This window comes from Rutidosis leptorrhynchoides, chromosome 6 (genome assembly GCF_046630445.1).
Source record: "Rutidosis leptorrhynchoides isolate AG116_Rl617_1_P2 chromosome 6, CSIRO_AGI_Rlap_v1, whole genome shotgun sequence".
In the NCBI taxonomy this organism is placed as follows: Eukaryota; Viridiplantae; Streptophyta; class Magnoliopsida; order Asterales; family Asteraceae; genus Rutidosis; species Rutidosis leptorrhynchoides.
Genome location: NC_092338.1, coordinates 190025605 through 190097693, shown reverse-complemented (window position 1 = coordinate 190097693; position 72089 = coordinate 190025605). Strand labels below are relative to the sequence as shown.

Here is a 72089-nt window from a genome sequence, read left to right as displayed (position 1 = left end):
GACCCAATCCATAGGGACGAATACAATAACATATGATAACATTGCGAGGTACTTGACCTCTATATGATACATTTTACAAACGTTGCATTTATTCTTAAAAGGCAAACTATCATTACATCAATATTTGACATTTTCATCTAACATTTCATAATATCCAAATGACCTAATCTGTCATTTACTTATTTATATTCTCTATTGAACTCCAATGACTCGAATGCAACGTCTTTGTATCATGGCTTAAAAGGTCCCAAGTAGTATCCTTAACATGAGCTAATGCACAGCGGAAGACTTAATTCATACCTGAGAATAACATGCTTTAAAACGTCAACATAAAGTTGGTGAGATATATAGGTTTGATGCTAGCAGCGTTATAACAATGGAACACAAGATTTCATATATAAACATTTTAATAAAAATATTCTAAGTGGTTGAGCACTTGGTAACCATACTTAACATTTAATCACGTCGCATATTCCCTTTATTATGAAATCTTACTACACCGTACCAAGGTGTAGTCACGAAACGAAGTACTGTGCAACCGTTGAATACTGGTCGTCCAGTCCGGTTGGGGTTGTCAGGCCCAATAGATCTATCAACAGGATTCGCGTTTACAATACCGCTGTAAATATTAGTTACCAAGCTACAGGGAAGTATGCCAGTGGTACAACTCAACGTAGAATATATTTTTCAGTTACTTGTGTCCATAGCGTAAAACATAAAATACATGTATTCTCATCCCGAAATATTTAGAGTTTAAAAGTGGGACTATATACTCACTTTTGTCTTGAAGATATGTAATTTCGAATTGGTCTCCGATTGATATCACGAACCTATCCATATATAATATATCAATACCTTTTCTTTTTAAACAATCGTCACATATATATACTTATAATACTTTTAATACTTTTAATAATTCCTTAGTCCGTAGTTAGCAGTCCGATGTTAGTAATTCAATTTTAATGGTTCATATTTAGTTGTTTAATAAACCCCCAATGAAATAAATAAAACCCCCATCGTATATGTATTGGTCGAGATTAATCTTGACCCATGGTACCGGTGTTGTCAAATGACGTGTTGCGTACATAAAGTACCGGTGTTGTCAAATGACGTGTTGCGTACAATCATGGGATCTTATGATTAATCTTCTCGTATTGTTTACGGGTGATCCTGAACCATATAAAATTAAATTATGAGTACATATGTATAAAATATCATGTTACTTTAGGAAGATGTGATTTATTTAATTTTCTCCAATTATTTTCGTGGCTAAACTAGTCTTGGATATCCGATTTTGTTTTGGTCATAATTTCTTCGTTACAACTCCGTTTTCGTTGATTCAACTTTCCACTTCCTTGGATCGAGTCCCTCTTTAATAATATGAACTGTAAATACCTTAGTTTGTATTCGAAATCATAGGTCATAGGTCAAATTTTGGTGAAACTTATGAAGTTAATCATTTTTGTTACAAAAACATCATTTAATGACCATTTTTCTAAAAATACTTATACTATGAATTAAATCATGAAATTTTTATGTGTTAACATATTCATAAGAAATATCATTTTTCCAGAATATAAACCTCAAATTCAAAGTTCAAGATGGTTTTTAATTATCCAACCCAAAACAGCCCCCGGTTGCACTCCGACGTCATAAAAACAGTTTTTTAAGGTATTCTTTGAAAAACCAAGTTATACCTTGTTAAATTAGCATATATTTAAGTTATATTACAGGTCTTGAAGTATTTTAAAAGTTAAGTTAGAAGGATCTATTTAGTTTGCAAACAAGTTTGAAATCATTCAAACTATGTTTTTGTTGTTAAAATTGTATACCATACAATAAGATAGCTATATATATATGAATCGAATAAGGTTATGAACAAAGTTACTACCTCAAGTTACTTGGACAATATTGCTGTAAAAGAGGAGTAAAAACCTAGAACCAAAAGAGTGATGAAATTGGATGAAAGATTGGAAGCAACTTAAGACATAAACTTGAATTGAAAGTTGTATTTTTGTAGTGTTTTTGTTGATCTTTTTATGGTGGTGTTTAAGGTGATTCTTGAGAGGATTTTTTCTGGAGTTCTTAGAGAGACATGAGGCTAGTAAGTGTGTGTGTTTAGCTAGAGAAATGATGTTCCAAAAATTGAAAATGGATGCATGTATTTATGGTGGTGTAAAAGGTGTATAAATTTGTAATTTTGTGAAAAGATCTTTTAATCATGTGAAATTGTCATACTAAATAACAAAAGTAGTTACCTTATACATAAGGCATGAACAAGGGCTGGTTGGTGGTGATTTTATGTGTATATACCAATAGTAAATACGTATAGAAGCTAGGTATGATACGAGTACATATACTCTAGATATACGTATAGAAATCTTGTGAAAAATGGAATGAGGATTCAAATATAGCTATCTTTTGTGAATATACTTATATTGTTTTATGTATTTAAGTCTTTAAAAGTGATTAAATACATTATATATACGATATATGTATAAACATTATAGGTCGTAAGTATTTATGTCAAATAACGTTACGTATAGTTATCGTTTTGAAAGCTTAAGTTAGTAGTTTCAAAATATACTTATAACTTATTGTTATTAATACAAAATGAGATATTTAAACATCCTTAAATCATGTTAAATATGTATATATACATATATATACACAAACGTATAATTAACATATATTGTATAGTTCGTGATATCATCGGTCAAACTAGACGGTTAAACGTTATGTAAAACTCTTTTCAAAATCATAAATCTCAACAATTTAGATTGCTTATCATGTTGGTAAGTTTTAATTTATGTAAATATTAATCTTATAAGTGTAAAACGATCGGAAAAATCCGGGTCGTTACAGTACCCACCCGTTAAAGAAATTTCGTCCCGAAATTTGGTAGAGGTTGTCATAAATAACAATAGGAATGTTTTCATGACGAATATGAGGTATTAATAGATTTTTATCATTATTGGAAGATATGGATAAAACGATTCGGTCATGTGAAGCGCACGAGTGAAGCTATCACAAAAGAATGAAATGAGTGAATATAGAATTGTTTTAACCGATGTCGAGATTAGGATTGATTTCCAAAATTTAAGGGATTTAAAGAAAATCTTATGTAATAAGATTTGGTTCTTCGATGATTTAGAAAACAGGATCTCCTTTGATTTAATGCGATAATCTGTTTCGATTTCTTTGTCGGATATTTCACTATAAATCCACCTCCTTCCCTTTCTTACTTCCATACCTCACATCTCTTACTCTTCCTCCTCTAATTCATACCTTAAGGTATCCTTTAAAATGCTTCATCCCGTTCTGATTTTTGTTATACTTCTAACTTTCATATCTTTCATTCTTCTCTTTCATCTACCGCTAGAAGAATCTATTCACTTTTATGATTTTCTTGGAATTATAATGTTTCTAATTCTCCCGTGTCTTTACGTCGCCATACGTATTGATACACACGGTTTGTAGTTTCTGGGTGGTTATTGGGTTTGATATCTTTCCTTATATTTCGATGCTCCTGCTTCTGTTTTCCATAATCATTGTCATCCATAGTTAATACTCTCTCCTATTTGCTGTAATCTATACCCCAATTTCTATTTTGGGACTTTGTCCCTTCGTTTCTTCTTCCCGTCCTTGAGTCAAGCGATCAATAGTTCGAAATTCGTAGGTATAAAATTCGGAATGAACATAGCTAATGCTCTAAGAAAGGAATGGTAATGGCACGATTTTGATTTGTCAAATTACCAGAATATCCAGAAAAATAGAACTATCAAGATGATTTGTTCTTAATATGTTTCGGAATTGGATAGAATGTAAAAGTCGTGTAACATGGCACATGATGACGGTACTGTGAATCATCATATTCCATTAGAAACTTAACATGACTTACTGTAATATAATGAAGTTGATCAAGTTTCATTATATTATACTAGTTCATGCATCAGTTCCCAACACTGCTTCAGAACATTCCTATTTTAAACTTGAAGGATTTAGAAACTAACACAGTTTCCTTTATATTGTAACGCAGATATTACAGAGAGATAAATGATTTCAGATAAGGATAGTGGTGAAAATATCTTCAGAAATATTGAGGATATTTATAATGAAAGATATGATAATATCTTGAAATTTCTAATGTCGAAGGATGATGATGAAGATTGACCCGTAAGGGTTTAGATTCAGAAGCAAGGTGTTTGCTACAGAATCGTCATAATTCTTTATGTACAAGTTTAGTCCTTGTAACTTGTTCAGAGTCTCCTTCATGGTTTGTTCAATCCGGTTTTCAGTACCAATTTTCTATCGAGCGTTCCTAACACTTCCTTCTTTTATCATCAACATTTGGTCATTAAGACCTTCTACAACATGCTGCTTCGTCAGTATTTTCAAAGTTATCAGATCTGGGTCATTGGTTATCAAACCAAGATGGTTTAAGGAGAATTGTATTCTTAGATGATTAAACGCTGATGGTAATATGATGGAATATAAAAGGTTCTCCGGTAACGATGGCGAAAGAACAACGTATATATATATATCGAGATTGTAATAAGAGTAGTCTTACTGAGATATCGAAGTGGAGCTGTGACAAAATTAGTTAATTGAAAAGGAATCGCGTGATTGTTTTTGCTAATGGATGATAAGGAATTCGATGCGGATACGTTTTAACTATAACTTCGAGTTCAAAAATTTTTAGGTGCATAACTGTATGCATAAATCTTTATTCCGTAGACGAGGTGCGGCTGGTTGAACTTCTCGATCGAGATGTTTTCAAGAATCATGAAAAGTTGTGAATGCGAATTGTAATCGTCAAGATACAAATGAGGTTTAAAATAGAATCAAGTGGCAAACTTGAAGGATTGTTTAGTTTCATATGTAATAATCATCATTTTAACTCATTTTTAATTGTCCAAAGTTAGCAGTCCAATAGTCCGATTGTCCAATGGTTCAATAAATTCATATATGAACTAAATATATAATATTCGAATTACTTAATACGTATCGTGACCCGTGTACTGGTCTCGGTGTCGATCACAACTCAAAGTATATATATATTTTGGAATCAACTCCGACCCTGTATAGCCAACTCCCACCTTCACATATAGAGTGTCTATGGTTGTTCCGAAATATATATATAGATGGATCAATATGATAAGTCGAAACCTTGTATACGTGTCCCGTTATTTAAAATGCGTAAAATAAATAAATATATATCATGACCCATTATACAACGTGTTGTCTCAGAATTAATCCGACGTGTTGTTGTACATGTGTCCCGACGGTATGTAAAGTACAGAAATTAAAATTGCAAGAATGTAAATTGCGATAAATTAAATATTAATCAGTTAGCTGGGAACAGTTAGCCGGAACAGTTAGCGTGTAATCCTATCACAATTTCAATTAATTAATTCATCTGTTTCTAACAATTTTTATTTTGCCAATGTTTCTTCATTATGCCACTTGTTGGATTCGGATAGGTAAAAATCCAAATATGAAATTTAAATGGAAATGGTTAATCTGGGGTGAACGGATACGTATATCGGTAATTGTAAGTAGGATAATAAATGATCGTTGAATCAGATTCGAAGAATGTACAGTGTAACTTGTTAATGTGAATTCTAAATATTCCTTGGGTACTACCCACCCGTTAAAATATTTTCATCATTAACAGTTTGTACGAATGAAATTTTTAATTACAATCTTTATGAAAATATATTTGCATATATATTTTCTTCGGAGGTAACTATGAATTTAATGAGTCAATAAAATATTCAACTCATTTGATTTATCGTTATTACTAGATTACATAATCTCCAAAACATTAGAGATTACATAATCGTCATGTCGAACGAAGAACGATACATAAAGAAGAGGTAATCGGTGTAGAATGATATGTAGAACAAAGATCATATTCGAAGTTCAGATGATGATGTTGAGGTACGTGGTGCGGATGTGATTGTTGGTGGTGGTAATGATACGGTTGGTGTTGATGCTGATGATGTCGTTGACGTCGATGATGCTACTGGTACTGAAGATTGCGAGGTTGATGTTGTTAACGGTACTGGTTATGCTGCTGGTGCTGCTGCTGGTGTTTGTAACCTTCGCACCGTGTTCTCCAAAGCCGTCACACGAGCGTGAAGTTCGTTAATTTCTGCTAGTACACCAGGATGATTGGCGGTTGGAGTGAGCGAATGAACAAGATCCGAAATATGGGATAGGATATAATCGTGACGAGATACTCGAGAAATGAGAGAGAAAATGGTTTCTCGAACAGGTTCGCCGGTAAGTGCTTCAGGTTCGTCGCCAATGGGGCAATTCGGTGGGTGAAAGGGATCACCTTCTTCTTGTCTCCGATAATTTAGTATACTACGAACCCATCCCCAATTCATCCAGAATAGATGATGAGAAATTGGTTGATCCATTCCAGTGACGCTGCCTTCGGAGCCCGAATGGAAATCCATATCAGCGTAGCTGTCGGAGTCGGAGGAATTCGAACTGGACGCGGAGTTCATCTTGTACAGTCGGGGAAATGAATTTTTGGTTTGGAATAGATTATAGGAGTTGGGTTTGGTATTCTTCAATACATAATTTACATATGTATTTATAATACTCAAAATCCCGTGAATTACGGAGAATCTTTGAAATTCGTCAGGCAATGTCTATAGCAACAGATACGCTAGGATACGAATTTTGTCTATACACTATCGATGCACCAAATGCAGTAAGACGTGTCTAGACTTAAGAATACTAAGCAGGCAATTCTTAAGGATGATAAGCAGATGATTTTCGACTAGATATGATAAGCAAAACTTTTGACATGTAGACACAGTCAAAGTCCAGACTCACTAATGCATCCTAACAACTACCAGTTAGACACACTAATGCAAGGCCTGGTTCGCTAAGACCAACGCTCTGATACCACATGAGACGACCCGACCCAATCCATAGGGACGAATACAATAACATATGATAACATTGCGAGGTACTTGACCTCTATATGATACATTTTACAAACGTTGCATTTATTCTTAAAAGGCAAACTATCATTACATCAATATTTGACATTTTCGTCTAACATTTCATAATATCCAAATGACCTAATCTGTCATTTACTTATTTATATTCTCTATTGAACTCCAATGACTCGAATGCAACGTCTTTGTATCATGGCTTAAAAGGTCCCAAGTAGTATCCTTAACATGAGCTAATGCACAGCGGAAGACTTAATTCATACCTGAGAATAACATGCTTTAAAACGTCAACATAAAGTTGGTGAGATATATAGGTTTGATGCTAGCAGCGTTATAACAATGGAACACAAGATTTCATATATAAACATTTTAATAAAAATATTCTAAGTGGTTGAGCACTTGGTAACCATACTTAACATTTAATCACGTCGCATATTCCCTTTATTATGAAATCTTACTACACCGTACCAAGGTGTAGTCACGAAACGAAGTACTGTGCAACAGTTGAATACTGGTCGTCCAGTCCGGTTGGGGTTGTCAGGCCCGATAGATCTATCAACAGGATTCGCGTTTACAATACCGCTGTAAATATTAGTTACCAAGCTACAGGGAAGTATGCCAGTGGTACAACTCAACGTAGAATATATTTTTCAGTTACTTGTGTCCATAGCGTAAAACATAAAATACATGTATTCTCATCCCGAAATATTTAGAGTTTAAAAGTGGGACTATATACTCACTTTTGTCTTGAAGATATGTAATTTCGACTTGGTCTCCGTGTAGCGACCCCGACAAATCGTCAAGTGACGGCGTCGGCTACGTGGGTCCCATTACCTGATTATAAGTCTTTAAGATAACGTTTGACCAAAATATGTCGCCTCCATTTCAAAATAAGGATTGTTTCAAAGTTTACAAGAATTGTTCAACCAAAAGTTAAGTTACAATGTTATAAGTACGATTGAAATCTAGGCGACACGGTTTAAAGTAAAGTCAAAAGACGCTCCATGAAATGCATGTATACTCGACATCGGATGCAAGTATCAAATAGTGAGCGGAAGCATGTATCACATATCGTGCAAGACCTGAGAAAAACATAGAAGAATCTGTCAACGAAAACGTTGGTGAAATCATAGGTTTAGTAAGTATTAAACGTTGTCTTTGAACCACAAGATTTTTGTATATCCATAACGTAGATTATCCAAATCATTTGCATTCCAAAAGTGTTGTTATACGCGAGCACTCAATTATCAAAACTTAACCAACGTTACCCCATCACACAGTGCTAGAACCCACACTAAAACACAAAAATATATTTCATCCGCATAACGGTAGCGAACCGTCCGAATGAGGGTTTGTTAAACCCGTATGGCCACACAATATAAGTTCTCGCTTACACCCTGCAAGTGTAACTAATGATAATCGAATTGAGGATTTTGTTCTAAACTCGCACGTGGAATGTTTGTTTTCACACTTGTGTTCAAAACATAAAAGTAAGTAGTACAAGATGTAACAAAGTATATGTTTTCTCAGCCCACGATTTAAAAGTATAAAAGTTGTTGAAAAAGTGGGACTATGATCTCACCTCGAGTGCTCGAGTATAAAGGTACTTCAACAAGTAAACGTGTGCATGAAAGTTGCTTAGCCTTGACCTAAACATATAGGTTGTATCAAATAACGGTAAACACGATCGGTCAAAGTTGTTCAATTAGTCCTATGGCTCGACACGACTCGATTATGTAGCATGTGAAGCAAATTGTCAAGTTTCATGCAAGATACAAGTATAAAAGCATGTTAGGAAGATTGCATAAAAGTTTGGTTAAGTTTGACTAAAAGTCAAACTTGGTCAAAGTCAACGAAAAGTCAACACGTTCGGGTCGGGTCCCGAACTATTTTTCTAAGCTTAGAAGTCATATATGAGCATGTTGGCCAAGTTACATGTTAATCGGAGGTGCGTAGCATAGCAAACATTTTTGATAAAATGGAAAAGTTGGACAGAATCTGGACAAGGCATATGTCGCGCCGCGGCAAGGAGTGTCGCGCCGCGACATAACACATGGTCTGGTGTCAGGTCGTTTTTCAAGGTTCAAGTCTTGGTCAAAACTTCAAACAAACGCAAAACGCAAACCGCAAACAATTAGAAGACGTATCTTATACCGTTGGAAAGCTCTTTTGACAAGGAACACAACTAAACACAAATCCTCAAACAAAAACATCATTTACAACAATCGAATTCTCGTCATGTGATCAATAAACGCTCATTTCAAAGCTTCAAGTTCATCAATATGCATTTTAAGTTCAGGGAATCCAATTTACACATATGATATGCCGTTTTGAAGGTAATGAAACATACATTACAACTAATCACTAACAATTAACATTCCATGGCATTCAGGCATCAAAAGTTCATGTCAAGAACTATCAAACCCTAGTCAAACATCACAAAATCAATATTCATGTTTTTGAAGTTTTCTTAATCAACCTACGCATCAAAACGAAGCTAGTGATACTAGTAACACAATTAAAACATGCACTTTAACAATCTAACGATATTAACTCATCCAAAATCAAGGATTTAGCACACCCACTTCAAATGTTCAAACTAGTTACTCCAAACCACAAATCGAGCAAACCAAACATATATTCATGTTACACACGAGCCATAGACACTAACTAACACAATTTCAAGTATATAAAACGAATTTAGAGAAATTTAGTGTTTTAGAAATGTTACCCAAAATGGATGAAATTGGTACCAAATCGAAGAGGATGATGAGAGGATCACGAATATGTAATTTGTTTTGAAGTTTGCTACCCGATCCGAATTTAGATGATGATTCTATGAAGTTGGGGTTTGTGTGTGTTCTTGCTAGAGAGAAAGAGAGAGAGGGAGATGATGGAAATGGTGGAGAAATGGGTTGACTAGTTGACCTAGTCAACTAGTTTGCCCATTTGGCAACTCCGGTCCCTCGAGTTTCAAAGCGGGTGCGGGATTTAACCGATCGAATATTTTTAAAACGCAAGTTAACGAGAGATGTTATAATTAAATGACGGAATTATTATGAACGTTAGTCAACGGAAACTACGAATTTAAATAACGAAAGGTATTATTTAAAAGAAAAAGACGGTGTTAAAAATAAATTTAACGAAAAAAAAAAACGCGGGATGTTACATTATCCACAACTCAAAAGAAATTTCGTCCCGAAATTTAGTTGGAAGTAGTAGTCGATATCTCTTACTCGAGACTTTACGTTGTCAATGCTATGAATAAGTGAAAGTACGTTCTTGAGGGTTCTCATGAATTTGGATAGTCAGGGTTTTACGTTGCATTAAGGTTCGGTTTTTACGATCCCCAGTTTCAACTGGTTTTCCTATGAAGAGAAGTTTGTCATCGATAGTTGATGTATCCAGCAGGATTGCACGTTCCTGTTCCGCAGGACGCGTTTCTAAGTTTGTTACACGAAATGTAGGGTAAACGGAAACTTAATTGAGTCGGCCGTTCTAAATGGTAGGAAGCGGCTCTAATACGCCCCAAGGTTTCAAAAGGTTCAATATTGCGGATATAACCTTTCTCGATTTCCCAAAATGGATTACACCTTTCCAAGGTGCGATTTCTCAATATTACGCGGTTACACACTGGGATTTGTGAGGTTTTCATCTAAGTTTAGTATAACTCTTCTGGCGACTACGGATCGTCTCGAGCCCTCCTCGGATTTGAATGATTTCAATTGTTGTTTCTTGATGGAGTTCAGATTTCGGTGGTTGATGCCTTGGTTAAATGAACAGGGGTATGACATTAGCGGTCATATAGGGTTTCGGAAAGTGCGCGTGAACACACGAGTGGTAACTACTGTTGTAAGAGTGATCTACTAAAGGTGACAATACGAATTTGTGACATGTCTTTCCAAGACGTAAATCGTTCGTTTGCTCGGTTCGTCGGTTTGTGGGTGGTACGCGGTACTCATGTCTAAACGGGTCTCCAAGGTTTCTTGTAAAACTAGAAGTGAAACGAGTATTTTGATAAAAAATAATTGACAAAGATACGCCGTGTTGGAATAGAATCTCTTAAGATACGTTTGAACAAGTTAGTTAGGGTTCGAAATATGTTCGTTAGGACTATTCATCCTCGTGGCGAATACTTAGGTAATATGAGGAATTTCTTTAAACGGAAATGCGAGCGATAAAGATAGGAGTGAAATGAGGACTTAGAATAGGATGAGCTTGCATCTCGAGGTTGCTATAACGTGCCTCTAGTTGTCGAAAGTTGAAGTCTGAAAGAGAAACGAGGTAGTACACGTAGTTGTATAGTTCGGGGTTGAATGATAGTTGACCGATTATCAGAAACACAAGGGTGTTAAGTCAAAGAAGAGTGAAATATCGTTGGATTGTGTGTTATCTTAATTTCCAGTAATATCAGACGGTAACGGTGAAATAACAGAGGTATGTAGTGTGGTACGTGATGACAAGAATATTGATCGGATCCATAATTTAGTATTTGAATTCTTCGTGCAAAATAACGAATTTCCGTCCCGTTGATTTCGAGTCGAGAGAGTATGCCTTTCGGCGTCCAAGTAGAAATATTTCCATATTTGAGTCCCATCTGGTGTTGTACGAATTTAGCTAGAAATGTTGGTGTGAAGGATCACGCTCAAGGTTCGATCGTGGAGAGATTAAAGTCGTGTAATACGAGAAAAGTCAGAAATGAATCTTCGGTAACAACCGGTGAGATCTAAGATTTTTACGAATACAAGTCTGAGTTGGGAGAGTTTCCTGATTACATGTGGCTTGATTTCGAGATTGATTGAAATTCCTTGACCATTAACTTCATGGTCTAGAAAATTGGACTTCGTTCAACAGAAATTCTCACTCGGAGAATTTGGTATAAAGTTGCTCTTTTCTCAAAAGTTCGAGCTTAAGATGATGATGTTGTTCGTTTTCTTCTTTACTTAAATAAGTTAAGATGTCATCTATAAATACGATAACAGATTAGTCTGTATGAATTTGCATACGCGGTTCAAGAGGTTTATGGATACGGGCGAGCCCTAAATAAATCAAGCGGTACTAAGAGAGATTTACAACTAACGTCGCGAGTTCGGAAAGTGGCTTAGGAGACATCGTCTCACTTAACCCCCAATTGATGATAACCGGAACAGAGGTCGATTTGGAACATACGGGATTCGTGCAAATAATCATGAGGTCATGGATGCGAGGGAGAGGGTATCGGTTTCCAACCGAAAATTACTCAGTTCACAATAATCTATACAAGATGATGGGGAAACACATTTTTTTTTTTTTTTTTTTTTTTTTTTTTTACGAATAGGTTCCGAGCTCCCTAGTTCTATAGGTGTCAAGTAAAAAGTCTTAACGTATTTCTTCCAATAAAGTTTATAGGCACACAATATTTTTCCGTTGGTCGCTTAAATTGCCTAAATAGTATCTAGGGAAAAAGATGGAAGGTAATGAGTACAAGTCAAAGTATTGGTTGTAAAACGTCTAGCGGTAATCGAATCGAACGAGTATGAAATATACGGTTTGTTGTGAAGAAACGTACCCGTGACTAGTCCATCATCGTCTCGGGCATCCTAGGTGTCGATGTTGTAAGTTCAACGGCGCGCGTTGGTTTTTGCTTTATTCTTTGGGCATTCATTCCTAAAATGACCCGATTGGCCACATTTGTAGCAAATACTCGGCTTTGGTGCGCCGGGCCCCTTTTGAGTGACGGGGGCGGTACTTCCACAATACTTGGCAATATGACCACTACCTTGGCACCGATGGCAAATTAGCTTGCCACATTCACCAAAATGATGCTTGTGGCATTTGTTGCAAAAAGGTCGTGTCCCGGCATAACTTTTCTTGCCGACGGGGGTGAGAGGTTCCTTGGAAAAGTTGTTGTTGTAGTTACTCGATTGGGGGGCTTCCCATTTTCTTTTGTTGTCACCCGACTCATCCTCGGCTTTAGGTGCCGGCACTTCAATCTCGTCTACCGTTTCGATCAATTGACGGGCCATATTCAGGGCCTCTTGGTGATTACTGGGTTTGGATGACATTACTCCTTGTTTGATGCTCTTGGGAAGACCATCCATGTAAAGTTCAACCCTTAGAGGTTCGGGGGTCACGAGGTTTGGGCACATCAAGGATAGCTCAGAAAATCGTTGATTATATGCCTTTAGGTCATTCCCGACCGCTTTTAAAGTTCTTAGTTCGTGTTCGAGCTTACGGGTCTCTTCGCGCGGGAAGTATTCGGTGATCATCTTTTTCTTTAAGTCGGCCCATGAGAGAGTGTGAGCTTCATCGATACCCACCGACAGCACATACGTATTCCACCATGTGAGGGCGATACCGGCGAAAGTGTGGGTGGAATATTTGACTTTGTCTTGGTCCCGACAATCGCTTATGCTAAAAACGGCTTCTGTTTGCTCAAACCATCGGGTGAGCACAACCGGTCCTCCGGTCCCATCGAAGGTGTGAGGTTTGCACCCCATGAAAGTTTTGTAGGAGCAACCCTCGTTTGAATTACCGGCTCCATGGTTGTTGTGGTTGTGGTTGTTATTGATGTCGGAGGAGATACTAGCCATAGCCGCACCTATGGCGGTGGCTATCATGCGTTGAAAAGCTTGTTCGGAAGTTTCATTACGTGGTCCGCGACGGGGAAGCATTGTTCCTTCAAGACACAAGAATATCGTTGATTAGTATTCTCAATAATACTAATCATGATAGGGAAGGATGATGTAGAGAAAATTTTCCTTGACTCGCCTTAAATTCTTTATGTCATAATGTCGGAACGTCCATGTGAATCACCGTAATATAATCCCGGAAATTATATTACCCTGATTCTCATGTGCATTTAACATTACTTCATAAAGTCAAAGTGGCGCATCAACAAAATTTATCAACTTAAGATTAAGATCGAATACGAGTTAGATATGATATAAGAGTTCGAGTATAAATGCACAATTAGTCAAGTAATCCCTACTTCAGTCTATATGCCGGTTGTAGTCTAGATTCACCTATGTATCCTATGACTCGGGGTTGACACAAATGAACTCTAAATCCCTACAACCAAGGCTCTGATACCAACTGTAGCGACAGATGGGGTAGAAACCCACCCAGTGCCTTTCCAGCTAACCGCTTGGTGACCACTGAGTGTACCTCAGACACTGATTTTACGGCCCGCATTTCTGCCAAACTGCCAACCCTCAAATTCCAAGGGATCGCAAGGGGTAAGAGCCAATGCTTCGTCACAGGTAACACTGTGAGAACCCCCTCTACGATTAACCCGCCAAAAAGCATAGTCCGTATGAGTGCCCGGCCTGACAGCCGGCGCGCGTGACTACCTTTACGGCTAAGGTTAAACCAGCTCTGATACCAACTGTAGCGACCCCGACAAATCGTCAAGTGACGGCGTCGGCTACGTGGGTCCCATTACCTGATTATAAGTCTTTAAGATAACGTTTGACCAAAATATGTCGCCTCCATTTCAAAATAAGGATTGTTTCAAAGTTTACAAGAATTGTTCAACCAAAAGTTAAGTTACAATGTTATAAGTACGATTGAAATCTAGGCGACACGGTTTAAAGTAAAGTCAAAAGACGCTCCATGAAATGCATGTATACTCGACATCGGATGCAAGTATCAAATAGTGAGCGGAAGCATGTATCACATATCGTGCAAGACCTGAGAAAAACATAGAAGAATCTGTCAACGAAAACGTTGGTGAAATCATAGGTTTAGTAAGTATTAAACGTTGTCTTTGAACCACAAGATTTTTGTATATCCATAACGTAGATTATCCAAATCATTTGCATTCCAAAAGTGTTGTTATACGCGAGCACTCAATTATCAAAACTTAACCAACGTTACCCCATCACACAGTGCTAGAACCCACACTAAAACACAAAAATATATTTCATCCGCATAACGGTAGCGAACCGTCCGAATGAGGGTTTGTTAAACCCGTATGGCCACACAATATAAGTTCTCGCTTACACCCTGCAAGTGTAACTAATGATAATCGAATTGAGGATTTTGTTCTAAACTCGCACGTGGAATGTTTGTTTTCACACTTGTGTTCAAAACATAAAAGTAAGTAGTACAAGTAAGTAGTACAAGATGTAACAAAGTATATGTTTTCTCAGCCCACGATTTAAAAGTATAAAAGTTGTTGAAAAAGTGGGACTATGATCTCACCTCGAGTGCTCGAGTATAAAGGTACTTCAACAAGTAAACGTGTGCATGAAAGTTGCTTAGCCTTGACCTAAACATATAGGTTGTATCAAATAACGGTAAACACGATCGGTCAAAGTTGTTCAATTAGTCCTATGGCTCGACACGACTCGATTATGTAGCATGTGAAGCAAATTGTCAAGTTTCATGCAAGATACAAGTATAAAAGCATGTTAGGAAGATTGCATAAAAGTTTGGTTAAGTTTGACTAAAAGTCAAACTTGGTCAAAGTCAACGAAAAGTCAACACGTTCGGGTCGGGTCCCGAACTATTTTTCTAAGCTTAGAAGTCATATATGAGCATGTTGGCCAAGTTACATGTTAATCGGAGGTGCGTAGCATAGCAAACATTTTTGATAAAATGGAAAAGTTGGACAGAATCTGGACAAGGCATATGTCGCGCCGCGGCAAGGAGTGTCGCGCCGCGACATAACACATGGTCTGGTGTCAGGTCGTTTTTCAAGGTTCAAGTCTTGGTCAAAACTTCAAACAAACGCAAAACGTAAACCGCAAACAATTAGAAGACGTATCTTATACCGTTGGAAAGCTCTTTTGACAAGGAACACAACTAAACACAAATCCTCAAACAAAAACATCATTTACAACAATCGAATTCTCGTCATGTGATCAATAAACGCTCATTTCAAAGCTTCAAGTTCATCAATATGCATTTTAAGTTCCGGGAATCCAATTTACACATATGATATGCCGTTTTGAAGGTAATGAAACATACATTACAACTAATCACTAACAATTAACATTCCATGGCATTCAGGCATCAAAAGTTCATGTCAAGAACTATCAAACCCTAGTCAAACATCACAAAATCAATATTCATGTTTTTGAAGTTTTCTTAATCAACCTACGCATCAAAACGAAGCTAGTGATACTAGTAACACAATTAAAACATGCACTTTAACAATCTAACGATATTAACTCATCCAAAATCAAGGATTTAGCACACCCACTTCAAATGTTCAAACTAGTTACTCCAAACCACAAATCGAGCAAACCAAACATATATTCATGTTACACACGAGCCATAGACACTAACTAACACAATTTCAAGTATATAAAACGAATTTAGAGAAATTTAGTGTTTTAGAAATGTTACCCAAAATGGATGAAATTGGTACCAAATCGAAGAGGATGATGAGAGGATCACGAATATGTAATTTGTTTTGAAGTTTGCTACCCGATCCGAATTTAGATGATGATTCTATGAAGTTGGGGTTTGTGTGTGTTCTTGCTAGAGAGAAAGAGAGAGAGGGAGATGATGGAAATGGTGGAGAAATGGGTTGACTAGTTGACCTAGTCAACTAGTTTGCCCATTTGGCAACTCCGGTCCCTCGAGTTTCAAAGCGGGTGCGGGATTTAACCGATCGAATATTTTTAAAACGCAAGTTAACGAGAGATGTTATAATTAAATGACGGAATTATTATGAACGTTAGTCAACGGAAACTACGAATTTAAATAACGAAAGGTATTATTTAAAAGAAAAAGACGGTGTTAAAAATAAATTTAACGGAAAAAAAAAACGCGGGATGTTACACTCCGATTGATATCACGAACCTATCCATATATAATATATCAATACCTTTTCTTTTTAAACAATCGTCACATATATATACTTATAATACTTTTAATACTTTTAATAATTCCTTAGTCCGTAGTTAGCAGTCCGATGTTAGTAATTCAATTTTAATGGTTCATATTTAGTTGTTTAATAAACCCCCAATGAAATAAATAAAACCCCCATCGTATATGTATTGGTCGAGATTAATCTTGACCCATGGTACCGGTGTTGTCAAATGACGTGTTGCGTACATAAAGTACCGGTGTTGTCAAATGACGTGTTGCGTACAATCATGGGATCTTATGATTAATCTTCTCGTATTGTTTACGGGTGATCCTGAACCATATAAAATTAAATTATGAGTACATATGTATAAAATATCATGTTACTTTAGGAAGATGTGATTTATTTAATTTTCTCCAATTATTTTCGTGGCTAAACTAGTCTTGGATATCCGATTTTGTTTTGGTCATAATTTCTTCGTTACAACTCCGTTTTCGTTGATTCAACTTTCCACTTCCTTGGATCGAGTCCCTCTTTAAGAATATGAACTGTAAATACCTTAGTTTGTATTCGAAATCATAGGTCATAGGTCAAATTTTGGTAAAACTTATGAAGTTAATCATTTTTGTTACAAAAACATCATTTAATGACCATTTTTCTAAAAATACTTATACTATGAATTAAATCATGAAATTTTTATGTGTTAACATATTCATAAGAAATATCATTTTTACAGAATATAAACCTCCAATTCAAAGTTCAAGATGGTTTTTAATTACCCAACCCAAAACAGCTCCCGGTTGCACTCCGACGTCATAAAAACAGTTTTTTAAGGTATTCTTTGAAAAACCAAGTTATACCTTGTTAAATTAGCATATATTTAAGTTATATTACAGGTCTTGAAGTATTTTAAAAGTTAAGTTAGAAGGATCTATTTAGTTTGCAAACAAGTTTGAAATCATTCAAACTATATTTTTGTTGTTAAAATTGTATACCATACAATAAGATAGCTATATATATATGAATCGAATAAGGTTATGAACAAAGTTACTACCTCAAGTTACTTGGACAAGATTGCTGTAAAAGAGGAGTAAAAACCTAGAACCAAAAGAGTGATGAAATTGGATGAAAGATTGGAAGCAACTTAAGACATAAACTTGAATTGAAAGTTGTATTTTTGTAGTGTTTTTGTTGATCTTTTTATGGTGGTGTTTAAGGTGATTCTTGAGAGGATTTTTGCTGGAGTTCTTAGAGAGACATGAGGCTAGTAAGTGTGTGTGTTTAGCTAGAGAAATGATGTTCCAAAAATTGAAAATGGATGCATGTATTTATGGTGGTGTAAAAGGTGTATAAATTTGTAATTTTGTGAAAAGATCTTTTAATCATGTGAAATTGTCATACTAAATAACAAAAGTAGTTACCTTATACATAAGGCATGAACAAGGGCTGGTTGGTGGTGATTTTATGTGTATATACCAATAGTAAATACGTATAGAAGCTAGGTATGATACGAGTACATATGCTCTAGATATACGTATAGAAATCTTGTGAAAAATGGAATGAGGATTCAAATATAGCTATCTTTTGTGAATATACTTATATTGTTTTATGTATTTAAGTCTTTAAAAGTGATTAAATACATTATATATACGATATATGTATAAACATTATAGGTCGTAAGTATTTATGTCAAATAACGTTACGTATAGTTATCGTTTTGAAAGCTTAAGTTAGTAGTTTCAAAATATACTTATAACTTATTGTTATTAATACAAAATGAGATATTTAAACATCCTTAAATCATGTTAAATATGTATATATACATATATATACACAAACGTATAATTAACATATATTGTATAGTTCGTGATATCATCGGTCAAACTAGACGGTTAAACGTTATGTAAAACTCTTTTCAAAATCATAAATCTCAACAATTTAGATTGCTTATCATGTTGGTAAGTTTTAATTTATGTAAATATTAATCTTATAAGTGTAAAACGATCGGAAAAATCCGGGTCGTTACAGTTATAGAGCTCACTTCACATATAGGTGGATTTGATGGACTTGCGTTTAGTTCCAATTGGCACGGTTGTGCGTTTTGGTTGACCACCTTTGGCGAGGTACACGTTTTGTGTGTACGTTATCACACGTGTTTGTGATGTGGAGCATATAACCCCAATGGCGAAGGGCCAATATTGTTGTGATATGGATAACCCAGATGTGGTGGATTTTATAATCCCGTGACCATGGGTTTTGAGTTGGAGAAGTGGATCTCGTGTAGTTCGGATTCACGATGACGCGTGTAGTTTCGGTCATCTTATTGATTTGTGGAAGGTGAATCTCGTGTAGTTCGGATTCACGATGACGCGTGTAGTTCGGTCATCTTATCGGAAGTGAGTCTCGTGTAGTTCGGATTCACGATGACGCGTGTAGTTCGGTCATCTTATTAAGGTAGTAATCTCGTGTGGTTTCGGATTACTAAGGCTCGTGTAGTTCGACCAACCTCGATGTTGCGTTGTTGAAGATAGTAGTCTCGTTTGTATGCGGATTTATTAAGGCTCGTGTAGTTCGGCCAATCTTCATCGTGGTAATCTTTTGGTTTCGGTATTCGGGTTAAGGGGTTAACCTTGGGCGGTTTACGCCTTGATGTATATTGTTGTATTGTTGTGATGTAGCTAACCCTCCGGGTGTAGCTCATTGGCGTTGTTCACATCGTCGTTGGTGAACTTATGTTTGTTGATGTATCCTTAACTTGTTGCTTAGTGGTTGTACGGTATGCTTAGTCTAGCTTGCCTTTATGCTTGGATGCTCCGGTATGCGGTATTTGATATTTTATGTGGCGTGTCCATTTTATGCATATATATGTATGTAGTATATTCTCACTCACTAAGCGTTAGCTTACCCTCTCGTTGTTTACATTTTTATAGATTGCATGGATGCGGTGGCTCGGGTAAGCGTGGTGACTAGTGAGCTTGCGTAGTTTGCTTTAGAAGACTTGCTTTTGGTTCGATTAGGATTGGGTAGCGTATCCCCAATCCCATGCTCGGTCTATGTTTTATATAAACTAAATTGGGTCGAAATGGTCACTTTGTAGTAATATGGGTCGATGTGGGCCCGGTGTTGTAAAACTCGTTTTATTATGGAAAACTCTTAGGTTTAACTATTATAACATATTGTGAAAGTGTTTTCGTTTAAAAGTGTCGGGAAGCGGGTTTTTCGCCCGCGTGTAATTGTAAAACTGAACATAATCTGGCAGACCATTTGGACGCCGTCCAAAGGGCTTGGACGCCGTCCAGTCCTTCAGAGCTGGACGCCGTCCAGAAATCTGGACGCCGTCCAGATGTGCTGTTCCAGAAAAAAAAAATATGGCACGTTTTTGGAAGGATAACGGGTTGGGTCGTTACAAAATCACCACCGAACCAACACAGGACAATCGAACCACCACCAGACCAACACCGGACAACTGAACCACCTGCTGAACATCGAACCACAACCGACACACAGAACCACTTAGACCACCGAACCACCACAAGACCCATGAAACACCACCGAACAACCGAACCACCATCAGACAACCAAACCACCACTGGACCATCGAACCACCACCGGATCATCAGAGCTTCTCTTCTTTCATTGTATATCCCTCTTCTGTAGTTTAGATACCCTAAAACTACAATGACAATGATTGCTTCAAGGTCAACCTCTTAATAGAAGACTACTATAATATCACCTCACCAAATCAACCATTGGCATGGGTAATTATCAATTAATTATTCTTATCTTAATTAATATTAAATTGAATGAATAATAAATATAAATAAATATATTTTTGCGAATTCCGAGGTGTACACAAGTTTAACATGATTTTGAAAATTGAATTCGATTTTGGTTTAATCTGTGATTAAGAATTATGATTTAAAAGGTTAAATTAAAACCAAATAAAATAAGGGTGCGTTTGTTTGCTTCTTAATGGAATGGTTCAGCACTGAATGTTAAACCGTTCAGCATTCAGTGCGTTTGTTTCTAACCTCTGAATGACATATGGTGCTGAATGGTTCAGAATTTAGCTCTGAACCATTCAGAGATGAAACAATCTCTTAAACATTAAGAGCCCAAATTATCTATAATATTCTCCTCAGATCATATCTAGATCACCTAACTAACAAATATATTGAATTTTTTATTCATATCACACGTTAATAAGGTAGTTTTAGTCAGTTCATATCGTTCATTCTAAATAATTATCAAACAGCTTATTTTCATTCAGACAATCTGAACCATTCAGATTCTAATCATTCAGCACTAAATCATTCGGTTTTGAAACGCACCTTAAACCTAATAAATTCGATTATGATGTCATTGATCATTTCTCTATATTTAGCTCTCATATATTTAGAGCCCGTATAAACTTATTAGGGTTTTTTTTTTTTAAGTAAAACCTCCAATTTCGATTTTACGAAAATGGCGTTTTCCTCATCTTTCCGTCGTGTTGTTAACGGATCTTCGTCGCTTATGAAATCTCAATTGGCAGCAGCCCGATTCAGCTCAACTACCTCAACTCTAACTGCCCCAAAGCTCTTTATCAGCGGTAATCTTAGACCCTTTTAAATATATTATTATTATTATATCATCATATCTGCTTGAAATTTTCTGCTTTGATTTTTGTTTTAGTATATCGAGTTCCTGTATGACTGTGTCCCTTTGATTAAATTGAATGATACATATGTATATGTATCTGTTGTACTGCTGTGTATAGTAGAATATATATTGTATATGCTATGATATAATCAGTGATTTTAAGGAAGTTCTGGTTCATCCCCAAACTAAAATTATATTATAAGTGACTCATCAAAAGATTGAAATGTCTTTGAATTTGTATACTAGTTAACATTGTCGCACGTAAATTATGGTAGAAGCTTTTGGTATAGGTTGCAAGAATGTTTGCGAGACACCTTAGTAGTTTGATAGTTGAATTATTGAAACATTCTTTTTTTTTTTTTTTTTTTTTTGGGGAATCGAAAACACACACACCTTTTTGTCCATCACGGGACTCGAACTCACAACCTCAAGGTTGATGAGTTCCCTTGATACCGCTAGGCCAGAAGCCCTGTGGTATTGCTTTTTTTTTTTTTTTTTTTTTTTTTTTAACGTTAGGCCAGAAGCCCTGTGGTATTGCTGAAACAAGTAAATGGCCATTTTTACGTCCTTGTATAACGTTGTATGTATAAGTCAATTGGATATCAATCTTAAATATAATTTAGTTTTTTGTGCATTGTATTCAATAGACCTGAATGGAGGTAAAAATTTTTTTTTTTTTTTTTTTTTTTTTTTTTTCATTTGTAATTAAATGTGGTAGTGAAATGGGATTTATTCATGTGTGGATATTTATTTTTTCTATAACTTAATAAACATGTGCTCTTTAGAGGTTCGGTCCTGCTTCGTCATTCGATAATTGTGTTGCTTGATGGTATTTTTTTGATGCTTAATATCTGAACAACAACATTTGCAGGCTTAAACAGAAATACAACTGATGAGAAACTTAAAGAAGCATTTGCTCCTTTTGGCCAGCTTGTTGAGGGTAATGTACATATGTTGAGTTTCTGAGACTTCACATCTGACCCGTCTACATAATTATATTCATATGTGTAACACCATGGTTTTTCTTCAATTTGCAGCAAAAGTAATTATGGATAGAGCCTCTCAAAGATCGAAGGGGTTTGCGTTTGTTACATATGCGTCTATAGAAGAAGCTGAGAAGGCTCGTGAAGGAATGAACGCAAAGTTTTTAGATGGATGGGTTATTTTTGTCGATCCTGCAAAGCCAAAGGAGTATAGACCTCCTCCTCCTCCTCCTCAACCCGAATCACAGCAGTCATCTGAATTCGGATTTAAGACAAACAAGACTATTGGTTGGTGTGGTAATTAGGATGGGCCCTACTTTTTGTCCATTTCTTTTTCATGAAGATTGTATTGAAATTCATTCAACAGAGCATTTAACAAGATATTATACATTTGGGTGAATACTTGAACTACCTTTACATCCAATTAATCACTACATATGATATGATAAAAGTGATTAGTAAGTTTATCGCTTTATGGTTCTCAATCATGACTGTTTATAATAATCGGGTTCACGGGTGTATGACCCTCTTTAAAACCCAAAGTCTCTTTGAAGTATTCTGGGAAAAAGTTGCTATCTTGGACTGTCCTGGCCATATGTTTTATTACTACACAATGTTATCAAAGTCTGCAAAATTTTTTTTTTTTGGTTTTATTATTTAAAAAAGCAATGTCAACATGCACCGTATTAAAACAGAGGATGCATACTTTTAACAATGATCATATTCCTGAAATTAAATATACTGCTCTGAACTGTGCATACTTAACGTATTCTGTTGTTTTATCTAAAAGTTAATCTGGCTTTAAAGTAGTTAATTTATCACTTGTTACTTTGTTAGTTGTTACTTATGTCTTGGGAGAAATAAAAATGCCAGTAACCAAAACAACTTCATAAGTTTAAGTATTCCGCAAGCATCAAATGTGTATGTTGTACAAGATATTTTTAACTTGATGCAAACAGGAGTGAAAAGTAAGGTTGTAAAAGTCACTAGTCTGGAACTAGTTTGCCGAGACTCTGTAAGGACCAGTTGGTCAAGTCCGCTGACTAGTCGGAAGTTGACTAACTTTGACCTATTTTAACCTATATGAGCATAGATAGATCTTAAAAAGCTCCAAGTACGCAAAGTAGAGGATTAAACCACTTGTGTACCCTGGAATGAAATTAAAAGTACTTCGACAAGCACAACCATCAAACCACTCAAACTTACGGTCGATATTTCTCATGAGCCTAGTCGGATTGGATACACCTAATCCGACTTAGTTGGTCTATTAGGAGGCTTTCACAACACCAATAAAAGAGTTGAATACAATTGTGTTCTCATTTCTCAAGACAAATTCATAAAAGCTTTTCAAATAAAAATGGTACCTTTAAAGCTCGAATTTCTATTATAAATAAATAAGCCCTGTCGGTAAATATTAGGAATTTCTTTCTATCAGTCGATGGTAATTATCTGATTAAAAAAAAAAAAAAAAAAAACAATTTTCATACAACCCATTTAAAGTAGATGACCATGCCCTACAAAATCACAACAAGCAATAAGGATAACATATCAGGTCTAAATATCAAAAAACCAATGTCCAAATTGTTCCGCTTGGCTACACAAGATCCAACTTGAAATCAAGAAACTGGGCTTGTTCAACTCCAAACTGTATCATCATACACTGAAATTAAGACAATAGATTCGAAGTCAGAATCTTGGGGTGCTTTCATAGCATTCTTTTTGTGATAAACAATAAAGATCCAAAATATTTCTCTTTTTCAGTTTAAAGTTCGTTACTTGAGGAGAGATCTTGTAAGATGTTCCCGTGCAGTTGCCAATGCTTGACTTATTGTCTGCAAAGATGATGTTCATAAAGTTATAGCACAAAATATGAAACAAATAATCAGAATTTTCTTTAACAATGTGTATCCTCATACTATTTGCTTGTGAGAAAACTATAGCTAAAAGTACCTGCTCAGAGAGAGAAGCTCCAGAATCTACACTGTGGCTGGCAACCTTACCAGCAATGACATTTGCATCCGTTTCCAGGACGATTCTGTAAACAAAAAGCATCACATTTAATATTTTTCAGTAGTACATAAGTTAAAGGATTAAATAGATACAAATTGTGATACATATAGTTAAGATGTAGCTTACCCGCCATCAACAATTTCATCAAGGCACAATAAAATGAGATCCAAATTCTCAAGTGCCTCTTTCTTATCCACATTTCCCCTGTAACACACAATTAGTAGAGGATATTATTAATGTTCAAATGGATAAGTAATGGAATACACATAGAGAATATATACAAGACAAACTACCTAAGGAGAAGACCAACTGCATCAAAGAAACCCTGAAGAACAGTGGATATAATGAGCTCATTTTCCTCATCACCTCCAGTAACAAAGAAGTGTAGATCTTGAGCAAACTTGTAGATGACAATGTTGTTATCAAACATTGTTATCTCCGCTGCACGTCAGTTCAAACTAAAACATTAGAAGCTGCTAAAGGTGACAATTTTGAGCCAGTTACTTATGAAAAGTTCAATCGGGGCTATGTTTTATCTCCCGAGGGTCAGATGGGAAAACTTTAACTAGCACAAAAGACGCAGGTGAAATGAGTTGAAAGTCTCGAAAAGTGTATTTTTAATGCAAATAAACCTCCTAAATCATACTGTATTATTTAACAGATAAAAAGTAAAGGGCAAAACACCTTACTCATAGATAAAAGGTACAAATTATTTGACAAAAGGTTTTTCAGGTCAGCCCAACATGGCCCCATCCATGTTGCTATCTCTAGATGGTACTAATGAAAATATGTTGAAAAGAAAAAAGAAACGTAACTTGACTTTTCTACTTCACTAAATTCTTCTATACTTCATTTCTCTGCTGTTAATACACTATGTGTCATAGGAACTGATAAGGCCAACTATGTAACTATTTATGATTATCTATGCTAAGTTATTCACGCAGAAAAGAAAATTAAAACACAGATCTTCCATCTATATATAACAGTTATAATCTTAGTTGATCCTAAAGGACATCAATGAAACGATAATTGTACGACATAAGCTACACCTTCACATAGCAACTTAAACTTCTACTAATCACTACTAGCAGAGTGATTAAAAGCATACCTTCTGTTCTTGCATTTGTCTTCTGAGTCTTGGTAAACACAGATTTCTCAAATGCTTCTTTAGAGCTATTAGTTGGCCAATCATCTGAATAGTACTTCACAGCTACGCGGCATCCTTCGGAATCCAAAAGTAAAATGTTCTTCACAGAAGGACAAGACTCCTACACACAACAACCATCATACATAAATACACTCATTACAATCTATATCTATATATCATAATTCGAACCATATGCAGTTAGTACATTGTAATAGTATCATGAATTTCACTTAAATTCAACACTTTGCAAAAATCAAACATGATTTATATCAGGATAATAATAAAGCCAGATCTGAAAAATAGCCAGTAACTGGAAATTGTTTCAATAACCGTCCTAAAAACCCTAGGTCACCATAAACATCGAATCAAAACAGTGCAGATCTAAGTCACGCTAGAACTCAACAGCTAACCGGATCACAAGAATCAAACAACAATAGAAAGTAACAGATCGCATAACATGTTAATTATTTTAATTGACGTAATAACCTGCTGATCACTAATTCACATATGATTCGAATTTGCATATGCAGGTAAGATTAAGATAACGTAAAATAAAGTGAAATGAAATTGAGACGGGACGGATACGGATGATGTAAGTATGGTGATTAGATCTGACTGATTTGTTTACCATTGCAGAGAGATTTCAGCGTTACGATTTCTCGGCTTTATTTTCTGGTGCAGATTCAGATTGTTACAGGGACTACATATGAACAATGTGAAAACTATTTGTAGAAGGAAAAAGGTCAGGTGAAATTTTCGAAAATGGCACTTATAGTTTAGCTATTTTACATTTTCAAACACTTTATTCATTACATTGCATTACATTACACTACACTATATAGGGTGTTCATTTTCGGATATCCGAAATTCGGATATCCGAAATTTCGGATATCCGAAAATTCGGATAGTGAAAACCCCCATCCGAAATTCGAATCCGAAATTTCGGATATCCGATTTTCGGATATCCGAAATTTCGGATTCGGATATCGGATTATCCGAATATCCGATATTTTTGAAGAACTTCGAATATTTTCGGATAATTTTTCGGATATTCGGATAATTTTTCGGATATTCGGATAATTTTCGGATATTTCGGATATTTTTCGGATATATTTCGGATATTTTCGGATTTTTTCGGATTTTTTAAAAAATTTCGAATATTCGGATATCCGAATATCCGAAAATTTTAAAAACTCCATCCGATATCCGAATCCGAAAAATCGGATATCCGATTTTCGGATATCCGAATTTTCGGATATCCGATTTTCGGATATCCGATTTTTCGGATATTTTCGGATTCGGATTTCGGATAATTCGGATTCGGATATTTTGAACACCCCTACTAATTAGCGTAAAAGTCCACTGTTCAACCGTAGCATTTTTTTTCTCCCTCCTAGTATCTTCTTCCCTATCCAACACATTTTTTTTTTATAATGTGAATGCAAACACAAGACTACAATCAAGTTTAATTGAAACTTCAAGGTTTCCCATGACTTTTACATTACATTACACTATATACTAACTAGCGTAACCTGATTTACCCTAAATTCCACTGTTCAACTGTAGCATTTTTTCCCCCCTCCTGGTATCTTCTTCCCTATCCAACACATTTTTAAAAAAAAATAAAAAAATTTCTTAACCCTCGCATCCAGAGACTTCCCCCACTAGATTTCTGCCTCTTCATCTTTGTTTCTAATTAAAATCACAATTCATATCCAGCATAGCGTTTTTTTTTTTCGCCCTTCTGGTATCTTCTTCCCTATCCAACACATTTTTTAAAAAAAAAAAAAATTTTCTTAACCCCCGCATCCAGAGACTTCCCCCACTAAATTTCTGCCTCTTCATCTTTGTTTCTAATTAAAATCACAATTCATATCCAGCTCAAATACAATTGATTTGAATACCCCACATTTTACTACCTTTAATTGCTACGATTGACTCCTTTTTTCTTCAATTCTCAACAATCTAAAGAGTATCTTCATGTCTCTAGACGATTCCAGTCAACAGGGTGATACAATTTTCATCGGCAGGCTAGATAGGGTTTTTTACAATATGCTCAAAGATGCTTTCGAGAAGTTTGGGTCGATTAAGGACATCAAGTCCTGGTTGTTTAGGCGTTTTGCTTTTATTACCTTTGAGCAAAGTGCACACGCCTCTTCAGCGATCCAAGAGATGAATGGTTCTGTGGTTTTTGGTAAGCCTATTTATGTGGGACGGCCCTGTCGACGGGGTGGTGGGGTTGCTAGCCGTGGTGGTCGCTCACTCTCTTCTGTCTCAATTACTCCAAATCGAGAGGTTGAAGATAAACTAGATCGTTGTGTGCTAATCGTCGATTCCGTTCCTCTTTTGGAGTCCAAGGTTAAAGAGTTCATTCTTCATTGCAAAGGAAAGATGTTGAATTTTAGAAAGCTGGGTACGTTTGCAGGGGTTGTTGAAAGTGTCAATTTGGAATCTTACTCCAATTTTCTTGCGTTGGGTTTGGATTTTGGTTTCGAGGTGGTGATCCCTTTTTCTCCAAAGGCAGAGGCTTTTTTTAGATTTGTATGGGTGGAATTGCGTGGTATTCCGGCAAAGTATGCCTCCGACGAGAATATAAAGAAAATTGCTAGTTATGTGGGCACGATGGTGAAGGTGGCTCAATCGTCATCTGATTTATCATGTTTAAGGTCTTCGCTTGTGTTTATCGAAACTACTTGTGTTAAACATCTTCATGAGCTCGTTCCGGTGGGGTTGATTTCTCATTCAGTGGCTAAAGGACATGTTTGGATTAACGAAATCCCTGATGTGGCAGTTGTGGAGAGATTGCAGGCGTGTTCGTTTTCATGTGACTTTGTGCAGAATGTTAACGAGGCTGTTTTGACTAAGGTACATTTGGGTGGCGTTACGGGTGATTCGGGTATTCCTGTTTGCTCTAATGTTTTTGATGATGTTTTTAGACCTATTTTGGATAATTCGGGTGTACCATTGAGCCCTGTAATGCATTCCCAGCAAGGTGATCGTGGTGTTGACGAGGTTGTTGGTACTTTTGAGTTTGGGTCTTCGTCTAGGGTGGTTACGAATTCTGTTACGAGTGACATATTTTTTGGCATCGATCTTCTGCTTTTACTGGTGTGGGTTCGGATCGGTCCCCCTCTGTCACGTTTTCTGTTGATAAGGTTCAAGCGGCGTTGAATTCTCGAGGTTTTCGTAGTCAAAAATGGGCTCGATGCTTGTGTTCAGAGGATGGTGTTGATCTTGGTGTTCTGGCGACTAACAAGGTGACGGATGGTGATGGTTCTGCTCGGGTAGACTTGGATACATCAGGGAGGTTTTGTTGTCGGGTTGTGAGAAACAGGTGGGCCTTGGAGGCTCTGCTGGGCCTGGGCCTGTTGTACATGGCCTAGGTGTTGGTAATCCTTCGGGTTTTGGTTCGGGTTTTTTCGAGGAGGTGGCTAAAGAGCTTGAAGGATGTGTTAGGGTGGAAGGTATACGGTTCAATTCGAAGGAGTTTCCGAAACGTATGGTGAAAAAGCGGCTTAAGGTAAAGAAGGTACATGGATAGGAGTTTTGTAGGTCAAAGTTTGATGGTTTGTGTTGCTTTTCTTCGTTTATTTCGTTTCGTTTATTTTTTTAGGTTGATCGTGTTGGTTTCGTAGTCTTTAGTTTGTTTGTGGTGTTTGTTGTGTTCGGGCCTTGGTGCCTTTCTTTGTATCCTTGTTGCGAGTCTTCATTTTTTTTGATGAAGCTCGAGTTTCTATAATAGTTTTAGTTGTTTGCCAAAAAATAAAAATAAAAAAAATACAAGATTTGATGATTACCCTCAATTTTCTTTTTTGATAAATTAGGGTTTCAGCCTTTACCGATCGTGATCATCGACCGCCATCATCATCGTGAATATCATCAGTCATCATCATCATCATCCTCCAGAATCATCATCACCAACACCCGACATCCTGTTATTTTACTGTAAGTGCTTTCAAAATACTATTGATATTTTTTTTCTCCCTTTTACTGCTTTGATGGTGATCAATTTTAGTCTCTATCTTTGCCTTTGATGTAGTAACATATGTTTTCTTCTTTGAAAGGAAAACTTTATAACGAAAAACTTTAATTCTTAAGTGTAATGAAAATATATTTACAGTCAAAGAACACTGATAATAGTAAAAGTTGAGGTTTCTTATTTGTATCTACGTATGGATCATTCGTTGTTGCGATATGTCATTTCAAAATTATTAGACACATTGTGGTTTCCTTTTCTCATCTTATGAATTTGGGAGCTGAATTTTAATTGCATTAACTACTATAATACTAGACAAAAACAACCAGTTTCAGATTTTCCCCGCTACATTGTCGATATACTGCTCTAACACTTTTGTGTATTGTATTCAAAGAACAAGAAGATTCAAGATGGAATGATGGGAAGCTGTATGCAGTTGGCAAAAATAGCCACTACTATTGATAAAGTAATCCCTGCCACAACATAACTTCTATATGGAATACAAACGCTTAAATGTATAGATCTTACTATAATGTCTTATGTTTTTTACATTTTCAGTCAAAACTGATGGTTTGCGTATTAAATTATTGTGGGCAATTTATTAGAAAATTACTTGCCATTGGAGTATAGGTGGCTGCAAAATTGAAGTATATGAACGAGGTAACTATTGGATACATTCTTGAAGATTCCAAATACATGTGTACATTATCAGGTAACTTGCATTTGCTTTAACGATTAATTCGTATTTAATGATTGCGTACTATACTCGCCGAGAAATGTATCACATTGAAAAACAGAACTTCATAAGTCATGTTTTCCAGGGAAGAAGCAATGGAAAACAACAGCTTGAATGTATGTGCATTACACTAAGTATGCTCTTAATTTGTCATGTGTCAATTTTTTTTTGTTTTTTGTTTGTTTTGTGATTATAAAGTGTAGGACAAACCGACTTATATCTTTTACGACGAAATAATAGTTGATGCATATACAAGGACCACCATTAATCTTATTCCGAAGCATCATAATACTGCCGTCACAACGTGCAGACCCTCAATTTTGTCTAATTAATTTGAGTGTTGGAGCTAATTTTGGGTGTTAGATTTGTTTATAGTTTATAAAATGGTTTGCTTGCAGGTAGCCGTTACGGTTTAGTCGTGTTTGGTATTTTGCCTTCCATACTTTCTGTTTTCAGGTACACAAAATTTTTGGTAATGTTCATTGTATATTGGTTGTTTTGTGTTTTATTAGTGTCTTATTTTTTGTGAATTTTGGTTCTCAGTTTACCGTTGTTGTATGAATTGTTGCTTACACCTGTCATTATGCCCATCACCTTATGTTGTTTTCTACCTATTTATATTTTAGGGCTTTCGTTTCAACATTTTCTTTCAGACCCTAATTTTCATTTCAGCGTTTTCTTGCAGACCATAATTCTTCTGGTCAACTTTATTCGGGTATGATTTAATATTTTCTTACGAAATCATGTTTCAGGGAATTAATATATTACTATCTTTGTTGTTGATATTTCAGGTTTCATTATTCAAGGTGGTGAAAAAGTAGCTATTAAACTGGTATTTTATCTTAATTGTTAATTGTTTGACTTTTGAATATAACCGGAGAAGTTCCAAGGCCCTAAACTACGCACTTTTTACTAATAAATCAAGAGTATAATTTTCAATAATTAGTTACACGCCTTTGTTTGAAGTGCAGCCAGATTTGATGTTGTTTACATGTAGGTTTCTGCTGCAGTTTTTGTTTATCCTTAGTTTATATGGTATGCACTCTATATATCTTTCACCTTTTTGTTTGAAGTACTCTTTACGAATTAACCGCATTCTACTTTATAGATGTGTTTATAATGAGGCTCCTTTGTTCTTTGTTTCTTAACCTTTCGGTTGAATGCTTATGAACATATGTAGGATTAAAGGGATGCCGATTCGGCACAACTTTTGCGATATGATCTACTAACTGATACATCTAGCGAAACCACGACATATAAATGCGAAATACGTGTGTGGTAACGATAGAGAATTACTGGCAGCTATTTTTTGAGTAAGCACGCCAACCTGTTATACCATTTTTACTAATTAAATTTACACTTCTAATAAAATCTACACTTGCAGATACAAATTACGATTTGCACAACACAATCTTAGCAATCAATCCAGTTAAGCTTGAAGCCCTATAAAAAGAAAAACTCAGAAATATGTACCCGTTAAGCAACCAATTTTGTACAAGACTCAAATGACCACAAGGTTAGCAAGCCAACTGACCTATACTACCTTCTATCTATTTTGTCCAATTTACATGCGAATGGATCATCAGTGAAGTGATCCGTAACAGAGAATGGTACTATCACAACTGCAATTAATGCAGGAAAAAAGTCACCCATGAAATGTCCCGTTCTTATTGATTAAAAACGTTCCATATTAATTGATTTCGTTGCGAGGTTTTGACCTCTATATGAGACGTTTTTCAAAGACTGCATTCATTTTAAAACAAACCATAACCTTTATTTCATCAATAAAGGTTTAAAAAGCTTTACGTAGATTATCAAATAATGATAATCTAAAATATCCTGTTTACACACGACCATTACATAATGGTTTACAATACAAATATGTTACAACAAAATAAGTTTCTTGAATGCAGTTTTTACACAATATCATACAAGCATGGACTCCAAATCTCGTCCTTATTTAAGTATGCGATAGCGGAAGCTCTTAATAATCACCTGAGAATAAACATGCTTAAAACGTCAACAAAAATGTTGGTGAGTTATAGGTTTAACCTATATATATCAAATCATAATAATAGACCACAAGATTTCATATTTCAATACACATCCCATACATAGAGATAAAAATCATTCATATGGTGAACACCTGATAACCGACATTAACAAGATGCATATATAAGAATATCCCCATCATTCCGGGACACCCTTCGGATATGATATAAATTTCGAAGTACTAAAGCATCTGGTACTTTGGATGGGGTTTGTTAAGCCCAATAGATCTATCTTTAGGATTCGCGTCAATTAGGGTGTCTGTTCCTTAATTCTTAGATTACCAGACTTAATAAAAAGGGGCATATTCGATTTCGATAATTCAACCGTAGAATGTAGTTTCACGTACTTGTGTCTATTTTGTAAATTATTTATAAAACCTGCATGTATTCTCATCCCAAAAATATTAGATTTTAAAAGTAGGACTATAACTCACTTTCACGGATTTTTACTTCGTCAGGAAGTAAGACTTGGCCACTGGTTGATTCACGAACCTATAACAATATATACATATATATCAAAGTATGTTCAAAATATATTTACAACACTTTTAATATATTTTGATGTTTTAAGTTTATTAAGTCAGCTGTCCTCGTTAGTAACCTACAACTAGTTGTCCACAGTTAGATGTACAGAAATAAATCGATAAATATTATCTTGAATCAATCCACGACCAAGTGTATACGTATCTCAGTATTGATCACAACTCAAACTATATATATTTTGGAATCAACCTCAACCCTGTATAGCTAACTCCAACATTCACATATAGAGTGTCTATGGTTGTTCCGAAATATATATAGATGTGTCGACATGATAGGTTGAAACATTGTATACGTGTCTATGGTATCTCAAGATTATATAATATACAATACAAGTTGATTAAGTTATGGTTGGAATAGATTTGTTACCAATTTTCACGTAGCTAAAATGAGAAAAATTATCCAATCTTGTTTTACCCATAACTTCTTCATTTTAAATCCGTTTTGAGTGAATCAAATTGCTATGGTTTCATATTGAACTCTATTTTATGAATCTAAACAGAAAAAGTATAGGTTTATAGTCGGAAAAATAAGTTACAAGTCGTTTTTGTAAAGGTAGTCATTTCAGTCGAAAGAACGACGTCTAGATGACCATTTTAGAAAACATACTTCCACTTTGAGTTTAACCATAATTTTTGGATATAGTTTCATGTTCATAATAAAAATCATTTTCTCAGAATAACAACTTTTAAATCAAAGTTTATCATAGTTTTTAATTAACTAACCCAAAACAGCCCGCGGTGTTACTACGACGGCGTAAATCCGGTTTTACGGTGTTTTTCGTGTTTCCAGGTTTTAAATCATTAAGTTAGCATATCATATAGATATAGAACATGTGTTTAGTTGATTTTAAAATTCAAGTTAGAAGGATTAACTTTTGTTTGCGAACAAGTTTAGAATTAACTAAACTTTGTTCTAGTGATTACAAGTTTAAACCTTCGAATAAGATAGCTTTATATGTATGAATCGAATAATGTTATGAACATCATTACTACCTTAAGTTCCTTGGATAAACCTACTGGAAAAGAGAAAAATGGATCTAGCTTCAACGGATCCTTGGATGGCTCGAAGTTCTTGAAGCAGAATCATGACACGAAAACAAGTTCAAGTAAGATCATCACTTGAAATAAGATTGTTATAGTTATAGAAATTGAACCAAAGTTTGAATATGATTATTACCTTGTATTAGAATGATAACCTACTGTAAGAAACAAAGATTTCTTGAGGTTGGATGATCACCTTACAAGATTGGAAGTGAGCTAGCAAACTTGAAAGTATTCTTGATTTTATGTAACTAGAACTTGTAGAATATATGAAGAACACTTAGAACTTGAAGATAGAACTTGAGAGAGATCAATTAGATGAAGAAAATTGAAGAATGAAAGTGTTTGTAGGTGTTTTTGGTCGTTGGTGTATGGATTAGATATAAAGGATATGTAATTTTGTTTTCATGTAAATAAGTCATGAATGATTACTCATATTTTTGTAATTTTATGAGATATTTCATGCTACTTTCCAAATGATGGTTCCCACATGTGTTAGGTGACTCACATGGGCTGCTAAGAGCTGATCATTGGAGTGTATATACCAATAGTACATACATCTAAAAGCTGTGTATTGTACGAGTACGAATACGGGTGCATACGAGTAGAATTGTTGATGAAACTGAACCAGGATGTAATTGTAAGCATTTTTGCTAAGTAGAAGTATTTTGATAAGTGTATTGAAGTCTTTCAAAAGTGTATAAATACATATTAAAACACTACATGTATATACATTTTAACTGAGTCGTTAAGTCATCGTTAGTCGTTACATGTAAGTGTTGTTTTGAAACCTTTAGGTTAACGATCTTGTTAAATGTTGTTAACCCAATGTTTCTAATATCAAATGAGATTTTAAATTATTATATTATCTTGATATTATCATGTATGAATATCTCTTAATATGATATATATACATTAAATGTCTTTACAACGATAATCGTTACATATATGTCTCGTTTAAAAATCATTAAGTTAGTAGTCTTGTTTTTACATATGTAGTTCATTGTTAATATACTTAATGATATGTTTACTTATCATAGTATCATGTTAACTATATATATATATATATCCATATATATGTCATCATATAGTTTTTACAAGTTTTAACGTTCGTGAATCACCGGTCAACTTGGGTGGTCAATTGTCTATATGAAACATATTTCAATTAATCAAGTCTTAACAAGTTTGATTGCTTAACATGTTGGAAACATTTAATCATATAAATATCAATCTCAATTAATATATATAAACATGAAAAAGTTCGGGTCACTACAACCCAGCAGGGAGGTATGTAGTATTGCAGGAACAACCGAATACTTCATATTTTTTCACCTGCTGGAGATAGTATAACATATCACATTCGCTCTATTCTGGATCAAGTAGGATATGACAACTTAAATGATCTGCCACCCATTATCAAGGCAAAAGAAGGGGGAAAAAAATTATATAATACAGTTCCAATACAATCAAACTTCAAGAGGAAAATTCTCGGAATTCATCGTCGACGAGATCTTCAGTGACTACCTGTCTAATGCTGCTGCAGAGACATGCCCCTGTTTTGTACACACAACGTGTGAAACCTTTGTAATCCACCCGAAAAGAATATAAGTTTCTCTTTTGTATAACACACATAAAGCATGTGAACTCTTCTTTTGTACACATGCGAATGACATGTAAATTTTTATCATATCCACAGCTTACCCAGCCACGCCGGGCTCTTAACTAGTTTATCTACATTTAATGAATCTTACAATTGGTTATAATACTACAAAGGCATTTTAGCAGGTGAGATCGGAACGGGAGGGACGTTAGAGAATGAAGGCTTTTTTGACCAATTTAGAAATGGCGGTTTAAACTCGGACGAGGTTGAAATTGAATCGACCTTTTTGTTTAAGGCTAATGCGGATGATGGTTTCAACAAAAACATTAGTGCTTGATTCGGTCTTCTGGTTTTTCATTATATGGTGTTTTGATAGTTTCTTTTCGTCATTTGTTGTCTTATATTTTGTTAGGGTCATGTTGAGGCTCGGTTTTAGTTAGTGTTTTTCGGTTTTGGTTAGGCTATGTTTACAATCTTCGAACCTTAGTCGCGGTGGTTTCTTTGTATCCTTTGTTTCTTGTCTCTTTTTGAGATCAAGTTTTTTATAAAGTTTTTGTTTCCTTGCCAAAAAAGGCACTTTAGCCCAATGTTATATTTTAGTGCACTTTCGATCAAGAAGTTAGTTACTTTTTTGGCGTAAAAAGGATAAAACTATGATTAACAATAGGCAACTTAATCAGAAAGATTGAAAACATCGAAACAACATACAAACCGAACTACCAAGCTCGACAATATACAAGCAACTAAAAACTGAGCTCACAAATAAAGAGGTTGGCTATTTGTTGTGGTAGTTTGTCGCACATTGAAGTTTTGTAGTCGTGGAATACATAATTGTGTATATCGTAGTGTCATTTCAATCAAGAGGATGGGTATTCTTCTTTTAAACCATTATAGTTGTCACACATTGATGTTTTGTAGTCGTGGAATATATCAAGAAATTGGGTATTTGTCTCTTAAAAATTTGATCGTTTTACTTCACACATTGAATATTTATAGTCATAGAATATTGAAATGTTTACAAGAAGTTAAGAAACATTTCGGTGTATAAAAAGTTCTTTTTATTAATTTGAATGACAGCTTATTATGCTTCTAGCAATAGACAATAATAGACTGGAAGCGAAAGAAACAATCACAATGGCATTATAAGCCGGTTGACAATAGATCAAATAGAAACAAATAGATCATTTACCTTCAAATTAGAAAGGCAACAAAATACAATAGATCCAATATAAACAAATAGATCATTTACCTTCAAATTATTCTCCGTAAAAATAGCTCAATTACGAAATCTCTTTCGTTTTGAACATTTTACAAGAAAATAGCTCCATTACGAAATCTCTTTAGTAATTGAATATTTACAATTTAATTATCAGATTAAAGTCGACGGAAAACACTACTGGGATGAATAAAGCAGAAGATATATATTAAAATAAAAATCCAATTTGAATGTTAATACTAAATAAAAATGTCAGAAATGCAAATTAGAAATGGTACTCTTAAACAAGAGTTGAGCATCCAATGATCTGTGTTGTAAATACGTGATCAATCAATCACCAAGAATGGACGTGTTTCCAAATTGAAACAGCCCTAGAATAACTCATCAGCATCAAAATAATCAGCCGGGAACGGATCAAACGCAAAATCAGAAGATGTAGCAGCATCTTGAAACATGTTAAATCCATCTTGGCTCAAGTCATCTAGTAGAAGACAGTCACCCGGGTCAAAATGGAGCACTTCATCATCATTCGGAGCATCAGTCATAACTTTATTCCCTCTGGGGTCGGTTTCAGCATCCTGTATGGATACATAAAAACAATCACTACCTTATTCATTCAGACACAAGAAAAGAAAAAAACACCAACTAATAACCGCTGTAGTCAGTAAAATATTCACTTAATTCTAAGGGCATAAACTAGTAAAACATATAACATCTTAATTACAGATTGCATACCTTAGTGTTGTCACTTTGAAGCATCAAAGCAACATCAGCATCAGTAAACATTGTGTTACTATTTTGAAGAATCGAAGCAACGTCTGCATCAGTAAGCATCCTATGCATGTGATCATCATCATTGTTACGCAAATGATGACATGCATTATCTGAACCACTTGCATATGGAACCGGTGTTTGGGTTGAAGAGCCTGGTTCCACTGCAGTCATATTCATCACAGTTGAAATGCTTGCATACAAATCCAGCCCTTCTGATGCATTACAAGAACCGAACAGTTCTGAAGTCTCAAAATGTCCCTCCGTTTCGGGCAACACAGCAGTACATGGGCCCGATTCAGAAAACACAGCATTACACGGGCCTGGTTCAGAAAACACAGCAGTACATAGGCCTGGTTCAGCAAAAGTGCTTGCAAATGGGACTGGTGTGCTTGTAGCCCCAAATGCTAATGGAGGTGCAGCAAATATCTCCTCCATAACATTTTCAGAAGATTCGGCAGTAAATGGAGCTGGGTCGGTTTGGGTCATGTTGCTAAAATTTGAGCTATTGGCATTAAGTAAGACGGTTTCATCATCATCATCATCATCGTCCCAGTCTTCTTCCTCAAATGGTGCCCCATATTGGGCACCATTTTTTGGCCCCACACCGCTTTTCTCGAATAATTTGCAGATCACATATGCGTCCTGAACAATGCCTGCATCAGCCAAGTCCTTATCTTCCATCCTATATTCATGCATGACCCAATCTGATCTCTCACCCTTTGGTGGACGACCCAAATGAAAAACCAAAGTCTTGATCCAAGCAACAGTTTTGTCCTTATACTTAACTTCTCTATCTTTCCCGGTAGCTTTCCAATAACCAGTTTCAGTTGCACGATTCGTTCTTGAGCCGTTTGCATACTTTTTCGATTTTGGACAAAAGAAAAACCACTCGAGATCACCATTTCTTAGATTGGACTTATCTGATAAGAAAGTAAAAATGTTGTGTTATGAATAGAACAATAAAAGCAACTGCAAAGTGAGTAAGCGTTCAAGTAAACCCAAAAGAAATTGCATACTGTCATTAAAAGTAAATAATATATAATTGATATAATCATCACTTAGAAATATCTTGTGGTCGAGCATAAAAAGAACAATAAAAGCAACTGCAATCTAAGTAAACGTTCATGTAAACCCAAAAGAAGTGCATACAGTTATTAAAATAATATAATTATAATATATAAATTAATATAATCATCACTTAGATATATCTTTTGGTCTGAGTATGAAATGAACAATATAAGCAAATAAAAGCAACTGCAAACTGAGTAAGTGTTCAAGTAAACCCAAAAAGTGCATACTGTCATTAAGAATAAATAATACGGAGTATATAAATTGATATAATCATCACTTAGAAATATCATGTAGTCATATAGAAAGAACAATAAAAGCAACTGCAATCTGAGTAAAGGTTCAAGTAAACCCAAAAGAAGCGCATGCTGTTATTAAAATAATATAATTATAATATTTGAATTAATATAATCATCACTTAAAAATATCTTTTGGCCCGAGTATGAAAAGAACAATATAAGCAACTGCAATTTAAGTAAACGTTCAAGTAAACCCAAAAGAAAGTGCATAGTGGTCTGAGTATTAATACCTGGAAGATCCCGAGGGTGGAAATCATAAATCTTAACATCTGCAATAACTTCGGGAACGAGATTTTTCCCTAACAACTTTCTTTTAAGGTAATACATCGCCAACTCAGTATCAGTAGGGTGGAAACGAAATCCTGGGCAAAACGAAGATCTGTTCTTCTTCATTATGAACGAAACTCTTGTGTTGACCGCTGAATATTTTAATAAGAAACAAAACCAATATCGGGCGATTCAACGAAATGAAAAATTCCAATTACTATCCCAAAGTGTAAACCAGTGCAAAAGCACCTCCAACCAAAATTGTATGCGTCGGGAGTCAAAAGACATTAGCTTCTCTGCAAAACGTCAAAAACTTAAGCACATTAGAATACAAGCATATGAAATACAACTCATCAACAAGTGGTAAAATATATAATATTAGTGTTTGTTTGTGTTCGTTGGTGTCTGTATAATATTAGTGTGTACATTTAGGTGTATGTACATATGTGGATGTATACATACATATGTATACATATATACATATATGTATAAAAGCATGTGTCTGTGGAGGTCTGTATATTCTAAGTGTGTACATCTGGAGGCAAACTGATTAATTGCTAAAAGGAAGCAGTATCACTAGCTAAAAAATGTTTTTTATTTGTTTCTTATTTTGTAGCAATCCAATAAACTTCAAAACTATAACTTTTTTCATGCAATTAACAAACAAATTATATTTATATACAAACACGCAAAAATACATATTTTTAGGCCCTATTGTTTGAAGCCCTAAGCAGTCGACAACCTCAATCAAAATCAAAACAGCAGTGATTTATGGCTGAGTAATCAAGAAGATGATTACAAATTTATTTAATTTATCATGAAAAAAGATCAATGTTTAAAACAATTTCAATATACAGACATTTATATTTTATATTTGTATTTATACAAATACATTATTTAGTACACACACATACATAAACCCTAATATCATATAAACCCTAATATTATAGTATCTTTTATCATGATCGAAGACTTTTATACAACAGTTACCGCTTTATATTTAATAACAAACAGTACGAAATAAAAAATATATACAAGAATCGAGTGCGATGTATAGTATCAGGTGTTCGATATACGAAACCCTAGATATAAAAGTAAAAGTAAATATCATAAAACATACATTAAATTGTGGATCAATACTGAGTATAAACAAGATCAATCGATCGATCGATCGATCGATCGAACAACAGAAATATATAAATAAAAAGGTTAGATCGATAACTTACTGGCTGAAGAGAGGCAAAGGTTTCGACGGATGATCGAAGAAATCAAGCGTAATTGTGTTTTCTTAGGACTGAGGCGCAAGACAGAATGGTTGGGTTTAACGAGTATTTAAAGAAACGAAACTTACAATTTAGTCCTCTAAAATTTAAAATTACCGAAACTAGTCCTCGTGGAAATGAACTTGTTCTTTTTATTTTTATCTGATAAAATGAAAATACGGAGTAATAAACTTGTTTTCAATATTGGGTTTTTCTTTATCAGAGAATCTCTTTTATCTATTATTACAAAACTATAATTACATCACCCTTATTCAAAAAATCCTAGCTGGAAAAACCTCCCCCCTTGGATGAAAAAAACCCTTTTAATCTCAGCCCTACAAAATGAATCGTACGTTTATCCCTTCTGAGAAACGTCACGCACAAAAGCCAATTACATCTCTATCCCTGTACGCTCCTTACTTTCAAACACCACGGATCTTATAATCTTTTCAAAAAAACCAGCGCATCACTAGAACCATTAACGTTGAATAACTCAAAATCCCGTTCTTGATTCTGTTAATTACACGATGATGAAGGATTCTCCAATCAAAGTTTTTTACTAATACAAACTCATGAGAACGATGGAACTATCATAAAACCTAATTTATGCGTTTGCCCAGTCAACCGATATTCATACCTGCTATATTTTTCCCTAATTTCGATATTCAGTCATGCCATATTCATACCTGCGATCGTTTGCCCTAAGTATCTTCAAGCTGTTTGGTTCCCTATAATGGAAATCAAGGTGTGTTGTTTTATTTGTGTTGAAATAGGGTTTTTATTGGGTTTTTTTGAATTAATTCATCATATGTACTTTTACGATACATAAATTGCAATTACGTTTCCACCAAAGAAGAGCATGATCTTCGTTTCAGGTATGTCAATTTCGATTTATTCTATATTATCTGAAATTAGGGTTCATAGTTACACTTAGATTCACTACATGTTAATAAAAAAACTGATCAACTTATTTAGGGTAGTATAGAAGTAAAATTCAAACAAAATGGTTTCCTTGCTATTTTATATGAATCAAATTTGTGATTATGATAATATGCTTCCATGATTCGGATTTGTTAATCGTGAACTTCAAATTTGATGATTTTAGCTATTTTTATCAGTTTATATATGAATGAGTTGATTCTGGTTATGTTTTATTTGAATGGGTAATATAAAATAGCAGATGAAACATTCACGGTTCAAAGGGTTGCATATTTATTCTTTGATTTTCATTTAGTTTAAACTAAAGCATACGGCTAATTTTTCAAATTTTAAAATTGACCCAGGTTAGTAATGTTTTGACAAAATTAATGATCAAACATATTCAAACCACATCTAATATGAAACCTTTGTAGTTGCTGCAACTTGCAAAACCAATAAAAATAGCAGCTGGGTTAGCTTAATCTATTACTAATTTGAATTATATTATTATATGCATGTGTGTTTTACAAATTTTGCAAGTAATGTTTTGCTATGTCATACAATAAAAAACAGGTCCTCTTAGGCAATTTTTGTGCTTAGAAGTCATGGTGAAGCATTTCGATTCACCATTAGCATGTCACTTACCCTATGAGTTGCTTTCTAGAACTATTTAAAACATATGGCTATTATAATAATTTTATATATGAGGACATGTATGCTTATAGTGATTGTTCCTGAGTTTGATTTAGAATCTGTAGCTTCAAGAGATGAGTAAGAAGAAAAAATCATTTTATGTTTTTGGACTTGTGGAAAAAGATAAAATATAGTTACGATCTAAAATTTGTAAATTATTTACGGATGTTGTGCATACAATGGCTGAGAATTCCCATGCACTTTACATACATGCTGCAGTGGGTTCATGAGACGCGGTATGTTGGGTTATTAATAATATTCAACTAAGAATAAAAGTAGCTAAAAATTTTTTAACTCACTAAAGGATTTTATTTTTTTTTTTTTTTTTTTTTTTTTTTTTTTTGTCAATAAGATTATCATCAGTATGGAATGGGGATATTTTGGTCCTCAAATTTGCCTAGAACATCATATGACATTGGATGATTATTTTGTAAGTCCTCGTATTAATTTAATACTTCAAATATGTTCACTAGCTGGATTGATCGTAAGTTTTCTGAACTTTTATTTTGTAGTTCTGTATAAGGGTTTTTACTACTATTACTTATTTGGATGATTATTTGCATTAGTAATTTATTACAATTTTTTATCCTTATTTTGAAATGCAATTTATTATTTATTACAATTTCTGACCTCATGATTAAGTAATTACTGGAAACCAATGCTTATATGTATAAAACCCTTGTGTGAGTGCAGAGATCCTTAATGAAGGAAGTGACGTTTATAGCTTTCGAGTTTTGCTTAGAGATATAATAATGGGAAGGAGTCCGTGTATTATTTGTCTTGCCAATATACATATTTAATATTTATGCCAAAAACTCATTTGACCTTTTATATGAGCGTTAAGAATGACTAAAGTCACATTCATAAGCAAATGTGTCAAGAACGCCACCTTTAGTCTTACTCTCCTGTTGTCATATGTCATATTGTGTGTAATATCATGTATGCCTACAATCGACTATATGCATATGGGTCAAGAATTCACCTTCTAAACTATACAGTTTTTATGGCATTGTTAAAACAAATTAGGTTTTTACTAAAAATACTTAGGCTGTAATTGAACTTTGTTTGTACTTTGTTCGATATAATATTTTTATGTTTAAGTCCCGCGAATTCGCGGGTTATAAACTAGTAGTGTAAGATTACAAATCTTTGTATTATATTATATTTTATATTTTATAAATAATAATAATGATGAAAAAAATATATATATAACCATTTAATTTAAAATTTAAAATCAATTTAATATAATTTTATTATTTACCTACAAAATCTAAGTTTATGGTATGATCCAATTTGTCTTCTATACTGTAGTAATACATGGAAATGTATAAGTTTCCAACTCATGACAACATAAGCGTTAAAGAGTGCATTAACATTGGAAAATTTAAAGCTACTTATAAAGTGATTAAAAACAGGTTGTTAAAATTTAGATAATTACATGAGTATTAGACTTGCTTTATGAATTGACTAATCACAAGACGACTACTCGCTTTGAGAGGAGCTTAGAGTCATTGCGGATGAATTTTTTGTGGTCACGAAGGGGTTTATGCTTCTTAGCGGATTGATAGTTGCAAAGTTAGTAGCTCCTTATGTATGATAACTAGCAAACTATGTACGAGTATTTTACAATTTATTTAGATTGTCGCAAAGTTATGATATACTACTACAATTCATACTAAATAAGTAATAAACGTATTATTTTATAATTCGTATGTAACAAATCGTTATAAATCAACCGGAACAAAACGGCTTGTTACGTTAAAAGTTAAAAATATAATAACATATCATACCTATACCTTGAAGAATAAAACGGTATATAATAATAAGTTTTTGATGAAAGTCGAAATACATCAGATAACATATAAATTTTCACAATTACCACATACTATAATTTCAAATTTAAGTGGCCAACAAAAATGAATTTATAAACTTATGGTTTTGTTTCCCGAGATTAAGAAGGAAAATAAATGAAATGAATGAAGAAGAAGATCCTTCAGATTTAGGAGGAAACTTCGGAAGGATAATACATCCACTTTCATTCTCTTTTCTGTAACATAAAACTCAGAGACACCAATTTTTTTTATGTTTCTTTCACTTCATTTCATTTCCATTTAAATTAAAACTTTTAGGAGGAAGCTTTAGAAGAAAAATTATACTCCCTCCGTCTCATTCCAATAGTCCACAGACAAAAAACACGCAGTTTTAGGAAATCCCACTAACTTCATTTCTCCACCAATGAAATATCTTCTCTCTCCAGATCCACCAATGAAATATCTTCTTTCCTTTCTATTTATGAAAGTGGACTATCAGAATGTAGGGGTGGTCAGTATTTGGTTTGAAACCGTGGAACCCGAAAACCAAACCGAAACCAAACCAGAAAAAAACCAAACCGAATTTGAAAAACAGTTTTCGGATCGAGTCAAACCGAAACCGAATTTGAATTCGGTTTTTGGTTCGGTTTTCGGTTTTGAAAATTCTGAATTCGGTTTAACCAAAAACCGAATTCAAAACTGAATTCAAAATTTTTATATATTTAATTTGTATATTTATGTTTTAATGTCATTATAATTTGGGACCCAATCAATAAAATATGTTATCACCCATATAACGATTTGGTAACTCACATTATAAATAAGTTACTCAAATTATTATGTTCTTCTTCTTAATAACAGAAGTGGTAAATGTCATAATTAAGCTGTAAATATTAATAAATCATCGAATTCTTGATAATTTAAAAGTACGTCATTGTTTTAGGATACAAATAACTAAGACATCAGTAACGTCACAATTAAACTACCATCGTTCTCAGTTTTATCATAATATTCGGTTTTAACCGAAAACCGAACCGAATCCGAATTTGAATTCGGTTTTCGGTTCGGTTCGGTTTTAACTTTGAATTCGGTTTTCGGTTCGGTTTTCGGTTTTGCGCAAAAAAAATTCAAAACCGAATACACCGAACCGAATAAACCGAACAAACCGAAAACCGAACCGATGAACACCCCTATCAGAATGGGACAGCCCAAAATGGAATACTGCCCTATTGGAATGAGACGGAGGTAGTACTAGATAAGAGCACTGGGAGTGGTGACCTAGGTCACTTGGCATGTCAGGCTTGACTTGGTGAGTCAGAAAAAGTGGAGAGTGGTGACCTGTGTCAGTTGGGGTATGTCAGTATTTATTTTTGTATATGAATGTGAGTTGAGAATATTTATATTAATTTTTAATTAATAAACCGGTGCCTCGATTCGCGTCGCCTATGTGACTGACCAAGGTGGGACGAGCAAATGTGACAGGATGGGGGAGTGGCGCAACGTGCGACGAGGGTCCCGACGGGAGGGAGACGGAAGTCCACTCCTGGTGCTCTAATACATCCACTTCTATTCTCTTCTCAATATAAAACTTAGTAACGCTAATTTTCTTTGTCTTTCACTTGATTTTATTTCCATTCCAATTTCACTAAAATGGTTATGGTTATTCTTAGTATAATTATTCACCTCTACTTTCACATTCAAAAATTCCATTCACTAGTTAACGGATCTCTGTACACTCAAAAAACACCAAAGTCGTTGTATATACAAATTCCATCTAAATTACTTCAAATTGTGATACACCACCAACTCCAAAATTCGCATCTTACTGGCACGAACCTAGTACACCAAGTTTCACTGAATATTGACCAGTAACGCGCGGGAATTTTGCTTGCAAAATTTGGTGTTTGCTTTCCGGCCTATTTTACGGCGAGTACTGCATCATCGCCTACAAATCGGCCTACGGAGAGATCTACGTTGTGGTGCAGTTTTTCCCGGACCGCGGTTGCTAGACGACTGACGGCCACGCTGCCGGAAAATCTTAAATCCTGTCGGCCGGTTACATCCACCTCTTCTGTCTTACGCTTATCTAGTTACCTGCTATTTGCTGTTTTTTTTAACTTTGCTTTGCTGCTTATTTTATTTGCACATGTTCATATAATTATTTTAATCTTGTTAGCAAGTAATTGCCTCTTTGTTAGTATTTTTTGGAAACTGTTTTGGTTGACTGGCCGGTACTTTGATCAAGATAGATAGTTATTTTATCCATTTTTATATTTATAATTAAGTATTAAATTAATAACTTATTATTTCATATCTTTTTAATCGTAGATTGTGTATTGGGATGCTATTTGTGCTTTTTTGATAGTTTATTACTGTATTATATTAATATATATAACAACTTTTTTTCTCATCTTCTATTTCATATTATAATTGTTGTATTTTTCCTTCTAATTTGTTATAAGCTAAATTTTTGGTTAGGTTACTTATAATTCTATATATAATATATATAATATAATAATTTACCTACTGTTTTTCGTTGGTGTAATTTCGTTGTTATTTACTCCCTGTTTTTTATTTATATTTCTTCTACTTGCTTATAGTTATTATTACTTTATCTTTTTTACTACTAGCTGCTCGTAGTTTGGTAAGATAGACACTAGACGTTCTTATGATTTCTTAAGGTCATGTCCTTCTGGTTCTGGGGCGGGTAGGTCGGTTGGGCCTAGAAGCGGCAATAGGTTAGCGAGGTTGGGTAGGATTAGAGTGGGTAGTTGGAATGTGGGAACTTTGACCGGCAAGCGGTATGAACTGGTCGAGACTTTACGAGAATGCAAAGTGGACATTTTGTGCGTCCAAGAGACTAGATGGAAAGGTCGAGGGGCGGCTAGGATCAATGACTACAAGTTGTGGTTCTCGGGATCGAGAGTAGCTAGGAATGGGGTTGGAATCATTATTGGCCCACCCTACAACGAGTATGTTGTGGATGTAGGTAGACGGAGCGACAGGATTATGTCGGTTAGGTTGGTTATTCAGGAGGTGACTTTCACGGTAATTTGCGCTTACGCACCCCATGCGGGCCGTGGAGATGCTGAAAAGAGACACTTCTGGGAATCGTTAGACGCGGTTGTGAGGATGTGCCCTTCGGACCATAGTTTACTTATTGGTGGAGATCTCAATGGCCATATAGGATCTGATGTTGAGGGATATGCGGGAGTCCACGGGGGTTTTGGGTACGGAGCTAGAAATGAGGAAGGACTCTCTATTCTTGAATTTGCTGTTGCCCACGACTTGGCAGTTGTGAATTCGTTTTTCAAGAAGAGGGATGCTCAGTTAGCAACTTTTCATAGCGGAGGTCATAGTACCCAGATTGACTACCTGTTAATTCGCAAAGGGGATCTTAGGACTTGTGGAGACTGTAAGGTCCTGACTGCCTGGACATGCTCCTCCCAGCACAGACTGTTGGTCATGGATTTGGTTCTCCAGAGACGGGCCACCAAGAGTGTGAGACAAGCCCAACCTAAGATCTTGTGGAAGAAGTTGAACGGAGAGAAGGCAGAGACCTTTAAAACTACGGTTATAGGTAGAGTGGATGCTGAATTAGAAATGATATCCAATGATGACACGGATCAGATGTGGAATTGTCTGGCGTCCTCCATTAGAGAGGTAGCCAAGGAAACCCTAGGTGTGGCTCTAGGTACATGTAGAGGCCATAGGGCTGTTAGAGAATCATGGTGGTTCAGTGAAGAGGTTCAAAGCAAAGTTGCGCTTAAGCAACTAAGGTTTAGGGAGCTCATCGCTGGTGGGGAGGGGACTCCGACGGATAGAATTAGGGCTGTAGAGAGATATAAAGAAGCCAAAAGAGAAGCTAAGAAGGCTGTAGCCCTAGCAAAAGAAAATGCATATGAAGATCTGTATAAGAAACTTGACTCCAAAGAGGGAGCTAATGATATTTACAAGATAGCCAAAGCTAGGGAGCGAAGACGCATGGATCTTGATAACATCAAGTTTATCAAAAATGAAGATGGTCAAACTTTAGTTAAGGAAGACGAAATTAGGAAAAGATGGGAAGAGTATTTCTCATCTCTCTTCGTAGTGGGAAGACCAGAGCGCCACGAGGACTTACAAGACGCTGATATAGAACAATCCCATAACAGCATAGATTGCGAGAGGATTAGCGAAGAGGAAGTAAGATTGGCACTACGAAAGATGGGGAGAAATAAATCAGTGGGACCGGATCAGATCCCTATTGAGGCGTGGCGGTGCCTGGGCGACACTGGTGTTAGATGGCTGACTTGCCTTTTTAACAAGACGTTTCGAAGCTCTAAAATGCCTATGGAATGGAGACTGAGTGAGACTATTCCCATCTATAAGAACAAGGGGGATGCTCAATGTTGCGGTAACTATAGAGGCATAAAATTACTTAGTCATACTATGAAGCTTTGGGAGAAAGTGATTGAGACTAGACTTCGACGCGAAACCGATGTTTCGGAGAACCAATTTGGTTTTATGCCAAAGCGCTCTTCGATAGAGGCAATCCATATTATTAGGAACCTTATGGAGAAGTATAGAGAAAAGCAAAAGAACCTAGAGATGGTCTTCTTAGACTTAGAGAAGGCCTACGATTGCGTGCCACGAAACTTGATTTGGAAGACCCTTAAGGGCAGAAGTATCTCGAGTAGGTATATTAATGTTATTAGAGATATGTACGAAGGGGCGAAGTCTTGTGTTCGAACACCGGTGGGAAATACTGAAGTTTTCCCAATAGAAGTAGGCCTGCACCAGGGATCGGCCCTTAGCCCTTTCCTTTTCGCTTTGATCATTGATAAACTTTCTCGAGGGATACAAGAATGCAACCCTTGGTGCCTGATTTTTGCCGATGATATTGTGCTCGTTTCGGATTCTAAGGAGGAGCTTAATAGAAGGCTGGAGCAATGGAGGGTGGCCTTAGAAAGTAACGGTCTATACATTAGTAGACAAAAGACAGAATATCTTAGTTGCGATTTTGATAGGAATGTTGATGAACAAAGTGATGGAGTGAACATCTGTATTGGAGACCAGATCTTGCATCCACAAACTTCGTTTAGATACCTGGGCTCGGTGTTACACAAATCGGGGAGGATAGATGAAGACGTGTCGCACCGAATTAAGGTAGGGTGGGTGAAGTGGAGAGCAGCGACTGGAGTCTTATGCGACAAGAAGATCCCCCTTAAGCTGAAAGGGAAATTCTTCAAGGTGGCAATTAGACCTGCCATGTTATACGGATCAGAGTGTTGGCCTATGACGAAAGCACAAGAGAGGAGGATGGAGGTGGCAGAGATGAGGATGCTTAGGTGGACATGTGGTAAAACCATGTTAGATATGATTCCTAATAGTGTTTTTAGGGAGAACCTGAAAGTTAGAAGCATCATCGACAAGCTTAGAGAAGAACGACTTCGATGGTTTGGGCATGTGAGAAGACGACCTCCTACTGCCCCTGTTAGGAGGGTCGAGACACTTACGGTTGACGGCGTAAGAAGAAGGGGTAGACCTACGCGTAGGTGGGAAGATAGGATAAAGCTAGACTTGAAGGAGCTCTTATTGACCGAGGACATGACCTCTGATAGGGTTGCGTGGAGGACTAGAATTAGAATAGACGAGTAGGTTTTTTGGTTTTGTTTGTGTGTTTGTGGTTTTGTGGGTCTGTGTGGGTATCTTCTTTCACTCTGCTCTTTGCTCTTTGCTGGTTTGTTGTTTTTTTTTTTTTTTTTTTTTTTTTTTTTTTGTATGTATTTTTTTTTTTTTTTTTTTTTTTTTGTGTGCGACCTTTTTTTTTTTTTTTTTTTTTTTTTTTCTCTCTAGACCCATGCATCGATGGTGTAAGTTTGGACATGTGGGTTTCTATGTGTATGTATGGATGTTCGTGTTTGTATGTATGTATTTAACTTTGTTCGCAGGTTTATGTTTGTTTGTTTGTATGTTCGCTTGTTTTGCTTTTCTGCTTGTCTTTGATTGTATTTATGTATTTATGTATGTTTGTATTTATGTATGGTTGTATGTTTATATGTATGTATAGTTATATGTTTGGTTGTATGTATATTCGTATGTTTGTATGTATATCCGTATGTTGGTATGTATATTCGTATGTTTGTATGTTTTATATCTATGTATGCGTATGTTGGTTTTCCCGTATGTATGCTTGTTGGGTAGATACTGTTTTATGTATGTTTGTATGTTAATTCTTATAGAATGGCTTGCTATGTTGTGTTTTTATCTGTATGTGGACATATATGTTTATTTCTCATTTAATGCAGCTTTACTTTATTCGTCCTGTGCTCCGCAGTACACTCTAAGGTACGTTTTTCTTTTTTCTTTTTTACGGCGCTGTTTCGGGAGCCATCAGCAAGCGTCTAATTATTGGCGACTTGACTGTCGCTTAGAGCCTAAATCGAATCCCAGGCAACATTTTAAAACCCATGGAAATTCGTTCCACCATTTTCATGGCGTTGGCATTTAATTTTTTTTTTTTTTTTTTTTTTTTTTTTTTTTTTTTTTTGGCCGGAGGTCCGTTGCAAGCAATCTCTTTATCCGTCGAACATAGAGAGGGAGGACTTTCTCTACCCTTGTGAGTGTTTCACTCGGGGTGGTGAAATGACTTCTCTTTGTCCTAGGGTAGAGGTAGGATTGTCTACGTCTCACCTCCCCCATACCCTACAAGTGTGGGATTGGGTATTGTTGTTGTTGTTGATTTTATTTCCATTCAAATTAAAACTTGCGAACAAAGGTTACCCCAAATCTATAATTCTCAAATTCATTGATCAACAAATACATGTTGGTCATTTACATCTGAAATTATCATAAACTCTAGTTCTTTGAATTTATTTTTTTTGAGAAAATGAATTTAAATTAAATTAAAATAAATAAAATGATTTAATCGAGTCGCACATTTCTAAAGATTCATTGACCCTAGACCCCAACAATAATGCAAACCAACACTGCACAGGTATGAACTTATACTTGGCAATTGAGTCAAACACTCAAATTCGGGTCAAATGGGTCAAGCTTTCGAGTCAATTGGGTCTTGAGAAATATTAGACCTTACAATGTAAATCAAAACATAAAAAAATATTCAAATTAGTTTCTCTCCAACTTATTGAGTCATGTACAAAAAATAAAGAAACGGGCCCAATGGGTATCAATACTCAAATATCAATAAATAGAAATAGGTCTAATAGGTTCTGTGAATGGATCAAATAGGTTCTGTGAATGGATCAAATGAGTCAAGCATAAAAAGTTTCATCCGTCAAAAATTTATGAAACCATTCATGGTTATATCATTTATTATGTATATTAATATTAATATTAATATTTCTTATGTATATATAATAAATAAATAATAATAACTAAAATAATGTAATAAATGTAAAAAAAAAAAGTGATGTAACCCAATTGACCTGTGACCCGTTTCGACCCGTTACCCAAACCGACCCAACCTGACCCATTTTGACCCGTTTGACCTATGACCCATTTCAACCCAAAACCATTTTGACCCGTTACCCAAACCGACTCAACCTGACCCGTTTGCCAGACATACATCAACCCTCAATTTGATGTACAATTTTTTCCGGTCATAATTGCATGTTTGGATTAGGAGTAACATGTAGACGATAAGAAGTCTTTCGTGAAGATCTCGTAATGAGATCAAGATAAATGTGTTTAAGCAACCCAGCCAAGCTTGAAGCCAAACTAAAAACTTCAATACGTAACCCGTCCAATCCAACCCAACCTATTTTCACTTATAAGACGCGTCCTAACGAGATAATTTTTAGAGATCACATTCCAACCACATGACAAAGACAGCATAACAAAACCAACAACGTAACACCATAAACTTACACAAACAGCATCACAAAAGTATAAACTTATCCACAATATGATAATACAGATTGCAGCCTCATAAACCGTTCCCTTCAAGCATATACATATAAAATCTGGACAGAGGCACTGACTGATTCTGTACGTCAACTGAGAGGTTTCCCACGCCCCATTGTGAATCCTCTTGTACCGTCTGGCATTTTTGGACCAGGAGGAGGTTTTGAAACTTCACCCACATGATTATGGGACGTTGTCCCATGACCTTGATTTGGTTTGCAATAAACAAGTTAGTTTACATGTCCAATATATTAAGTGGTTCAAGATTTATAAGTAATGTAGATGGCCATCTTACCCATGCCACTAGATCCCTGATACTTCTGTTTCCTAGAACGCCTCCAGTTTTGACCCTTGTTTCCATTTTTGTCCTTTGATTTATGATCCCCGTTATGTGATTCTTCCTAATCAATACAAATCAGGAACTCCATTAAAGAGGTCAGTGGGCCAATAGATCACGCAAAACCACTTATTGCACACTTTCGTAAATGTATGTGTTAAACAGAACTTCGGTTGCCTACCAACCTGATTGCCCTGTCCCCTAGTCAAGTGTATAAAAAACTTTGGCTAAACTAGTAATATGGATTAAAAAACGCCCAAATGTATTTTAACGCATAAAACCCTTCTAAACAATTATGCAAAATCTTTAGCTTCATACTAATGATGATATAATTTGTCATCATATTAGACACACTAGCTTTTCTAGAAAATAAAAAAAAAATTATTTCGCACAAGATGTGTTGAGAGTAAACCCAATCCAACCAGCCTAGAAAATGACCGTTATGACCTGTTACCCGACCAACCTAACTTACCATCTAGACACATTAGAGTAAGAAAAGAACATAGTCAATAACAAAGTTAATAACAATAATACATTAATACCTCTTCATTCAATGTGTCAACACAGTGCTCACTCGAGTGATAGTTCTCTTTGTCCCCAGGTGACTCTGTTTGGACATTACTTTTTTTCTCAGAAACATGTTCCTTTTTCTTCTCAGAATCATGTCCATGTTTCTTGTGTGCATTTTTGACCTAAGTATGAGACATCATTAGCAAAGCAGTTATCATGAAAGGATCGTAAAAAAAATGTGTTACCCTGCGCTTGAGAAGCTTGACTCGCATGCCATTACGCCAGTCCTGTTCATTGTTTAAAGTAGCAACCTGAAGAATACCATCACCATTGAGAGTGTAATGCATCTTATGATAACATTGTCATAACAAAGATGTCAATCAAAATGTAGAGAACTTCTAACTTACAGCTTTCTCCGCAGCCTCAACAGTCTCATACTGCACAACCGCGTGCAACTGCACACACAACCAGAATCATGACAACCATTTGTAATTGAGTAACAAAAAAAACTAATATTCAACAACAAAAACAAAGAATTGAACTTCTCTAGAACTGGCTGATGGGAAAGAGTGCAGCCAAAAAAGAAGTTATAGATTACTATCTTTTGAAACACTAGTCATATACTCGTATTAAACCTCATTTTACTACTATGTCCACAACACAAGAACAATGTGTGAAGGTTTGGAGATTTTCTTGGTTAGGCGTTTCCAACTTATCTAACATGACCATCACTTAGGTTTTCCAGTTTAAGCTTTTTATAAATTCAGTTTCGAACAGATTATTCAGTCGGTTTTAAAATGTAAAAAGTAAACCAAGTATTTACAGCTTTAAATGGAAGAAGAACTAGTGATATTTTTATGTAGCACCATCCTATTAATTTTTTTTTCTTTGACACACATATAACTTCAGCTAGATTTTTTTCTTTTACAATTTAGCACCTGTCATATAATTTGTCAATATGTGAGCTTAAAGTTTTTCCAAGGAGAAACAAGCCCGAAAGTACTCCTTCTGTATCTTTATTCTCAAATCCATGTGAACTTGTGGTTAATAAATTGTGGGATATAATCAATGTTGCCTAGAAGCAACCCTGCTTCCTAGCAACACATCAAAAACTCATAATCCATGTGTCTAGTAGTTAGGTACAAGTTATAGAACAAGGCAAGAATAACATAAGAAAAAAGGCATTGTGCTTGAAATTTTTTAATGAGCCTTACCTTACCACTCAGAAGCTTCTCCTCAATGCTACATTTTCTAGGCTCCCTTGCAGCATTTCCTTCATGAATGGTAATTTTCTTGATCCTAAAAAAGACTGATAGTATGATTAACTGTACAAGGAGAGTCAAATAATACAATATAAGAAGGGAAAGTGGCATACATTCCGACATCACCAAATATCTTCTTCATGTTCTCTACAGTGTGATCCTCCGGGAGATTCTCTACCAGAATAGTGCAAAGCTAGGCATAAAGAAATAAACATTTCACTAGATATCATGCCAAAGAGCAAGGTTGTAAAAGTCGCTAGTCGCCAGTAGGGACTAATCGGTTAAGTCGGAGTCGGGCGTTGACCATTTTAGACTTTGACTATATTTGACCGAATTTTACCATATAATCCAGCTTTGAAGTAATAAATCTGAATTTGACCGACTAAATTGGACTTCTAAAAACTTTAACGAACAAACTTGCCAAATCGAAAGACTAGTCGGGGACTAGTCAGACTACTTAAAATCCCGACTACTCGGGGAATTTTACAACCAAGTCCAAGAGAATGCTTTGACGTTTTAATAAAGAAAGTGAAAAGAAGAGTATACCTCTGGATCCAACACGTCGGTCAAACAGAATGGATGAACTCGCTTAACCTTCTTCCCATTTGAGCTTAGAGTCTGAAGCCATTAATAAAAACTTTAGTTATTAAAACTAATGCTGACATGTAGGTCCCGATGATGTGGAATTAACATTAACATATCTTGGTAAGATCCAGAGTGGAAACAGGCTGATGTATTCAGCTAAAGCACTTGTAATTATATTGGTAAATTCATAGACTCGAGTGCACAGAACTTACTTCACAACAAGATACTAACAAACCAAACCTAACATAACCTAACCAAATTAACAAGTTGATTGGATCGTATTTATAACTATAACTATACCAGTCTATATTATTTTTCGACTTTAAAACGTCCTTTTACACATATTTTTTCAATAACTTAGCCCCGTATACTTATTCGGTACACTGATATAAAACTGTTCACATTTTTAGGTTCATTATTCTTATTTTTAACTTTCAGTGAAGTCCAAATTACAAACAGAAGCCCACACTTAGTCATAGGCGCTATGAATTATGGGTTGTGAAGCTTACCAAAAGAGAAGATTCCTTAAGTGCAGCCACAACAAGATATTTGTGATGTGTCAGCTTCTTCATTTTCTTGAAAGAAGCAATAACTGCAACAGGAACTGCAAAGAAGTAGTACATTAATTTCCTGAGGATTATTGGTTAGTTTAGTTGACCCTCTGCTGCATAAAGATTTTAGGTTCCTTTTTACAATAAAATTCCTTTTTGTTCGTTTGAGATGATATTGCAACTTTGATCTATTACCTCAATGGAGCTTACCAAAAACACGATGCTCTTATGTTCATTGGAAGAGTTTAATGGAATTGTCATCCATAAATATCATACATATTACATAGAGGTAAAGGGGGTTTCTCATCCTTATGGCTTCTAGTTTACAAGACACAGAGTACTTAGTGGCCATATACATCGTAACATGGGCTAGAACATCTTAAAATGGTGCCTGTCGTATCCTATAAGGCTATAATACAGAACAGTTCACAGCCACATTATTTAATCTCTAAGAACGTATGAGATATACACAACTTGTGTAGCACAAGAAGCCTCGAAATGAATAGAAAACAACCCAAAACTGTGTCAAAGATAGAATATGCATATCACATACCAAAGTATAAACTAGAGACTAATATATTATAAAACATGTCTTGAGAAGGAAAAAGAAAATCCCTAATGACTGATATAGAAACTTAATTATTGAATAAACAATGAGTTACTTACCATAGCCTTCCTCATCCTTTGCAAGATATTTCAACAAGAACTTGTCGGTTCTTAAATTTTCGTCACTCAAATAGTATTCCACCTGCAAAAAGATACTTAATTCTCTTCGTACAGAAAAAGAATAAACAAGTATTGAAATGAGTAGGATGCAAAAGCTAATTACTGATTCTCATATTTAAAGTCATGTATCTTTCATCACTGTGCACACATACCAAAAGCCGTGGTTTACAAAATAAACTTTACTAAGTCGTATAGGGACATTGATATGCACCACCAGCATCAAGTAAAGTTCTAACATAGTCATATATATATATATATACATATACATATATATATATATATACATATACATATATATATATATACATATATATATATATATATATATATATATACATATACATATATATATATATGTGCTTTCACATGAAAAAGAACACCATCAATCTTATCTTCATTCCCTCAAACAGAACAAAAAAAGTCAAAATGGTGTAACAGGAAACACATACCTTTTTCATTTTTCAAACATAATTAATAAAAATAATTATATAGAGAAAATCACATAATATAGACCAAAACCATAACTTTTAGGTCAAAGTAAATTGTTAACTAAGTGTGTGACTTTGAACGATGTTGACCGACTAATCCCATCTTTGACCGCTTAATCCCCTCTTTGACCATTTAATCCCTACTTATACCAATTAATCCGTTTTTGACCGATTAATCCTTGTTGACCGATGGTTGACCAATTTCTGGAGCGCTTTTGACTAATCTTATCGAAGACCTCTCAAAAACCGATATCTTAATTTCTGTAACGCTGCACATTATGCTATATTGTCCATTGTAATTCGTGAACCTACAACTTAGCCCAGACAAATCATATAGAGTCAACATGGGATGATAAATAACTAAAACAAAATTCTGTTTAGCTCCTAGTTTAAGTATCTCACAAAATGCTCTAGAACAGCCAAAATCCCAAAAGCTGTAATGAATCTCTATAACAAGTCATTCATTAAAGGCGCTCAACTGAAATTTCAGTATTTGTGAGCTGCAACAAGATGACAGAGTGTTATTCACCATTAAATTGAAGGGGGCAAAATTGATGAATTCCATCAAACTATAATCTTCCACAAGAATCACTGGTTTTAAACAGAGATGCATTACTTCCATGCTGCTGAGTCCCAACTATTGAACTTAAAAGAGAAATGATAATCATCTACATAGTGTAACTTGACAATAGGATCCGGAGTTATTAATTAGTCCTATTGTCTTATACTTCTAAATAACCAACATATTCGCTATCACTGTAAGAGCACTAAGAGTCGTTCAGTGTTAAATCTCAGTGTTAAATTTAACACTCACTAAGGCCAAAACAGGGGAAATCGTTCGGTGTTAAATCTCGGTGTTAAATTCATTATTTAAATACTTTTAATATTATTAAAACAGAAAAACAAAGGAAAAAAAGAAAGAAAAAAAAAAAAAATCACATCGTTACCACCGAAACGGTGACCCACAACGGTGGGATTTAACACCGATTTAACAGCGGGAGGGAGTGGAAACTCCACCGTCCCCACCGTTAAATCCCTTTAACGGAGAAAATTTCTTTCGACTCCCAGAGCTCTAAAAATATGCAATAATCAGATTAATTATGTTGCAACAAAAACAGAACATTTCAATTTAATTTGAAAACAACTTCCAAGACTACATACACACACAAAACAGAAAATCACTGAAACACAAGTGCGATTGATTTAGACATATTCCACTTGATCGAAATGTTATACAGATATCTAAAAGCCTATGTTTAATATAAAAACCGCTGTCAAAAAGTAACACGATATAGAAGTCAATATAAATCGATACCTGCTTAATGATTTTGTCACGAAGATCATCGGTGAGAATAGCCGTTGCGGTGGCATCATCGGTTGTCGGAGGAGGCGGAAGATGTTCATCGGAATCGTGAGGATCGACAATCATCGTGTCCTCATGATGATCATGAAATGAACTGATGACATCATCATCACCACCGCCTTCCATTTGAAGAGATGAGAGAGAAGATCGTGGAAGAGAGAGAGAACGTTAGCGTAAGGAAACCCTAACTTCTTTCTCTTTTGCTTTTCTTCTTCTTCTGATTTCTTCAAATGATACACAGTGTATGTATATAGGGCTTTTTTGTGGCATACGGTGACTGCAACCGCGTGCCGTCGATGACGTCATCGTGTTTAAAAAAATAAGTAGGAGTATTTCCAATTAAATTTCTTTTGCTAAATTTGGAATTTTCTTTTTAGAAGTTAAGCAAATACTAGTAGTACTGTACTTCTAGTCTAGTTCTTAGTTTGCTAAATGTTGTCAAAGTCAGTCAAAAACAATTTTGTTAATTATTTTTGTATTTTAGGCTGTAGAATACTACTCATGTTTATTGATATATTTTTTTTCTTTAGAAAAATAAACTTTTATAGAATCAATGAAACTTTCATTAAATATGAAAAAACCAATCAAAACCACATAGAAAGAGGAAAATCACGCCTCGTAACTAATAATCGGCAAACAATTAACTTAAACCGACAAAACAAACTATCATATGAAAACTAAGAGCGAGCCAATCTAAAAATGGGCGAAACAAAAATACCCAAAACTAAACACAAGACAACACATAAAAACCACTAAACATGGAATCGACGAGAATGACATAACAAGCTAATAGATGGAATCGAAGAAATGTATGGTGGAAAAGAATGCCACCATTCTTCCCGATGAGATTCGGATTGAGGACAAACTTTACTTCATTGAAGAACCTATTGAGATTATGTACCGGAGAGGTCAAGAGACTCAAACAAAGCAACATATCGATTGTTAGAGTTCGTTGTAACGCGTGACAAGGACCCTAGATCACTTGTGAGCGAGGGGACTATATGAAACAGAAATACCCGTACTTTTTTTTAGGTACAACGACAACCACTGCCAGTGGCCAAATTTAGGGACGGAATTTCTTTAACGGGAAGGTAATGTACGACCCTCCTTTTTCCGTTAATTTTCTCGTTAATTATTTAACGACCGTTAGTTGACTTTTGTGCCTTTCGTGTAGAAACATTTTTATGTTATAATCTGTCATAAATATTATTTGTAATATTTTGTTTTGTTGACCGTTTAACTTCGCCTAGCAAATCAAGTGACATGTTTGGTTCCATTTTAGTAGACCTACAACGGGCATTGATCAAAGCATTAAAACTAACAAGATCAGGTTCACAATCCTCTTTGTGCCTTAAATCAATTAAGTACTTCTTGAACCTGAACGAACCGACCATATCTAGCATAAACTCCCATCATTGCATTGTAAACCTGTACAATACTATCATTTCCTTCTTCTGACCATTCAAAAATCCCTACAGCTAAAGATTCTCGATTTGCTTTACCAATAATAGATAGTGTAGTTGCAAGCATTCGTGTGATGACCCGGGAATTTCCGACCAAAAATTTAAACTTGAATCTTATATGGTTTCGACACGATAAGCAAAGTCTATTATGTTGAGTCTCAAAATTTTGAAATTTCATTTATGTAATCAATGACCATTCGACTGCTTCCGGCGATTCACGAACCTACTGATGGTAAATGAATGTGTATATATGTATATATAAATATATGTATATATATAATAACTTAAAATATTGATATACGATTTAATCGTTAAAATGTAAGATCCTGTTTCCTTTTGGTTTGGACGCCGTCCAAAAATCTGGGACGCCGTCCCATTATGAAGGGCTGGACGCCGTCCAAAGATCTGGGACGCCGTCCCATTTTGAAGGCCTGGACGCCGTCCAGAAATCTGGACGCCGTCCAGATGGTCTGACAAGCCAGCCTTTGTATTTTTAGTTATTTAGTTGGGCAATTTGGTAATTTCACATGTATGGACGACTTAAGGGCCTTAGGATCAGTTTGGTGAGCTCATTACTTCATTTCTCAACCACCAAACATCATCCATTCATTCTAGAGAGAGGGGGTGGTTAAGTGTGAGAAAGCTTAAATCGGGGAAGAAGAAGCTCATTTCGGGTTAGAACTCGGGAGTTAAAGTTGTTCATCTCCTCCTTAGCTACGTTTTGATAGTTGTGGTAAGCCCTAAATCTAATTTCCTTGTTTTAAATCGTTTATGAGCTAGGGTTTAGGTAGTGATGAACCTTAAAACCCATTTTGGTAGTGTTTTGGGGATTTTGGGTAAGTTTGGGTCATGAAGACCCAAATGGTGACTACCCTAGGGTTTTGAAAGGGTAAATGGTGTAAATGGGTCTTAAAGACCTAAGTAAATACTAATACACTTATAGTTAATGTCAGTGGGTGTGATTTGGGTTGTGGGTGACCCAAATGGGTGTGTTGACCTAGAAATGGGTCAAATGGGTCTTTGATGACCTAGGTTGTCTTGCATGTATGAAAACGAGTTAACTTTGTGGTTAAAAGTGTGTTAATACCTTAATTGGCTAAGGTTAGGGTTTTTGGTGAAGTTAACTCATTATTAGGGTTAAAGGTGCAAAATGGGTCGGGATTGCACTTAGGGTCAAAAGACTCTAGATTGTTAAGTGAGTTGCTTGACCGACTTGAGTTGTGAATTGATTATGTGCTAAAATGTAATAGGTACGTTACATTGACGTTGCAAGCTCGGTTATCTTACACGAAGACTTTGAGGTGAGTGGAATAATTATATGCGTATGTATATAATGTATCTATTTGTTGTAGCGTGAAACGTGTAGTGTCGAGGTGCTAAGACACCATGTTTCACGTGAAGAGTGTAGCATCGAGGTGTTAAGATGCCACTCGTGAAAGGACCCGTTCATATACATTATAAACGATTCACAATAGTTGATTATATTGCGAGGTATTTGACCTCTATATGATACATTTTACAAACATTGCATTCGTTTTTAAAAGACAATCTTTCTTTACATCGAAAATTGACAGGCATGCATACCATTTTATAATATCCACTATCCAACTATAAATTGATTTAATAATAATCTTTGATGAACTCAATGACTCGAATGCAACATTCTTCGAAATATGCTATGAAAGACTCCAAGTAATATCTTTAAAATGAGCAAATGCACAGCGGAAGATTTCTTTAACACCTGAGAATAAACATGCTTTAAAGTGTCAATCAAAAGGTTGGTGAGTTCATTAGTTTATCATAATCATTTATTTCCATCATTTTAATAGACCACAAGAATTTCATTTCCAGTTCTCATAAATATACGTCCCATGCATAGAGACAAAAATAATCATTCATATGGTGAACACCTGGTAACCGACATTAACTAGATACATATAAGAATATCCCCTATCATTCCGGGATCCTCCTTCGGACATGATATAAATTTCGAAGTACTAAAGCATCCGGTACTTTGGATGGGGTTTGTTAGGCCCAATAGATCTATCTTTAGGATTCGCGTCAATTAGGGTGTCTGTTCCCTAATTCTTAGATTACCAGACTTTAATAAAAAGGGGCATATTCGATTTCGATAATTCAACCATAGAATGTAGTTTCAATTACTTGTGTCTATTTCGTCAAACATTTATAAAAGCGCATGTATTCTCAGTCCCAAAAATATAAAGGGCAAAAAGGCAAATGAAACTCACCATACTGTATTTCGTAGTAAAAATACATATAACGTCATTGAACAAGTGCAAGGTTGGCCTCGGATTCACGAACCTAAATTAATTATATATATTTATGTGTTGGTCAATATTTGTCTAACAAATTAGGTCAAGTCATAGTGTACCACAATCCTAATGCTCGAGACTAATATGCAAAAGTCAACAAAAGTAAATTTGACTCAAAATAATTTCCAAAAATCTATACATGATTAATATATAGTTTAAATATCGTTGTTTTATATTTTTAAATATTTTTAAAAGATTTATTAGAGTAAATAATATAATTTATTTATTAATAAATAAAATTTTATATTAAATTTATATAATAAAATATACTTATATATATATATATATATATATATATATATATATATATATATATATATATATATATTAAGTAATAAAATTTATAGGGTTCATTTAATATCATAAAGATAATATGATAGGTATTATTAAAGTAAGTTATTACACGTAGTAAAATATGTTTGTATCACATATTTATTTGATAAAATAATATCTATAATGATAGTAAGTAAAAGTTGTATTATTTTGTAATAATAATTATTATTATAAAAATATCAATATTTATAATTACTAAGATGACATTAGATAAAACGATAATTCTAATTATGATAACTTTAATATTTACGATAATTTTTAATATTATCTTTAAAATAATAATTCTATTTAAAATAATAATAATAATAATGATATTTTATAGTAACAATGACATTTCTATTAAAATGATAATTTTTGTTAAAATGATAGTTTTAATACTAACGATACTTTTAATAATAATAGTAATGATAAAAATAATAAGAACGATAATTTTATCTAAATCAATATCTTATAACATTTTAATTTCATCATGATACTCTTACCCATTATTTCCTAATCGTTTCGTTTAATAGCTTTTAATCGTCTTTTATATCGTGTTCATAATAATGATAATAATAGTAATCAAAATAATTAGGTGTTACAAATATTTGTTTTAATTACACTAATATTAATAATGATAGTTACTATAACATTATTAACGATAATACTAATAATTATCTTAATGATAATATAGTAATAATAATAATAACAATAACAATAACCATTTTTAAATAATGATATATATATTAATAATGATAATAATAATAATAATAATAATAATACCAATAATAATAATAATAATAATTGGATAATAATAATAATACTAATTATAACTTTAACGATAATAACGATAGTAATAATAAAAAAAATAACAATTTTTAATGATAAATCTCTTTTATTGATAAAGATAATAATAATGATAATAATAAGATAAAACTAGAACGACGATAAAAACGACGATAATAATAATCATTTTTAATAAAAATATCGAAAATTCAATTGATTATAACTTCTAATCCGTTCATCGAAACCATTCGATATCTAAAGGAAAAGTTCTTAATTTTTCGCTAGCTTTCCAAGGACATGCATATCTTATACCTTATCTCAACCGCAAGTGTAACTAATTCAACATTCAACCTAACCTGTCTAAGGGCAATATCAAAAGTACAAGCATGCATAATCCTAAATACTCGAGCACTAGTCAGGGATACACTATTAGTATGTAAAAGTTAAATTATGAGTACTCACGTATCAATATTGAGATTCAATATTGCAGGAAAGGTACGTAGACGCAACGGAAATGATAAACACTATATTGACCTCACGAGCATACCCATGAACCATACTTAATCACCTCCATAGCTATAACCCATAATTTCCTTAATCCTATCCCACTTCAAAAACAATTTCGAAATCACTCGGACAGCACTCCGTCGTAATATTTTATGTATACTAATAATATCTTGAAATAATACGGAGTAAATATATATATGTAAATCGATTGAGAGAGTTTAGAGAAAAATATTTTCAAGTTTCTATGAAATAATGAAACCTATTGAATTCTATTTATAATAGATTTTTGAATTATTAAAGTGAATTATTAAAGTGAATTATTAAAGTATGAATTATTAAAGTGAATTATTAAAGTATGAATTATTAAAGTGAATTATTAAAGTATGAATTATTAAAGTGAATTATTAAATTTAAAGTAAAGTAAAAATAAAGTAAAGGTAAAGTTTAAGTATAGTAAAAGTATAAAACTATGTACGTATAATACGCGTATAAATATATATAATATTAATTTAAATCGTTATATATATAAAATAAAATATAAATATCGTTATCTTTATCATACTAGTTAAGTAATGAGTTGTCAAAAGTGGTTCTAGATATTTATAAAAGTTATATAAGTTTTAATAATAAAGTTCTTTTTAAACTGAAAACGTTTTTGTACGTTTGAAACTAAATAGATCAATCGAGTCTTTATGAGATTCAATCTTTCACTATCCTTTGTCTAGTTCTCAATGATTTACAATTTGTTCTTATTTATAAATCACTTTACCATTTTCCGAATATTGTTAAAATGGAAAGATTTCTCAAATCAACGTGGGCCTTTCAACAGAGACTTGTAATCATAATTCAATATATCTGATAATTCAATCATTTGATCTTATCTTCTAATTCCATTGATAAACATTTTGAAACAGATACAATCATATAAAGTATTTAATCTAATATTTTGTTTACATTTCAAGTTATAATATATATACACATATACATATATAATCATATTCGTTTAATGGTTCGTGAATCGTTGGAACTTGGTCGAGGTTGAATGAATATATGAACATAGTTTAAAATTCTTGAAATTTAACTTAACAAATATTGCTTATCGTGTCGGAAACATATAAAGATTAAAGTTTAAATTTGGTTGGAAATTTCCGGGTTGTCACAGTACCTACCCGTTAAAGAAATTTCGTCCCGAAATTTGAGTGGAAAGGTCGTGAATGATAATAAGTATGTTTTCATGATGCATACGGGCTAAAAATTAGAGTTTTATCATCAGCGAATAATTTGGATAAACAATCCATTTATATGAAGAGTACGAATGAAGCTAACATAGAAGAGTGAAATGAGTAAGTGTAGATTCATCTTATCATTTGACGTAGATATGATTGATTCCCAGATTTCAAGGGATTTGAAGAAAATCTTCTTAATAAGATTTGACTCTCCGGTAATCAAGGGAATTAGGATCCGCTTTAAATTCGATCGTCCATTTTAATTGTTCTGTCGGAGATTTTCTTATAAATTCACCTCCTTCGTTTCCTTACAACTCACACCTTCTGTTGATGCATTTTATGCAAGTCCCTAGACATCTACCCACGTCCATTGCAGGTACAACAGTTTACAGGCCACCATGATTGCTCGTTATTATCCTATACGTGTTTGTATGTGGTTACAGGAACTGCAGGAACAAGATTTAGATGTTTGACTATGTTAGACTTAGTTAGACGTACGAGTAAAGCCTCACTAGTACGGCTGATAGGCTCATACGCACGGTTGATGCTGAGCTAAGTCACAATTACAACCTAAATGAGAAGACACGAGTGAGTGATCACCCGTACGGCTGATGAAGCTAACTCGTACGTGTGATGAATGAATCGTATGGGTGAGTCAACATCAGGGATATATAAAGTCTTATGTTCTTCATTTTAGGTTAAGCCTCTCATTTGTTACACACACTCAGGTCTAGTGAGCTCCTCCAATTTTCTCTCAGTCCAAATCACCCAGGTGGTGAATAATAGCTCTAGGTGTTGATCTAATCACACTTGATTTAGTTGTGATTTGACTAAATTAATCAAAAAAAATAACCTATTCACTAGAGGGTTTGATTCACTTATTCCGCCATTGTGTGAGTTAAATCTGTTGATTTCTAAGTTCCTAGTCATGTTTCATCACCTTCTATTCTTTCCCCCTCAACTCATATTTTAAAGTATTCATCAATATGCTCCATCCAGTTCTGATTCTCGATATACTTCTAACTTTCATATCGGTCATTCTTCTTTTTCATCTACCGCCGGAAGAATCTATTTACTTCTACTATACTCTTGGGTTTATAGTGTTTCTAGTTCTCCCGTGTCTTTATATTGCTATATGCATCGATATATATGGTTTATAATTTCTGGTTTATCGTTGGGCTTTATATGTTCCCTTATATTTCAAAGTCTCTGCTTCTGTCTTCTATAATCATTATTATTAACAGTTAATGCTCTCTTTTATTTGCTGCAATTTATACCCCAATTTTTATTTCGGAGTTTTGTCCTTTTGTTTCTTCTTCTTGCGATTAAGCACCGCTTGTAATGGTCCAGAATTCACAGATATGAATTTCAGAATGAACATTGTTAATGTTCTAGGTAGGAAATTGTGATGGCACGATCTTGACTTGTCAAATTACTAGAATACCTTGGAAAAGGCCGAATCATAAAGAAATATTTTCTTGATATTTTAAAGGTTAAATAGAATACAAGAGTCGTATAACATGGCACATGATGATATTATGATCTGTGAATCATCACGTTCCATTTAGAAACTCAGCATTACTTACTGTAATATAATCACGTTGATCAAGTGTCATTATATTATACTAATTCATGCTTCAGTTCCCAACACTACTTCAAAATATTTCTATTTTAAACTTGAATGTTTCAGAATTTAGAAACTAAAATAGTTTCTTTTATGATGTAATACAGATAGTGCGAAGAGGTAAATGATTTCAAATAAGAAAAATTAAGAAAATATCTTCAGAAATATGGAGGATATTTATAATGAAAGATATGATGATATTTTAGAATTTCTAATATCAGAGGATGATGAAGAATATTGTCCGCAGGGGTTTAGAGTCAGGAGCAAGGTATTCGTTAATGACTTCAGCAGGTACTGAATCATTTGGATCCTTTGAAGTCAGGTTCAGTCTTTGTAATTTGTCCAAAGCCTCCTTCCTACTTTGCTCAATCCGTTTTCCAGTTCCAAAACTTCTCTTTTTCTGCGCTTTGCCAGCACACTTCATCATTATCATTCAGATTTTACTATTTAAAGTCGTTTTTAGTTTTTGCTGCTTCATCAGCATTTTTCCATTTTCGGAGAACCAATTCTTAGTTCGGAGTGTTTTTCAGAAACTTCACATTCAAATTAAGTCCAGAAGATAGACGTTATATATACACATATAACTGTTGTCGTAGACATGCTGCGAAATTTCAAAATACTGATTGCTAATTCCCAATGATTCGTATGGCAATTCTCATTACAAGATGCGAATGAGTAAATGATGGGGTTTCAATAAATAATTATAATGACTTTTTGGAGAGGCTAAAGTCAAAGGGTAATGAAGTTGTTGGTACATCTGCTAATAATGTGGTGGAATGTAAAAGGTTCCCTGGTAACGATGGTGTATATCTCAAGGTTATAATAAGGTTAGTCTGACTGAAAAGTCGAAGTTGACTTGCTGGAGCTGTGACAAAACTGGCTACTTTGAATAGGAGTCGCAAAGTTATTTTTGCTAATAAATGCCAAAGAATCTGACGCGGATACGTTGTTTAAACTTTTACTTTGGTTTCAAGAGTTTTTTTCGGGTACATAACTGTGGGTAACATGTGGTTGGATCATCATCTCGATTGCTCATCATTCGAAGTGTCTTCAGAAATTTTCAAAGGGTTTGAACACAGATTGTAATTGTTTACATACATTTGATGTTCTAACACAGTTTTGAAGTCAAAATATAGCTTGTGAAAGATGTAAGGATCTAAGAGTGATGATTTTGGTCATATCTCGAGTTGAATTTTGAGATTTCAAAATCGGAATATGTAATTAAATTTTGAATGAGTATGGTTGTTTTGATTTCTATAAAAGAATGTATATTGTTGTGAAAGTAGGGAGTATAATGGATAATTTGCTGAATCAGATTCGAAGAATGTAATATATTATTTGTGAATTTATATATCTCTCGGGTATTACCTACCCGTTAAAAAAAATTTCACAATTAATATTTTGTACAAAAGAATTTTATTACAGTCTTTATGAAAATATATATATGTATATTTTATTCAGATGTAACATAGATTTAATGAGTTAATGTTAAATTAAACTCATTTGATTTACGGTTGAAACTAGAATTTAATAATCCCTAAAGGCTTTAAAAAGTACATAACTTTTACGCAGTATTTCTTTAATGACATTGAAATTATGAATCAATACTTCGTTATTTGTTGATATATGATGTTCGATTCGTGGAATTCTTGTGAATTTCGCAAAGTACGAATGATGTTATCTGAAAAGTTTCGGGTACATCGATGATGAAAGTGTAAAATCAAATATATACTTGATTTATTATGAATTGGAATTTGTTGAATTGCGACAGAGATTGTAGTTAACGCTGGTTAAGTTGCGGCCGAATGACGTACATTATTGCATATTTGTAATATGAATTAACCGAGTAGTTAAGATTCACACACAATAGTTTAGCAAGGAAAGATTTATTTCAAAATATATATATATATATATATATATATATATATATATATATATATATATATATATATATATATATATATATATATAATATACATATAATTTATTGAGAGGGAATGAGTTAATTCTTCATAACTCGTTGATACAATATACACGTTATTGATTCGTAATGATGTCCACAGTGATTCTTGAACTGACGGAGTTTGTGATGTTATCGGTGTTGTTGATTCGGATGTTGACTGTACTGACGATGCTGGTAACTCTGACGGTACTGCTGATGCTGTTGGTAAAGCAAGTTTAGCTTGTTAATCACACACTATTTTTGTCAGGGTTTCTACTCTTCCTTCTATCATTTTTGGTTCGCTTAACTGATTTATGGTTAGGGCTAGATTAGATAATCTCTAAGACTTTAGAGATTACATAATCGCCGCAGAATGTTTCTCCAATGAAGTTATGAATTAATACTTCGTCAGTTATTGTTGTTGGTACTCCTTGGTATCTATGGTGCGTATGACGTTGATGCTCGTAGGACAGATTGTGAAGTTGAGGTTTACGACGCGGTTGTGGTTGGAGGTGGTAATGGTACTGTTGGCGTTGATGATGGTGGTACTGGTTATGCTGCTGATGCTGCTGCTGGTGTTTGTAATCTCTGCACCATATTCTCCAAAGCCACTACCCGAGCGCGAAGCTCGTTGACTTCTTCTATTACACCGGGGTGATTGTCGGTTCGGTCGAGCGGATAAATAAAATCTAAAATTTGATGTAATATATAATCGTGACGAGATACTCTGGAAATGAGCGAGAACATGGTGTTTCGGACAGGTTCGCCGGTAAGTGCTTCAGGTTCTTCGTCAATAGGGCAATGTGGTGGATGGAAGGGATCACCTTCTTCTTGTCTCCAATGATTGAGGAGGCTACGAACTCATCCCCAATTCATCCAGAATAGGTGATGACTGATTGGTTGATCTATTCCGATCACACTGCTTTCGGAGCTTGAATGGGATTCCATTTCGGAATCTTAGTGACTTGAACTGATGACGAATTCCATTTCGTACGATTGGATAAAGGATTTTTTTTTTTTGATATTAAATGATTTTGGCTAACGGATGGTATTCTAATTACATAGAGTATATATATATATATATATATATATATATATATATATATATATATATATATATATATATAGATCAAAAGATTTCGTAGATTACGGAGGACTTTGCGGGATATGTCAGGCAAAGTTTAAAGTAACAGATACGATAAGATATGATTTAGCAGATATGCTAAGACATGAATTTTTGTCTATACACTATTCATGCAATCAATGCAGCAAGACGTGTCTTAGACTAAAAATGATAAGCAGGTAATTTCCTGAGGATGATAAGTAGTTAATTTTTGACACAAAAAGATAAGCAAAACTTTTGACATGCAGACACGGTCGAAGTCCAGACTCACTAATGCATCCTATCGACTTATCAGTTAGACACACTAATGCAGACCTGGTTCGCTAAGACCACCACTCTGATACCAACTGAAAGGACCCGTTCATATACATTATAAACGATTCACAATAGTTGATTATATTGCGAGGTATTTGACCTCTATATGATACATTTTACAAACACTGCATTCGTTTTTAAAAGACAATCTTTCTTTACATCGAAAATTGACAGGCATGCATACCATTTTATAATATCCACTATCCAACTATAAATTGATTTAATAATAATCTTTGATGAACTCAATGACTCGAATGCAACATTCTTCGAAATATGCTATGAAAGACTCCAAGTAATATCTTTAAAATGAGCAAATGCACAGCGGAAGATTTCTTTAACACCTGAGAATAAACATGCTTTAAAGTGTCAATCAAAAGGTTGGTGAGTTCATTAGTTTATCATAATCATTTATTTCCATCATTTTAATAGACCACAAGAATTTCATTTCCAGTTCTCATAAATATACGTCCCATGCATAGAGACAAAAATAATCATTCATATGGTGAACACCTGGTAACCGACATTAACTAGATACATATAAGAATATCCCCTATCATTCCGGGATCCTCCTTCGGACATGATATAAATTTCGAAGTACTAAAGCATCCGGTACTTTGGATGGGGTTTGTTAGGCCCAATAGATCTATCTTTAGGATTCGCGTCAATTAGGGCGTCTGTTCCCTAATTCTTAGATTACCAGACTTTAATAAAAAGGGGCATATTCGATTTCGATAATTCAACCATAGAATGTAGTTTTAATTACTTGTGTCTATTTCATCAAACATTTATAAAAGCGCATGTATTCTCAGTCCCAAAAATATAAAGGGTAAAAAGGCAAATGAAACTCACCATACTGTATTTCGTAGTAAAAATACATATAACGTCATTGAACAAGTGCAAGGTTGGCCTCGGATTCACGAACCTAAATTAATTATATATATTTATGTGTTGGTCAATATTTGTCTAACAAATTAGGTCAAGTCATAGTGTACCACAATCCTAATGCTCGAGACTAATATGCAAAAGTCAACAAAAGTAAATTTGACTCAAAATAATTTCCAAAAATCTATACATGATTAATATATAGTTTAAATATCGTTGTTTTATATTTTTAAATATTTTTAAAAGATTTATTAGAGTAAATAATATAATTTATTTATTAATAAATAAAATTTTATATTAAATTTATATAATAAAATATACTTATATATATATATATATATATATATATATATATTAAGTAATAAAATTTATAGGGTTCATTTAATATCATAAAGATAATATGATAGGTATTATTAAAGTAAGTTATTACACGTAGTAAAATATGTTTGTATCACATATTTATTTGATAAAATAATATCTATAATGATAGTAAGTAAAAGTTGTATTATTTTGTAATAATAATTATTATTATAAAAATATCAATATTTATAATTACTAAGATGACATTAGATAAAACGATAATTCTAATTATGATAACTTTAATATTTACGATAATTTTTAATATTATCTTTAAAATAATAATTCTATTTAAAATAATAATAATAATGATATTTTATAGTAACAATGACATTTCTATTAAAATGATAATTTTTGTTAAAATGATAGTTTTAATACTAACGATACTTTTAATAATAATAGTAATGATAAAAATAATAAGAACGATAATTTTATCTAAATCAATATCTTATAACATTTTAATTTCATCATGATACTCTTACCCATTATTTCCTAATCGTTTCGTTTAATAGCTTTTAATCGTCTTTTATATCGTGTTCATAATAATGATAATAATAGTAATCAAAATAATTAGGTGTTACAAATATTTGTTTTAATTACACTAATATTAATAATGATAGTTACTATAACATTATTAACGATAATACTAATAATTATCTTAATGATAATATAGTAATAATAATAATAACAATAACAATAACCATTTTTAAATAATGATATATATATTAATAATGATAATAATAATAATAATAATAATAATAATACAAATAATAATAATAATAATAATTGGATAATAATAATAATACTAATTATAACTTTAACGATAATAACGATAGTAATAATAAAAAAATAACAATTTTTAATGATAAATCTCTTTTATTGATAAAGATAATAATAATGATAATAATAAGATAAAACTAGAACGACGATAAAAACGATGATAATAATAATCATTTTTAATAAAAATATCGAAAATTCAATTGATTATAACTTCTAATCCGTTCATCGAAACCATTCGATATCTAAAGGAAAAGTTCTTAATTTTTCGCTAGCTTTCCAAGGACATGCATATCTTATACCTTATCTCAACCGCAAGTGTAACTAATTCAACATTCAACCTAACCTGTCTAAGGGCAATATCAAAAGTACAAGCATGCATAATCCTAAATATTCGAGCACTAGTCAGGGATACACTATTAGTATGTAAAAGTTAAATTATGAGTACTCACGTATCAATATTGAGATTCAATATTGCAGGAAAGGTACGTAGACGCAACGGAAATGATAAACACTATATTGACCTCACGAGCATACCCATGAACCATACTCAATCACCTCCATAGCTATAACCCATAATTTCCTTAATCCTATCCCACTCAAAAAACAATTTCGAAATCACTCGGACAGCACTCCGTCGTAATATTTTATGTATACTAATAATATCTTGAAATAATACGGAGTAAATATATATATGTAAATCGATTGAGAGAGTTTAGAGAAAAATATTTTCAAGTTTCTATGAAATAATGAAACCTATTGAATTCTATTTATAATAGATTTTTGAATTATTAAAGTGAATTATTAAAGTATGAATTATTAAAGTGAATTATTAAAGTATGAATTATTAAAGTGAATTATTAAAGTATGAATTATTAAAGTGAATTATTAAATTTAAAGT

General features: G+C 34.2%; 6 protein-coding genes across 32 annotated transcripts; 3 read left to right on the top strand and 3 right to left on the bottom strand.

Annotated features, from left to right (window-relative positions):
• Positions 1 to 21191: 21191 nt before the first annotated feature.
• On the top strand, positions 21192 to 22885 carry LOC139855696 (organelle RRM domain-containing protein 2, mitochondrial-like). Its single transcript, XM_071844946.1, has 3 exons — positions 21192 to 21367; positions 22289 to 22357; positions 22455 to 22885. The coding sequence occupies exons 1-3, from the start codon at positions 21241 to 21243 to the stop codon at positions 22703 to 22705; spliced, it is 447 nt and encodes a 148-aa protein (XP_071701047.1). The 5' UTR covers positions 21192 to 21240; the 3' UTR covers positions 22706 to 22885.
• An 895-nt stretch (positions 22886 to 23780) lies between these two features.
• On the bottom strand, positions 23781 to 26250 carry LOC139852533 (coatomer subunit zeta-1-like). Its single transcript, XM_071841828.1, has 7 exons — positions 26186 to 26250; positions 25519 to 25678; positions 24704 to 24851; positions 24537 to 24614; positions 24351 to 24435; positions 24177 to 24232; positions 23781 to 24060 (listed from the first exon to the last, which is right to left on the bottom strand). The coding sequence occupies exons 1-7, from the start codon at positions 26186 to 26188 to the stop codon at positions 24054 to 24056; spliced, it is 537 nt and encodes a 178-aa protein (XP_071697929.1). The 5' UTR covers positions 26189 to 26250; the 3' UTR covers positions 23781 to 24053.
• Positions 26251 to 29346: 3096 nt separating this feature from the next.
• LOC139851985 (uncharacterized) lies at positions 29347 to 31921 on the top strand. 27 transcript variants are annotated; one of them, XR_011760838.1, is made up of 9 exons: positions 29347 to 29502; positions 29928 to 30048; positions 30164 to 30245; positions 30355 to 30403; positions 30668 to 30984; positions 31061 to 31101; positions 31241 to 31304; positions 31450 to 31582; positions 31654 to 31786. XR_011760838.1 is itself a non-coding variant. In XM_071841196.1 (9 exons), exons 2-7 carry the CDS (start codon positions 29949 to 29951, stop codon positions 31488 to 31490), a joined length of 309 nt encoding a protein of 102 aa, XP_071697297.1. In that variant the 5' UTR covers positions 29347 to 29502; positions 29928 to 29948; the 3' UTR covers positions 31491 to 31582; positions 31654 to 31785; positions 31907 to 31921. The 27 variants fall into 27 exon arrangements, 13 of the variants coding, with proteins under 13 accessions (XP_071697297.1, XP_071697309.1, XP_071697296.1 ...); XR_011760836.1 differs by having other exon boundaries at positions 30139 to 30245; XM_071841196.1 differs by lacking the exon at positions 30355 to 30403 and adding an exon at positions 31907 to 31921 and having other exon boundaries at positions 29928 to 29999; positions 30955 to 30984; positions 31654 to 31785.
• Positions 31922 to 36905: 4984 nt separating this feature from the next.
• Positions 36906 to 40424, bottom strand: LOC139852899 (uncharacterized). Its single transcript, XM_071842243.1, has 4 exons — positions 40354 to 40424; positions 39091 to 39423; positions 37455 to 38413; positions 36906 to 37297 (listed from the first exon to the last, which is right to left on the bottom strand). Exons 2-4 carry the CDS (start codon positions 39251 to 39253, stop codon positions 37091 to 37093), a joined length of 1329 nt encoding a protein of 442 aa, XP_071698344.1. The 5' UTR covers positions 39254 to 39423; positions 40354 to 40424; the 3' UTR covers positions 36906 to 37090.
• Positions 40425 to 40731: 307 nt separating this feature from the next.
• On the top strand, positions 40732 to 49670 carry LOC139854318 (uncharacterized). The gene is made up of 6 exons (XM_071843629.1): positions 40732 to 40796; positions 41059 to 41134; positions 42353 to 42430; positions 46452 to 48207; positions 48649 to 48959; positions 49650 to 49670. The coding sequence occupies exons 1-6, from the start codon at positions 40732 to 40734 to the stop codon at positions 49668 to 49670; spliced, it is 2307 nt and encodes a 768-aa protein (XP_071699730.1).
• Positions 49671 to 51538: 1868 nt separating this feature from the next.
• On the bottom strand, positions 51539 to 57760 carry LOC139852341 (la-related protein 6A). The gene is made up of 11 exons (XM_071841615.1): positions 57494 to 57760; positions 55631 to 55712; positions 54923 to 55017; positions 54375 to 54446; positions 53942 to 54021; positions 53781 to 53865; positions 52974 to 53021; positions 52812 to 52877; positions 52599 to 52748; positions 52015 to 52120; positions 51539 to 51924 (listed from the first exon to the last, which is right to left on the bottom strand). Exons 1-11 carry the CDS (start codon positions 57665 to 57667, stop codon positions 51809 to 51811), a joined length of 1074 nt encoding a protein of 357 aa, XP_071697716.1. The 5' UTR covers positions 57668 to 57760; the 3' UTR covers positions 51539 to 51808.
• Between the last annotated feature and the right edge of the window lie 14329 nt (positions 57761 to 72089).

Coding starts and splice junctions, on each gene's coding strand:
- LOC139855696 (XM_071844946.1), top strand. CDS start 21,241: ATGGCGTTTTCCTCATCTTTCCGTCGTGTTGTTAACGGATCTTCGTCG. Junction 21,368..22,288: donor CCCAAAGCTCTTTATCAGCG/GTAATCTTAGAC, acceptor CAACATTTGCAG/GCTTAAACAGAAATACAACT. Junction 22,358..22,454: donor TTTTGGCCAGCTTGTTGAGG/GTAATGTACATA, acceptor TTCAATTTGCAG/CAAAAGTAATTATGGATAGA.
- LOC139852533 (XM_071841828.1), bottom strand. Junction 24,852..25,518: donor GACAAATGCAAGAACAGAAG/GTATGCTTTTAA, acceptor ACTGACGTGCAG/CGGAGATAACAATGTTTGAT. Junction 24,233..24,350: donor GAGCTTCTCTCTCTGAGCAG/GTACTTTTAGCT, acceptor TCATCTTTGCAG/ACAATAAGTCAAGCATTGGC.
- LOC139851985 (XM_071841196.1), top strand. CDS start 29,949: ATGATGGGAAGCTGTATGCAGTTGGCAAAAATAGCCACTACTATTGAT. Junction 30,985..31,060: donor TTCTGGTCAACTTTATTCGG/GTATGATTTAAT, acceptor TTGATATTTCAG/GTTTCATTATTCAAGGTGGT. Junction 31,102..31,240: donor AAAAAGTAGCTATTAAACTG/GTATTTTATCTT, acceptor TTTGAAGTGCAG/CCAGATTTGATGTTGTTTAC.
- LOC139852899 (XM_071842243.1), bottom strand. CDS start 39,253: ATGAAGAAGAACAGATCTTCGTTTTGCCCAGGATTTCGTTTCCACCCT. Junction 38,414..39,090: donor CCACCCTCGGGATCTTCCAG/GTATTAATACTC, acceptor CTTTCTTATCAG/ATAAGTCCAATCTAAGAAAT. Junction 37,298..37,454: donor TTCAAAGTGACAACACTAAG/GTATGCAATCTG, acceptor GTATCCATACAG/GATGCTGAAACCGACCCCAG.
- LOC139854318 (XM_071843629.1), top strand. CDS start 40,732: ATGAATCGTACGTTTATCCCTTCTGAGAAACGTCACGCACAAAAGCCA. Junction 41,135..42,352: donor TCCCTATAATGGAAATCAAG/GTGTGTTGTTTT, acceptor TTTGTCAATAAG/ATTATCATCAGTATGGAATG. Junction 48,208..48,648: donor GGGGGATGCTCAATGTTGCG/GTAACTATAGAG, acceptor AACTTTCTCGAG/GGATACAAGAATGCAACCCT.
- LOC139852341 (XM_071841615.1), bottom strand. CDS start 57,667: ATGGAAGGCGGTGGTGATGATGATGTCATCAGTTCATTTCATGATCAT. Junction 54,447..54,922: donor TTAAGGAATCTTCTCTTTTG/GTAAGCTTCACA, acceptor TAATGGCTTCAG/ACTCTAAGCTCAAATGGGAA. Junction 51,925..52,014: donor TCAGGGATCTAGTGGCATGG/GTAAGATGGCCA, acceptor AACCAAATCAAG/GTCATGGGACAACGTCCCAT.